The 70743-nt window shown below is 37.7% G+C and overlaps 2 protein-coding genes across 3 annotated transcripts; both read right to left on the bottom strand.

Moving 5' to 3' along the window:
- Positions 1-12239: 12239 nt before the first annotated feature.
- LOC140824200 (uncharacterized) lies at positions 12240-12710 on the bottom strand. The gene has a single exon (XM_073185796.1). The coding sequence runs from the start codon at positions 12708-12710 to the stop codon at positions 12240-12242; it is 471 nt and encodes a 156-aa protein (XP_073041897.1).
- Positions 12711-30720: 18010 nt separating this feature from the next.
- LOC140823021 (probable galactinol--sucrose galactosyltransferase 2) lies at positions 30721-42459 on the bottom strand. Of its 2 annotated transcripts, XM_073184075.1 has the most exons (14): positions 41912-42458; positions 36310-36572; positions 35769-35859; positions 35624-35672; positions 35460-35551; positions 35262-35369; positions 33305-33424; positions 32804-33214; positions 32581-32722; positions 32136-32203; positions 31880-32014; positions 31584-31810; positions 31274-31362; positions 30721-31190 (listed from the first exon to the last, which is right to left on the bottom strand). In XM_073184075.1, the coding sequence occupies exons 1-14, from the start codon at positions 42385-42387 to the stop codon at positions 30909-30911; spliced, it is 2553 nt and encodes an 850-aa protein (XP_073040176.1). In that variant the 5' UTR covers positions 42388-42458; the 3' UTR covers positions 30721-30908. The 2 variants fall into 2 exon arrangements, with proteins under 2 accessions (XP_073040176.1, XP_073040177.1); XM_073184076.1 differs by lacking the exon at positions 35769-35859 and having other exon boundaries at positions 35460-35549; positions 41912-42459.
- Positions 42460-70743: the final 28284 nt, after the last annotated feature.

The following is a 70743-nucleotide window of genomic DNA, read 5'->3' as shown; positions in this document are numbered from 1 at the left end:
TCAAGAGGGTGTTCTACGACAAATATTTCACATCTGATGTCTGTTCTAGGCTTAAGAGATAGTTTACGATCTCCGTTAGGGGATTTGTCTGTGGGTGAGTTTATGCAGAAGTTTGATATGGGCTGTCATTTTGTGCCCTTGATTGCGAATGATGCGGCGAGAAATTACGACACTTCCTTGAAGGATTAAGGCCCACAATCCGACGCTATGTGATACTCATTGATCCTACTGATTATACTACTATCGTTGCAAAAGATTTTAGCGCCGAGCAGTCACTCAAGGATATTGATTGGGAGATGCAGCGTAAAAAGAATCGTGCCCATCAAGCTAATCGGTAACCGATTCAGCAGAGTAAAAAATCATTCATGGGACAACCTAAGCGGCCGGGACAATCAAAACCACAAGGACAACCACTTAAAGAAATTGTCCCGAAGACATCAGAGAAGACACAGTGCAAGGGGGGCAATCGTCACCATTGTAGCAACTGCATATGGGGCACCTACACGATCCCAGTACTGTGGTTACATGTAGATAGATCCATCGCTCAACACATAGACGTAGATGAACACGAAAGTCACAATTAAATTTCTGAATTCAACGAAAGGAAAAAAGAATACGTATATGTTGATGATAATATGTATATGAATATGTTGATGATAATATGTATATGAATATGTTGAGGATGATATTAAAATGTTTATATTTGAAGTTTATGCATCATGAAAATGTTTACGAAAATGTTCATGTTCATGTTTATGCATCTTCATGAAAACGATATTTTAAGTACAAGTATTTTTCACTGTTTCATGTGATCTGTATATGTAGTACTTGTTATCAAGATTATGGTGTGTTGAGTCTTTAAACTCACTAGGTGTGATTGATGCAGGTGATTATGATAATAATTTTAATAGAGGTCTTGATAGTTGATATGACTGGATTGAAGGTGTGCATAACCCGAGAACCGACGCTAATTTCCGCACTAGTTTATGATTTATGATTATAAGTATGTTAAATATATTTTATGACTTCTATTTATGTTTATGAGTGGTTTTTGAGAGGTTATAGTATGTGTTTTACTTTTCAAATAATGTTTTTAGGTCGGTAAACGTTTGACGATTTTATGCTTTAAACTATTTCCTTTGGTTTTTTAAATAGAGTTGGTTGTTGTTTTTTTTTTTTAAATTGGTGTCAAGGTATTTTAAAGTATTTAAATATATGTATATTTTGAATTATGGAGATTAAGGAGAAAAAAATGTCTAGTACGTTTTAAGAAAACGAATAGCAGATGTTTCAGTTGGCCCTATCCGAGGGGTCGGGTATCGAAATTTGGTAAGAAGAGGGGATGGAACCAAGGGTGCTGAGCTCCTCATCCGCTCTCGAGGGCAAATTGCTGATCATTGAAGAGAACCATGGAACTCCAGGAGTATCACACTAGGGTGGGGAGGAAGCTCGGGCTTTGCCCTAACCCTTGCCCTTTTTCAGAGCTCGGGAGGGCCAGAATAAGAAGGCTTGTATTTTCCGGTTTTGGCTTTTTAGAAGATTGGGCGAAAATGCGTGGTGGTGGAGAAGGAGGAGGTGAATGGGAGCGCATCGCGGTGGACTCGTATCTAGGCGAGCCTAGCGTATTTGCTCCTGAGGTGGAAGAAGTGGAGTTTGACATTGTAAGAAAATGAAGAGGAAATAACTTACGATGATGGTAGAACGGAGGATTTTTGAAGAGTTCTTGAAAAGAAGTTCGCCTGATTGGAGATTAGCGCCATGCGTCGGAGTGCTATGGAGAGAAATTCGAAATTTTAGAAAGTGACAAATGAAGAGGGTGAGTTATTATTTATCGGCAAAGAAGGAATGATCTCAAGCGTAGATATAAATCAGATCGAACAGATAATAGCCACCTTGGAAATTGCGCGGGAAGATGAAAAGACAGGCGCGGAAATCGAAGCGTGTCAGACTTATCATATTCTCAGGAATACGAAACGTTTCAGACCATTGGAATTTTAGGGCATACGTCATCATGAGATCAGCTCCATTGGCCGAGAAGATTAAACGACAAAAATATGTAAAGTCCGGGAGACATGAGGTCCAGGCATCTTATCTTAAGTTCGAGAGACATCAGACCCTGAAATCTTATCTTAAGCCCGGAAGATTGGAGTTCCCCGGCACCTCATCCCATATCTGGGAAATTTAAAGCCCCTGATGCTTTTATAATCAGGAATTGGTTATCTTTCTATTAAAGCCCAAGCATCATTGATTGGGACAACGAGTAAGACTCTAGCCCGAATACTTTAAGGGATGGGTGATGATACCTCTATAAGATCCCAGATCATTGATTATCCTGGAAACTAAATGGATAGCCCAAATTAGAGTCAATATGCAGATCACTTTCTTCAGCGGCCGAGCACGGGATTACCCGGGATATTTTCTTCTCGGGCAATCAAGAGCCCGGGCTCTCATACCAGCTCTCGGGAACTTTCTACTCGAGCTACCTCGAGAAGTATGTCCACACTCGAGTGTACAAGTATGGGCTACTTTATGCTTGGATATAATTTCTGTCAGAACAACATGGGTTTGGCGTGTCAAAAAAGTTATCAGAAGTAGGGTATGGGCAGCCGCCTTATCATATTTAGCAGGTAGGCACTGAAAACAAGGTAATCATGAGATTTCCTCGGATAAATAGCATATATCAATCTCATTTACAGATTCTGGAACTTTGAATTCTCAAGCACTCACGTATATTCACACATATACAAGCCATTTCACATTTCTTCTTCACCTGCTAACTTAGGCATCAAAGTGGATACGCAGGACTCTCCTCCGGCGCCCATTCACGAGTTCATTTCGTTGTTTGCGGGTCACGGTAGAGGCCCAAGATTACAGAGATATATTTTCGTCACAAGATATATCGTTTCCTTACTCATTTTCCTTAAACACTATATCACAATCAGGTGGATCGCCTCGAATTTGCTCACCCGATTTACCCGGATAACATCAATATCAATTCCATTAAGACACACGTTACAGAACTTCAACACATATCGCTTCGATGTAGATGATCAACTCTGATATGGATATTAATAGTTGTAGAACATATCGTCGTGCATCCATTGAATATGATCCATGCAACACAAACCATTTCATTCTCATGACAATATATGTTAGTTGATAATATTATCTCACAATTATGTATAATGAGACGATAATTTTGGAATTTAACTAAATTCTTTGTCAAATATATAAGGTGCAATAACTAATAAATTAGGCATGATTTATGTATCTCGGGTACTATTCAAATGTAAATAAGTACTCTATAAATGAAATTGAATATTATATATTAAGATTAAAATTAATTCGACATGATAGTTAGCTAATTCAACTTTAAATGATGTTGATAATCAACTTTCAAACTAAAATCAATTAAATTGGAACGATATAACACCGATGGTATAAGATAATTCGCATGCCCATCCCATTGAAACACACATTATGGAATTTCAAAGCAAATAGTTTTGATGTGGATGATCAACTTTGATATGAAGATCAACTTTTGTCGAACAAATAGATCATCTCATATCCATTGAATATGCTTCAGGCAAGACAAACCACTTTATTCTCATGGCAAGATATGTTAGTTGACAATATTATATCACACTTATGTATAATGAGACAATAATTTATCACTTAATTAAATGATTTATTAGATATTAGGTATTATCATTTAAATTTGGAATGATGTAGGTTTAATTGTGTGGGGCAGTTGCTCTTAATTGTTATTATCATGCAATTTGATTAGAATTAATCAATTACAGTAGAGAAACAAACCCTAAAATATACAAACAGTGATTATAATACTAAAAATAATATATAATAAAGTCTCGCCTAAACACATCTCTGTATAAAACATTCTCACACATAACTGAAACCAAATACGTACGTCTTCAAAGACATGCTCCGATATAGTTACATATATAAATTGGGATAGACGACACAACTCAACATGACTCCCTCCTGAAATACCCTCTTTGGTTTCCTGATGACCTGTGGTACATGCCATTTTCCACGCACAAGGATAACAACAACCCCATTTGGGGTTGAGAAAATATCCCGTATGGAAAAACCATAATAAATACAACATGTATTTATAAAATAATATATGATACACAATGCATGATTGTCATGGAGGTATCATGAAATGTCACTTCTTAAATACTACTGAATTGTTTTTTCTTGAAATAGAGGCCTTGGCTGAAATATGCATACATATATATATAAAAATCTGTCCCATTTATTTTACCAAATGATCGAAATACCAAATAAATTAACTGAATTTAAAAAAATCTAAAGGTAAGACAAACTAAAACGTTTATTGTTTAAAGTAAGACAACCACATCAGAATATTAAAGACATGACAACCCTCAAAGTATGAAAATCATAAAGGTTTTGAATATTGTTTAACCAATGCCCTCATCAAACTGTGTAACATCATTAAAATGCGGAAGAATTGTAAGGTTCTCGGGCTTCCAGTGCACCACCATTCCTAGTCCACTCAGTCCTCAGCACCTCCAGTCTCCTCATCAACAAACTTCTCACCTGTACCAATAACACATATTGAGTCTAATGACTCAACACACCTAAACCGTTATAACAAATATATATACATACTATGCAATAGTGAAAAATACTGTAAACAAAGTAACATTCATGATCTTCAAAAGAATGAGCATAAACATAAACATTTCCATATCTTATCATGTCATATTGTATCATCATATATGTATTCATTTTACCTTATCGAATTTTGATCATTAGTTGTGACTTTCCTATCAGCTCTAGGTCGATGGATCCATCTACGTATAATCGCGGTACCCGACGGACATGGACATCAGCGACAGTTTTACTCGCTCATTTAGCTTTGGCCTTACATGTTCGTGTTCGTGTTGTTCGTGTTTGTATTAATCACAACCAACTCACCTCCTTCAAAAACATGTTATCGTATTCATCACTTGTAAAATTCATGCATATACATACGTTTCCTTAAAACCATGCATTCAACGTGTTTTTCAGCATTACCATGAAAATTCATATTCATAATTCAATAAACATTATAAATATGCATAACAAATTTCAGGGCACTGCCAGAACTGCTAACCTACCTCGGGTGCAAACTGACCATTTCCCATTCAAATTTATCAAGCACTTTAAAAGAAATATTTTAATCATTTCTTAAACGTAAACTCGAGCCAATGCTTTAACTTCTTAAAACTTAAATCAGAGTCCCGGTTTTAACCCGAATCAACCCGAAACTTAACCATAGTTCAGGTACACCTAACCAAACCCCGTATGACCCAATTAAACCATCAATAACCATGGACATATTGACATACCTGAAAGGGATCGAATAAGGTGACCGAAAAACACAACGGAAGCTACAAAATTTTCGAAAATCACATTTTCTTGCAAGGAAATTTTCGGCCACCATGTGTACTAGTGTAGCATATACAAAAATCTCAACTTTCAAGCATAGGGTGTTGAGAAAATTACCTATCAATCTCAAAGATTGATTGTGGCTCCAACTAAGGTGTAAACACCTTAGCTCTTGAAGGTAGACAATCTACAAGCTTCACCTTTCTTTTGGACTCCTTTCTTCCAATCAAGCCCACCACTAACTAGCTAGAACCCTTCTTATTTTGCACTAGAAAAATAAGAAGATTATTCAAAGAGAAGTGATTTCTTTCCTCAACAATTGAAGAAGAAAATTGAGAGAAAAACTTGGAGAAAAATGTGAATAGTAACTCGGCCACTATTCATGCTAGGAGAGAAGGAAAGACATTTTTTTGTTGTGGGAAAAGTTGTTCCAAAAAGTTGCATGCCATGCCTTGAAAACACAAAAAGTAGTCTCCCAACCTTTCACCTCCCATGCATGCATATTATATGGTTTTTAATCAAATTAAAACCTTGGACTAAATTTTAATTATCTCAAACATATTTGAGACTAATTAAATATTACTTGAATTTACCCAAGTCCCACTAGTTAAATAATTATTTTAATTGAGCTCTTCAAGACTCAATATAATTTAATTAATTCAACACTTGAATTAATTTAATTATTTGGACTCTACTAGGCCCACTAGTGTATAATTAATTCAACACTTGAATTAATTTAATTTAGTCCATAATAATGTTTATGAAAATCACAATTTTCAATTACATTATTCACTTGGCCAATTTTAATTTAGGAACACTTCCTTAAATTAAAATTTACATTTCTCTCATAGAAGTCATACTTCTATTTTTCTTTACACTTATAAACTCATTTATAAGTCGTTCAACACATTGAACTAATTTCTCCTTTATAGAAGTCATACTTCTAATTTTCCTCACGCTTATAAACTCCTTTATAAGCCGTTCAACACATTGAACTATTTTTACTTCTCAACGGGATCTAGAAAGCTAGTACTTGTGTGGCCCTCAATGGTTCATTGATACAACTAGCCGTGGGTTCACATCTCTATGTGATTCGGACTAAACATGTCCTTATATGAGCATACCCCAATTGCTCCATTCTTATTTATCAACACCTTGATAATAAGAACGTCAGAACTCAAGTCTGATAGTACCCAACCAATCACGTTAAACGCCTAGCAGCATCGCTTACGTGATTCCCTAGGTATCACATGATAGTGCCTGCAAGAACCATTCAATTATGGTTAGCGTACAGTACGGTCCCTTCAACTCATATATCCCGATCGATTCGACAACCATTGGTTTATCGAGAGTTGTCAATGAATCGATACTATGTGTCATGTCGTAGTTGCATCGATGGTGTAATCTATGAAACCCTTTCATAATTACCACCATACTCTGGCCAGAGATTTCGATCTACATACACATGATAACACATAGGATATCCATACCCGAAGGTAAGCGGTGAATCCCCGACTACAATGCATCGACTCCTATGTGTTTCGACAGAACACCCAACCTTGCCACCTGATGACCCCATAAGAGTCGGTAAACAAGTCAAAGTGTAATTCTAGCACATAGAGTCTCAATGTTGTCCCGGGTCATAAGGATTAATTCTGTACAACCATAAACTAGGACATTTCCACTCGATAAGTGAGAACCACTTGGAAAGTCCTTTTATGGAGGGTTGTTCAGTGCACTCTACAAGGAGCACCTATCTGCATGTTCGGACATCACAATGTCCCCTACCAATGAAACATGGTACTCACATCGCAGATACTAGTCTCGAACTCTAGCGGCCTATATCCTTCTTAGTGGCGGCTGAATCGACTAGGAACCGTTTAGAATATACAGTATTACAAATATGAGTTTCATGATACTCATCATATGAGCATCTCATATTCTTTCTACTATTTGTATATTCAAGGGCTTTATCTATGCAACTAGCATGGGTATACAGATAAAGATGTGCCATAATAATAATCTCAAACATTATTAAAATAAAGATTGCTTATACATAGATTTTCATTGTGAACACTCGGCCAACACTTGGCTCGACGGGCACCTACTCTAACAATACCGACACCCAAAACACACCATGTCTACTAAAATCTCTAAAACACATGCATTGGACAAGCGCCTAGGTGCTTGATGTGTAGCACTGCGGCGCTTGGTAAGCCTAGGCACCATGCACCAGCGTTGCAGTGCTACAAGAGCCGAAGCTCAAGCACTGCAACAGCAATTGGGCAGCGCCGTGGCGTGACACCTACGCGCAAAAACCCTAGATTTCAACCTCAAAGACAAATCATCATGCGCCCACATGGCCTGGATCAGGCTCGAACCAACCTATCCTAGACCACAACTGACCCTTCCCGAACTGCCCTAGCTGTGGCCATCAGCCCCATGCTCTTGAATACACATGAACCACCAGAACTCTCCAAAACCAAGCCACAACAAGGGAATCGATCGTCTATCTACAAAACTTGGTCTAAATCTGATTCAGTCACTTAAACATCCTCTCCCAGGTGTGATTCAAGACCCTATCCATCGGCCCTGGCGGTCCCTTGAAGCCATCCAAAAAACGTGACCCATATGCATGTTTTTCAAAATAAAATCACGTAAAATCCTTTTATAATCCATTCATATCAGTAGATCTATATTTCATCATGCAAATACAATAAAAATAAATATTATGACGTGATTGATGAGAAAAGAAAGGAATCAGGTGTGCCTTTGCGATTAAACGCCCGGAAAACAATGTATGTGATGTGAGATACAGACACCTGAGGGGCGGGACAACGTTTCTTATGAAAATATTTGAGAAAACAGATCAAGGCTACTGTTGGAACTCACGAAAGGATGTTGGAGGAGTGAGGGAGTGCTAGGGTTGAGGGTGGGCGGTTTTCTTTACTAAGAACATAAGGCTTTTGGTTGAAGTTTAAAGAAAAGTAAAACGTGTAGGATTCTAGGCCCAAAAATATAATAAAATAGGCTCATCATGCCCAATAGCTCACTCGTAAAATGTTTCGTTTAAATTTGATTTCAAAAATATTACTCAAGCCCTCAAATGGTTCTCCATTTTGCAAAAAATCGTCTACCAGTTTGAAATATGGTTCAACGTGTAAAAATATATTAAAAATGCTCATTTTCAAAAATTCATATTACATACATCATAATTTAAATAAATAAAAATAATTATTTAATAAAATATTTTCCTTAACTGTCCCGGCCTCCGTTCCTCATTCGAACTTGAAATACTGCTAAAAATCCTTATGTTATGCAATAGGTAAACCATGCCATAAAATCATGAAATCATGTCATAACCATGTATTACATGCATTTAAAAATAATTAAATAAACATTTTAATAACACCCTAGATATTCATTCAGTCTGGTTACGCAGTTCAAAGTTTCAGACCTTACAATTCCTTCCACCCTTAAATTGAATTCCGTCCTCGAAAAAAACGTACTGAATAGCTCTGGGTAGCAACTCCTCATCTCAGTCTCGGTCTCCCAAGTAGCTTCCTCCTCCGAATGATTTAGCCACTTGACTTTGACCATTTGAATCACTTTGTTCCTGAGTCTTCTTTCCTGTCTATCCAGAATCTGGATAGGTCTTTCCACTAATGACAAGTTCGGTGTCAACTGCAGTAGCTCATAATTCAGTATATGCAAAGGATTCAACATGTACTTCCACAACATCGAGACGTGGAACACATTATGAACTCCTGCCAGATTTGGTGGCAACACAACTCGGTATGCTAGTGTCCCAATTCTCTCAAGAATCTCAAATGGTCCTATGAATCTAGGACTGAGTTTGCCTTTCTAGCCTAATCTCATTACACCCTTTGTAGGAGAAACTTTCTTAAAGACGTGGTCACCTACTGCAAACTCTAGATCTCTGTGCTGCTTATCTGCATAGCTCTTCTGTCGAATCTGAACAATCTACATCATATCCCAAATCTTGACTCTTAGCTCTGCAGTCTGTTTGACAATGTCTGGACCCAACTCTGTTGGCTCAACTACTTCATTTCAAAATATCGGTGATCTAGACATTCTCCTACAAAGTTCTTCGTAAGTAGCCATGCCATAATTATAGATGGTTGATAACTATTGTTTTATGTGAATTCCACGAGAAATAACTCCGGCTCCCAACTGCCTTGGAATTCGATCATGCAAGCCCTGAGCAGATCTTTTAATATCTGGATAACTCTCTCAAACTGACTGTCGGTCTGAGGATGGAAAGCTGTACTAAATTGCAACTTTGTACCCAATGATCGATGCAGACTCTTCCAGAATGCAGATGTAAACCTCGGGTCTCCAATCTAACTATCTCTCTGATGTACAACTCTGTGTACTAGGTCATGGTGAAAGTCTTCTTGATTAGTTGAAAATGTGTTGCTTTGGTAAGTAGATCGACTATCATCCAAATGGCATTATACCTTCCAACTATCTTGGGTAATCCTGTTGAAAAATCCATCGTGATGTTCTCCCACTTCCACTCGGGAAAAGGGAGCGGTCTACGCTTTCCTGTAGGTCTCCGATGTTCTGCCTTAACCTGCTGACATGTTAAGCACTCAGATACAAAGCGCAAAATATCTCGCTTCATGCCTGGCCATCAATACAAGGTTTGCAGATCCTTATACATCTTCATACTCCTTGCACTACAAGAAAAAACCAATTCAACATGGTACCTACGACAACGGTTTTTCACTTAAAACGTTGTCGTATACTTTTTAACAACGATTTTAGTGAAAACCGTTGTCGTATAGCTTTTTTTTAAGCAAAACACAACGGTTTTTTAGAAAACAGTTGTCTTTTGGGGGGGTCAAATACAACGGTTTTCTAGAAACCGCTGTCTTTAAGCATTTTTTTAGTGTCAAATACAATGGTTCTATAAACCGTTGTCTATTACCGTGTTTTTTTGGACAATCGACAACGGATTTAGAAAACCGTTCTCGATTAACGTGTTTTTTGGACAAACAACAACGGTTTTATTGAACTGTTGCCATATTTAGCGACGGTTTTGCTGAAAACCATCGCTATAGTGACGGTTTTTAGAAAAACCGTCGCATTTTATAAATTAGCAACGATTTAATAAACAACCTTCGCTAATAGCGACGATTTTTGCTTAACCATCGCTAATGACGACGGTTTTTTCTTAATTGTCTCTAATTGCGACGTATTAATAAATAATTGTCACTAATAGTGACGGTGTCTATTTAATTGGTTCGCATGAGCAGAATTTTCCAGCAGCTTCCTAGGATCGTTCGAGGGTTTTAATTGGCTTGAATTGGGTTGCATAGGGTATGGTTAGGTGTGAATGAGCTATTGTTCGAGTTTGGTTAAGATTTGAGTCGATTCAGATTAAAATCGGGATGTACGGTTAAGTTTTAAAACGAATTGGGAAATTAATTGATGAGATTAATTTTACATCTAAGAAATGTTTATGAGTGTATTTTAAGGTGTCATGTTAAGTTTAGAGATGAAAATTTTATGTTTAAAATTTGGGAATAAAATATTAAGTTTTAAATTTATTCGGGTTAAAAACGCTTCATGGTTTAGCCATTAAGTTATTAAATCGGAACGCTTCATGGTTTAGTCATTAAGTTATTAAGAAAAACATTAGATGACAAGGTTTGCGTCTAAGAAAAATATTAAATGAAAATTTTAAGCTTATAGGATGATTTGGTAAAGGCTCGAGTCAATAAAAATAAGAAAAAGTCAAAATCGGGATTTTAGCGTCCAAGGGTAAAATTGTCATTTTGCGTCCCGTGTAGTACGAAAGACTTGGCAGTGCCCCAAAGAATCATAATACATGCTAAATGATATTTTAAAATATTTGTGATGAAAATATGAAATTTTATGATTTATGATAAAGTTGTTCAATTTTTAAATTTTTATTTATTGTGATAAAAAGGATATGGTATATGATTTTTGGGAATATCGTGAAGGAAATGACTCAGAGGGAGCCTGTTTACTGAAAAAGGCCCCAGAGACAGTCCAACGATCATATTTCAATTTTATGTCGGCGCCTAGTGCATGTCCCCTTGCGCAATGGTGAGCTAAGATTGATCAGTCGACCAGAGGATAAAGCTTGTCACTTTTAAGGATCAAATTTCACACAAAACGATAAATGATGGAAAATTTTATTATTTAATGATATATAATTACAAGATTTTATGCTAGCTTATTTTACTAAAAAAGATTTATTTTAAAGCTGCATGTGCTTGTATATGTATTATTTGTTATGTGTGGTTAGAATGTACTGAGTCATTAGACTCACTAGGTTTGGATGGTTGCAGACGATGATGATTTTGAGGGAGTCACTGACGCTTGAGTGGATCGGGTTCGGAAGTACACTCTCGAGGACATTTATTTTCCGCACTTATTTAGCGTTTAAAAGTTTTACGAATAGATTTTGAGGATTGTCTATTTAGATATTTATGTTTTATTTTGAAATTCAATTTTGGATTAATTTTAAATGTTGACGCATTATTTTGGCGGTTGAAGATTTATAGAATTTTTATGCATTTATAATTTTTGAAAAGCTTTGTGGGTTTTAATTAAAGGTTTCAAATTTGATACAGAAAAAAAATTTAGTAGAATTATAAAGTTTAAAAGTAGTGAACGTTTCACAAATGGTACCGGTGCGACCCATGGAGAAAAACTAGGGCGAATAAAACCCTTTTCCAGCAAATCTTGAATCTGATCTTTCAATTCTTTCATCTCTGCTGGTGCTAGGCGATAGGGTGCCTTAGAAATCAACATTGTACCCGACATCAGCCAATGGAAAAGTCCACCTCTCTGTCTGATGTAATTCCAGAAACGTCCTCAAGAAAGACGCTAGGAAAATCTCTGACGATCTCGACATCCTCTAGTCTCATACTGAATAGCTCAAATACTGACACAATACTCGCCATAAATGCTTGGCAGCCTCTCTTCATCAATTTCCTAGCACATATACAGTAAATGATGTGTGACATCTGCTTGTTCTTTGCTGTCTCAAAAATGAAAGATTTTCTGCTGGGCGGTCGAATAGATATTGACCTCTGCTTCGAAGAAAGCCAGTCCATGCCCAGGATGATGTCAAACTCAGGCATCGGTAGTTCAATAAGATTTTCCTGAACATCATTATTCTGCAATCGAAGTTCCAAATTCTTCACTATCCTCGGAGTAAACATCTGATCCCCGGAAGGAATCAAAACTTTGAAGCCCAAATCCACGGCCTTTGGTACAATTTCTAGCTGCATGACAAAAGTCTCGGATATAAAGGAATGTGTAGATCTTGAATCTAGCAGTGCATAGGAGGCTACACCTAAATAAATATCCTTCAGGCGACAAAATATGCCACCAAATCCGTTCAAGCCTAATAAATTTGAGAAACTCTATCGATAAACCCATAATTCTCGAAAAATCTCCAATTAAATCCTTAAGAATTCTCGAAATCACATATTTTTACCAACCAAATTATAAAATTAATGAATTCAACCTTTAAATCAATCTAATTAGAGAACGCAACATATTTTATTCAAAGTACTTGGTTCCAAAAGTAATTCTACTAACCAACTTAATATTTCATACAACCAAGGCAATTTTCAAAAGAAATGCTAAGCAAATTTGTTACCGATGATCAATGTCGAGTCGGGCTCTGATTCTACCTCCTCTGCATGCATGACATAGGCCCTACAAGTAGTAGGCCCCTTGTTCCTTGGCAGTCTGCAGCTTTGTATCTTTCTCTTTGTACATGAAGCACTTAAACGTCCCCCACTTGCATTTACTGTAATGAAAATAGTTGCACTGATTGCCTTGACTGCCTCTCCTCCTACTTTGGGGTACCTGTGTTGTAATGTCCAAGAAATTATATTTAAGTAACCTGAATGCATTCAATATAGGGTTTTATTTAAATTATGTTTTTATTTATTTTTATGTATTTAATGCATAATTATTGTATGATAGGATTCATTTTACGATTATTTTAAAAATTCTCGTATTAGGGTTTCTATATGTATTTCGAGCTCAATCAAGGAACGGAGGTCAGGGAATTATCAGGAAAATTATTTTTTACTACATGTTTAATTTTTATTTATTAAAATAAGGTGTTTTAAGTTTATTTTTCAAGAAATTGGATATTTTTAGACTTAGTGGGCTCATGACCCTTTGTAAACATTTTAAAATACAATTAGGGTCCATTAGCATTTTGTTTACTATTTAATTACTACCCTAAGTGTGGGGACCCGGACGCTAATCATGTTCTTAATCATGATTGGGACTAATTAATCAAGTATAATAAACAGGGTCTAATTTTTTTTAAAATGCGGAAGGTAATGGAATCAAACTCCTATACATATCAGTATAAAAGTGTAATTCTGATTAAATATACAATCATACATACTCAGGTTCAACAACTACTATTAAGTGTTTAAACCCTAGCTCTAGTCCAAGTCCGGTATCACCACTCTAATCTCGATCTGTCTTCACCTCTGTGACCCTGTACCTGTCCCACCTGTTGCCATGCACACATACAAACAAGACAACAGCCGGATAACTCCGGTGAGATATAAATATCCCAGTATAAACAATGTATTAAATGCAATCATATAAAACATATATAAAAGCATAAATAAACATCAAAACATGTATCTAATCTGATTACATGAATTAATGACTCGTGATCTAATCTTATCTTATCTCAAATCTAGGGATCACAATCTAATTTAGACTTTGGTATGCTGTATCGAGTGTGTCTGAGATAGACGTCGATCTACATCTGAAGCTCGTCGATACACCGTAAGTCTAGAGTCTTATCGGTTCTGAGAAAGACTCGGCGGTTCTGCCCTAGCTAGGCTGTCTGCCCTAGACTCGGACTCTGACTCTGTTCTAAGTCAATACATTAACATATCAATCTGATAATCTGCAAATATCAATGCAATAAAATAAAGTATGTGATTTAGGGAAACTCAAGTCAAACCTAACTCGAGTTGTGCAATCCCGAATCAACATTTATTTATACCTTTCTTGCTGTCGATCTGATACAATCAAAGTCTTGATTCAAAGTCTGTCACTGTTCAATCTGGCAATGACAATACCAATATTCTGTATCAATATTCTAATCAAATCACAACATCTCTGTTTTATCAACATCTGACAGTACAACAGTACATTCTTGCGACTACCTTCGCGCATATGCGCGAGACATTCTGCCTCGGCCCATAGCTTCTCGGGCACCCTCGCGCATGTGCGCCGCTTCCTGCCACGCATGTGCGCGAACTCTACTGGACCCGTCGCGCATGTGCGCATCTAGAATCGCGCATGTGCGCCAACCCTTCCGGACCACTCGCGCATGTGCGCGCGCATCTTCGCGCATATGCGCCGAGTGTTCTGATTTGCACCATGGCTTTCTGCCTTGCTCGCGCATATGCGCGCCTACTCTTCGCGCATATGCGCGAGACCTTCGGCTCTCGCACCAATGATTTCACATGCCGACTTTTAATTCGTGTCCCGGTTATCCCTTTACTAATCGTCTCGATTAGCCCTTTCGCAATCACATTAAATTAGTATTCAATAATTACGGATTAATAGGATTAAATTTACGGGCATTACATTTGTCCCCCCCAAGATACGATTTCGTCCTCTAAATCTCAAGCATTCAATCATATCAATAAGGAGTATATACACAAACTGTATATAATTTACAATCCTCTAAACAACTCTGAGAATTCTTGTCTCATATCTGATTCAGTCTCCCAGGTTGCTTCTTCAGTGCCATGACGAGTCCATTGCACTTTCACCAACAGGAATCATCTTCGTTCTGAGTTGCTTTTCTTTACGATCGATAATCTGGATCGGCTTTTCAACATAACTCAGAGATTCATCAAGCTCGGCCTCGTCTGGCTGAATAGCATGTGAAGCATCAGGAAGGTATTTCCTTAATAACGATACATGAAAGACATCATGTATCCCAGATAATGAAGGCGGTAGGGCAAGTCGATAGGCACGATCTCCTATCTTCTCGAGAATCTCATAAGGCCCAATGTATCGTGGAGACAGTTTCCCTTTCTTGCCAAATCTGACAACTCCTCTGAAAGGTGAGATCTTCAAAAATACTCGATCTCCTACGTCAAATACCAACGGTCTGCGTCTAACATTGGCATATTTGGTCTGTCTGTCTTGCGCTGCCTTCATTTTCTTTCGAATTAGCTTCACTTTTTCTGTCATATCTCTAATCATATCTGGTCCAATCTCAGGCACTTCAGAGATATCATCCCAATAGAGAGGGGATCTGCACTTCTTTCCGTACAACGCTTCAAATGGTGCCATCTCAATACTCGTCTGATAGCTGTTGTTGTACGAAAATTCACAAAGAGGCAGTGCATCTTGCCAATTAGTGCTGAAATCTAGCACTACTGCTCTCAGCATATCCTCCAGTGTCTGGATAGTCCGCTCTGACTGTCCGTCGGTCTGTGGATGATATGCGGTACTCAGATGTAGCTTCGTACCGAGAGCCTGCTGCAAACTCTGCCAGAAGTGCGAAGTAAATCGTGGATCACGATCTGATACGATAGACTTCGGCACTCCATGTAATCTGACCACTTCTCTGACATAGATCTCTGCCATCTGGTCAAATCTGTACGTCATATTGTACGGTATAAAACATGCGGATTTGGTCAATCTGTCAATCACGACCCAAATCGCATCACAACCTTTGGAGGAACGCGGCAATTGCGTCACAAAATCCATGGAAATGTGATCCCATTTCCATTCAGGAATGGACAAACTCTGTAATAATCCTCCTGGTTTCTTTCTTTCTGCTTTCACCTGTTGGCAATTCAGACATTTGGAAACAAATTCCGCAATATCATTCTTCATTCGTTTCCACCAAAACTGTCTTTTCAAATCATTGTACATCTTTCTGCCACCAGGATGAATGCTGAATCGACTGTTGTGCGCTTCTGACAATATCTGTCGTCTCAAATCTGAAACATTCGGCACAACCAGACGATTATTCACGTACAAAACGTTATCACGTACCTGATATTCAGATCGATGTCCTGCTCTAACCATCGATACTGATTTCTGTACATTCTGATCAACTTTCTGAGCTGCCTTAATTCTCATAATCAGCTCTGGTTCTACTTGTACCGTATAAAGTCTCAACGCTCTATAATCTGTTTCAAATTCTAATCCAGACAAACAGCAGTTTTCTATCAAATTTGAAACACCCATCGTCGATAAGGATAAAGAACATACCTTTCGACTTAGTGCATCCGCTGCTGCATTAGACTTTCCTGGATAGTATTTGATTTCACAATCAAAATCTTTAAGCAAATCAAGCCATCTTCGCCGTCTCATATTCAATTCAGATTGTGAAAAAAGATATTTCAAACTCTTATGATCAGAATATATCTCAAACTTCTCATCATAAAGATAGTGTCGCCATATCTTTAATGCAAAGACAATGGCTGCCAATTCTAGATCATGAATTGGGTAACGGGTCTCATGTGGTTTAAGCTGTCTTGAGGCATAAGCGATAACATGCCCTCGTTGCATCAGCACACATCCCAACCCTCTGTGAGAAGCGTCGCAATAAACCACAAAATCACCAGTACCGGAAGGTATAGTCAACACCGGTGCACTGGTCAACCTCTTCTTCAACTCCAGAAAACTGGTCTCACATTCTTCAGACCAAACAAATGGAGCATTCTTCTGAGTCAGCTGAGTAATTGGTTTAGCTATACTCGAGAAATCTTTAATGAAACGACGGTAGTATCCCGCTAAACCCATAAAACTGCGAATTTCGGGCACTGATGTCGGTCTTGGCCAAGAAATTACGGCTTCCACTTTACTGGGATCAACTGATATACCATCTCCAGATATAATATGACCCAGAAATACTACCTGTCTTAGCCAAAACTCACATTTCGACAGTTTAGCATATAATTTCTCAGCTCTTAAAATTCGCAACACAGTTCTTAAATGCTCAGCATGCTCACTCATATTCTTTGAATAAATCAAAATGTCATCGATGAAAATAATCACAAAATCATCGAGATATTTCTGGAATACACGGTTCATCAATCCCATGAATACAGCTGGAGCATTCGTCAGACCAAACGGCATGACAATAAATTCATAATGTCCATACCTGAATCTGAATGCTGTCTTTGAGATATCAGAATCTCTGACTCGCAGCTGATGATATCCCGATCTTAAATCAATCTTGGAATATACTGAAGAACCCTGCAACTGATCGAATAAATCGTCAATACGAGGCAAAGGATATTTATTCTTTACCATTGCCTTGTTCAGTTGCCGATAGTCGATGCAGAGTCTCATCGAACCGTCTTTCTTCCTTACAAACAATACTGGAGCACCCCAAGGAGAAACACTCGGTCTGATGTACCCCTTGGCCAGTAAATCTTCCAGCTGATCTTTCAATTCTTTCAGTTCAACTGGTGCCATTCTGTACGGGGCTCTAGAAATCGGTACTGTACCTGGCATTAGTTCAATGCTGAAGTCTATCTCCCTAACTGGAGGTAATCCCGGGATCTCGTCTGGGAAGACGTCAGCAAACTCACGTACCACTGGCAGCTCTGCCAATGCTGGACTCGACTTCAGTAAATCTACTGAATATACAAGGAATCCTTCCGCTCCTTTCTGTAACAGTCGAGTCATAGATAATACGGATACTAAAGGAATTCTCGATCTAGAACCCTTACCATAAAATTTCCACTCGTCAACCATATCTGGTCTGAATCTCACTATCTTGTGGAAACAATCAACAGTCGCTCTGTACTTGGTTAGCATGTCAATACCGACAATACAATCAAAATCTGACAACCCAAGTACGATGCAATCTAATTCAATCTCATGCCCGTCATACTGTAGTACACAACGCTTAACCGAATTCACGGATATCAAACCTATCCCCAAAGGCGAAGATACAGACACTATAGCAGCTAAAGACTCTACAGGAAATGCATGACTCAATGCAAATCGTTCAGAAATAAATGTGTGTGAAGCACCGGTATCAATTAGTACGTAAGCAGAGTAACCACATAAAGAACAGTTACCTGCCACCACGTCATCTGGTGCTTCCTGGGCCTGCTCCTCTGTCAAAGCGAAGACTCTGGCCTGCTGTCTCGGAGGCTGACCAACTGTCTGGCTTCCTCCTGGCCTCTGCTGTGACTGAGCTGGCGCTGGCTGAAATGTGTGAACAGCAGCTGATCGTCTCTCAGTCTGTGCTGCTGATCCTGATGACTCGGCCTCCTGAGATCTTTGCGAACCTCTCTGTGGACACACTTTAGCAAAGTGTCCCGGCTGTTTACAAAAACTTGCAACTACCAGTCACTCCCTGGCATTGCTCGGTTGCATGTCTTCCTCCACAAGTCTTGCAATAAACTCCAGTGTAACTCTGGCTCAGTCTGGAACCACCGGAGCTGGAAGAACTACTCCCCGATTTCTTGAATTGCTTTCCCTTATCTTTCAAAAATTCCTTCTTTCCTCCACTACTGCTGCCGCTCTCAAATCTGGGAGGTGGCTGCTGTGGTCTCGGTGCTGGAGGCACGAATGAAGCCTCTTTCTGTCTCATCAGACCGGCTTCTGCTACCTTAGCTCTGTTCAGGTCATCAGTAAAATTATCCGGTCGCCCTGTGTTCACCAATGTGAAAATATCGGGGTTCAGGCCATTGATGAACTGGTCAGCAGTAGCTTCCTCGCTATCAGCCACATGTGGAGCAAATTTCAGCAAGGAGGAGAATTTTGACACATACTCCTCTATGTTCATCTGTCCCTGCTTGAGGTTGGCAAACTCCGCCCCCTTATCCTTCCGGTACGACACTGGAAAGAATCGTTGATAAAATTCAGTTCTAAATATATTCCAGGTAATATTCGTACCTCTATGCTCCATGGCTCTCTTCCTCGTAATCCACCAGTCCTTGGCAACGTCGTGTAACTGGTGTCCAATTAACTTCACTCTCTTCTCATCTGTATATTCCAAGGATTCAAACAACATTTCTATATCATCGAGCCAACTCTCGCATTCCACAGCGTTCTCTGTGCCTCTCAAAGTCGGCGGATGAAATGACTGAAATCGTTTCAGTAACGTTTCCATTGGAGTCGGTGTGACATCCATTGGAGGATTGGATGTACTTCCCTGTTCTGGTACTCGTCTCGGAGGCATATCTAATAATCAAATAGATTAGTAACAGATACAACAATTCTGTTGCAATCCTCCTCTGATCATCTTACTGCTGATCTAGAATCAATACTGATCCAATCTCAATAAAACATATTACTATATCAAATCAGATAAACAAGTAACATGTAATAAAGCAGTAAGACATTCTAGCATTCAAAAGCAGGAAAGAAAACCTCAATCTTCCCCGCTCACTAGCCTCTTCTATCTTAATCTAAAGGATCTATCGATCAGATACCACCTGTTGTGGGGACCCGGACGCTAATCATGTTCTTAATCATGATTGGGACCAATTAATCAAGTATAATAAACAGGGTCTAATTTTTTTTTAAAATGCGGAAGGTAATGGAATCAAACTCCTATACATATCAGTATAAAAGTGTAATTCTGATGAAATATACAATCATACATACTCAGGTTCAACAACTACTATCAAGTGTTTAAACCCTAGCTCTAGTCCAAGTCCGGTATCACCACTCTAATCTCGATCTGTCTTCACCTCTGTGACCCTGTACCTGTCCCACCTGTTGCCATGCACACATACAAACAAGACAACAGCCGGATAACTCCGGTGAGATATAAATATCCCAGTATAAACAATGTATTAAATGCAATCATATAAAACATATATAAAAGCATAAACAAACATCAAAACATGTATCTAATCTGATTACATGAATTAATGACTCGTGATCTAATCTTATCTTATCTCAAATCTAGGGATCCCAATCTAATTTAGACTTTGGTATGCTGTATCGAGTGTGTCTGAGATAGACGTCGATCTACATCTGAAGCTCGTCGATACACCGTAAGTCTAGAGTCTTATCGGTTCTGAGAAAGACTCGGCGGTTCTGCCCTAGCTAGGCTGTCTGCCCTAGACTCGGACTCTGACTCTGTTCTAAGTCAATACATTAACATATCAATCTGATAATCTGCAAATATCAATGCAATAAAATAAAGTATGTGATTTAGGGAAACTCAAGTCAAACCTAACTCGAGTTGTGCAATCCCGAATCAACATTTATTTATACCTTTCTTGCTGTCGATCTGATACAATCAAAGTCTTGATTCAAAGTCTGTCACTGTTCAATCTGGCAATGACAATACCAATATTCTGTATCAATATTCTAATCAAATCACAACATCTCTGTTTTATCAACTTCTGACAGTACAACAGTACATTCTTGCGATACTGATAATACTATATCAGTCTATATCAATTCCAATAATTTACAATCAACCACTGTACCAATCTGATATCAATTATAATCAATTTCATTCTGAAATTCATAACAATTACATAACCAGTTCGTTTCTTAATCTGACTTCGATTCTACGCTGTCTAACATGTCAAGAACAACCTATATGACGTGTATTCAATTCTAACAACATCATATTTTCAAAACATGTCAAAACGTAACAAAACTTACGTCCCGTAGTAGCCTGCATTGATAGGAACACGGTATATATATATATATATACCACGTACATGCATAAGGCCGAGTGGCGCACCCGACGTGCAACACGTCTCGCGCATATGCGCGACTACCTTCGCGCATATGCGCGAGACATTCTGCCTCGGCCCATAGCTTCTCGGGCACCCTCGCGCATGTGCGCCGCTTCCTGCCGCGCATGTGCGCGAACTCTACTGGACCCGTCGCGCATGTGCGCACCTAGAATCGCGCATGTGCGCCAACCCTTCCGGACCACTCGCGCATGTGCGCGCACATCTTCGCGCATATGCGCCGAGTGTTCTGATTTGCACCATGGCTTTCTGCCCTGCTCGCGCATATGCGCGCCTACTCTTCGTGCATATGCGCGAGACCTTCGGCTCTCGCACCAATGATTTCACATGCCGACTTTTAATTCGTGTCCCGATTATCCCTTCACTAATCGTCTCGATTAGCCCTTTCGCAATCACATTAAATTAGTATTCAATAATTACGGATTAATAGGATTAAATTTACGGGCATTACACTAAGAACTCCCTAAACCTACTTTTCCCCTAGTAGACACCCACGCCTCCATCAGCCACTCTTTTCACAAAAATTTCAGCAGCAAGGTGCAGCAACTTTCGGCCATTGATAAATCCTTCAAGAAAACTTCTCCTCGGCTTCCTGTTTCATGTCCCACATGCGTACCTTCAAGATTTTGGTCATAAATCGATAAGGCACGTGTGTATTTTCGTTTCCTCTTTATACATGTCATAAGTATGCTGAATTTAATATATTCGTATGAGAATTTTGTGATCTAAACCATGAATACGTTTTTGCGAAAAAGTTAGATATGAAATTCGATTCCTTTGCATGCTGCTCACGTTTTTTTTGTACCATGTGCAAGGGGGCTACCGAACCAGGGTCCACAGGGGAAGAACATCTTCTTGTTAAAGATTTTTATCTGATGGAGTCATGATTTTGTCCATAGTAGTAGGAAAGGCCGATGGTTTGTGGCTTTTGGTTAGGGTTTTGAGTTGGATAAGGTTAAGAGTTGAGGGGCTCGGCCTAGGGAGAGCCCAACCAGGTCAAGGCAGAGGGGTCCAAACTGATGCCTAGGGGAGGTCCTTCATGGTGGCCTCATGCTAGGTGGAATTGGGAGTAGTTAGGGTCGGCCTTTTGGCATCTTCAGGGATGCTTGGGTGGCTGACTTCACGTCTTGTTTGAGGCTATGACCGTGGGGTTAGTAGGTCCAGTAGGGTCCTATGTTGGTCTAGGATAGGTTGTTTAGAAGCTGGTCCGTTCGGTCTTGGATTAGGGGAGAAATTATGGAGGGTAGTGCACCTAGTTTTTTCGAATGGGACTTTGCTGAAAATTCCAGCAGCTTGTGTCCTCATATTCGTGGGTTTTAGTGGGTTGGAAAATGTGGTTTAGGGGCTGGTAGAATGTATTTTAGGCATATTTTGAGTCTTGGGAAATTTGGTTATGTTTCGGATTCATTCGGGTTAAAACCGGTACCCAGACCAAGTTTAAAACAAACGGGTAAGTTTCGATATGGGCTCGATTTTATGTATAATAAATACTTTTAAACATGTTTTGGGATGTTTTAAGGAGTTTGGTAAGCTTCGGGTCGAAATTTAGAGGTCCAAGGGTAAAACGGTCATTTTGCACCCGGGTGGGATTTTAGTCCTGTCAACGCCTTGAGCACAAATTTATCATGTTTTTAAATGTTTATGCAACATTACCACGATTTTTATGAATCTATGAAATATACTTTGCATGCTTGGTTTTAAGAAAATTTACGCATGTGCATGATTTTGATAAGTGATGAAAATGATGATGTTTTGAAAGATGAGAATTAGTTGTGGCTATCAAAGTATATGTAAATGCTTAAGATGTATATGTAAATGCTGATGATGAGTCCTAGGCACAGTGGATGGGTAATACTGTCACTGATGTCCGACAACCGTCGGGTACCATGGTTTTATGTAAATGGATCCATCGTAAATGCTAAATGATGTACGAGAGTCACACTAATGAACTGAATTCACAAAAGAAAATTGTTGGGATCGGTTAGGGGGATTACCGTTGAACTACAAAGCTCGGTTCTTGAAATATTGAACACTGATGTATTAAATCGAGTTTGGTGTTCAAACCAAGCGGAAAATACTTGAAGAACACATTTTATCAAACAATTGGTATGCAATAAATTTGTATTTGAAGAACACATATAATGCTTCAACAATGCATCCTTAAAACAATAGAAATGCTAAGTAAATGCAATAAACAAATAGACACGAATTTGTTTATGGATATTCGGAGATTTCAAATGCTCCTACGTCACCTCGAACTTCTTCGACCTTGGGAAGGATCCACTAGAAGACTTTGATTTATACAACACTTTGTACAAACCCATTCAGCTAGGACTTACCCACTGTCTAAACTGAACTCATAGCACTCAAGATTGTAGGCAGCACCTCACAATCAGCATATTGTTTAATGTCTCATATGCAAAGACTACTTACACAAGTTTTACGTCTTTGTGCAAGACTCACTCAACTAATATTTAAACTTCAACTTTCTTGTATATGTGTGAGTGATCGTGTGTGAGGAATTTTCCTTTACGGTGTACATCTCAAATGTATCCTCACACAAAGGCTTGTGCTCTCAACTAGCTGATTTCTTCATGCTAACTGCCCATACTTTGAATTATCTTCAAAAGCTCTTGTTTGATCTACAATATGCTTGTATTTATAAGCACCAACAATGATATATACGTTAGACACAAGAATATGATCGTGTGGAAAGTTTCTGTACTGTTTCTAAAATTACAATGGTCAAATTCAGCTTGGTGAGCATTTTTCCGACTGGTCAACTCTGGTCAACTGGTCAACTCTGATCAACTCAATTGGTCATTCAGTTCAACTGGTCAGCAGCTGGTTCAGTTCAGTTCAGTTGGTCAACTGCTGGTTCAGTTCAGTTCAGCTGGTCAGCAGCTAAGTTAAGTTTATCTAGTCAGCAGCTGGTTCAGTTCAGTTCAGTTGGTCAACAGCTGGTTCAGTTCAGTTCAGCTAGTTCAGTTTATCTGGTCAGCAGCTGGTTCAGTTCGGTTCAGTTCAGTTGGTCAGCAGCTGGTTCAGTTCAGTTGGTTGGTCAGCTGGTCAGCAGCTGGTTCAGTTGGTTCAGTTTCAGCTGGTGTGCTGAAATCAGCCTAGCTGATTTCAGTTTGTGCAGAACCAGTAGCTTCATCGTCATTTATCAGTATCGTAAGCTTCGATTCAGACTTTGACTTCTGAAGATGATTTGTATATATTTGTCTTATCTTTCCAACGCATACTGAATCGCTTCGTTCGATAACCGAGCTGAGAGATATGACCAAAATACCGCAGCTGCTCAAACCCAGCTGATTGTTGTTTTCGTGTAATCAGTTCGGTAATTGAGTGATCAGTTAGACCATGATAACATCCGATTTTGCGCAACTGAAGTGAAGTACGACTTGTTCCAAATTTATTTTCATGTTCAGTCCAATTGGCAGAATGTCATTTGAATCATCCAGTTAAGAGATATCATCAAAACACCGAAGCTTGTTAGAAATTCAGTTTGTGCAGAATTCAGTTTCAGCTTGCTTCTTGTGTTTGCAACTTCACACTTGAGTAAATATGTTAGAAACACAATAACAAGTTTTGTTAACATCAAAATCAAGATTGCGAACATGAAATGTTCCAACAATCTCCCCCTTTTTGATGATCACAAAACTTGGATAAACAATCAACTCAACTAACATATTTCTCCCTCTTTTTGTGTGAATCAAAAAATCATATTTCAAAACATTTTAAACAAAATTTGCTCCCCCTAAATATTTAAAAATAATCTACTCATTAAAGTTATAATGATTTCTCCCCCTATATTTTTGAAATTTTGAAAAATGTAAAAGAAGAGGGATAACTAACCAATTTTCTCTATGGCTCATTTTAGGCTGCAGCACATATGCTCTGCATTCAACGAATAAACTGTAATTTCTTGTGCATAATTAGACTGCAAATTTTATACCGCTGTAAACCTCTACAAGTCTAGATTTCAACGCAAAAAGCGGTTTGTCATTTGGACACTTGAGCCAGGAGATATATCATTTTTCTCACGGTCGCTGCAAGCTGCGCGAAAATTCAGTTTTGCATATATATGTGTAAGAAATCTGAAATTTTTGAATTTTAACATCAAAATCAGTTTCAATGTTCTTTCAAGAACAACCTGCCCTGATATCACTTGTTGGGATCGGTTAGGGGGATCACCGTTGAACTACAATGCTCGGTTCTTGAAATATTGAACGCTGATGTATTAAATCTAGTTTGGTGTTCAAACCAAGCGGAAAATCCTCGAAATAATCCTTCGTAGAAACCGAATAAATATTTTGTAAACTATTTAAAATATATGCAAGTTGAATGAGTAAAAATATTTTAGTTGAAGTATTTTATCAAACACTTGGTATACAATATTTTGGAATTTGAAAAACACATAAAATGCTTCAACAATGCATCTTTAAAACTATGTAAATGATAAGTAAATGCAATAAAAAAATAGACACGAATTTGTTTATGGATGTTCGGAGATTTAAATACTCCTATGTCACCCTTCTTCCCCTTGGGAAGGATTCACTAGAAGACTTTGATTTATACAACACTTTGTACAAACCCATTCAGCTAGGACTTACCCACTGCCTAAACTGAACTCATAGCACTCAATATTGTAGGCAACACCTCACAATCAGCATATTGCTTAATGTCTCATATGCAAAGACTGCATACACAAGTTTTACGTCTTTGTGCAAGACTCACTCAACTAATCTTTGAACTTCAACTCTCTTGTATATGTGTGAGTGATCGTGTGTGAGGAATTTTCCTTTACAGTGTACATCTTAAATGTATCCTCACACAAAGGCTTGTGCTCTCAACTAGCTGATTTCTTCATGCTAACTGCACATGCTTTGAATCCTCTTCAAAAGCTCCTCTTTAATCTTCAATATGTTGTATTTATAAGTACCAACAAAGATATATACGTTATACACAAAAATATGACCGTTTGGAAATTTTCTGTACTGTTTCTGAAATTACAACGGTCAAATTCAGCTTTCTGAGCATTTTCCCGATTGGTCAACTTTGGTCAACTGGTTAACTCAACTGATCGTTCAGCTCAACTGGTCAGCAGCTGTTTCAGTTCAATTCAGTTGATCAACTGCTGGTTCAGTTCAGTTCAGCTGGTCAGCAGTAAGTTCAGTTTATCTGGTCAGCAGCTGGTTCAGTTCAGTTCGGTTGGTCAACAGCTGGTTCAGTTCAGTTCCGCTGGTCAGCAGCTCGTTCATTTTATCTGGTCAGCAGCTGGTTAGTCAGTTCAGTTGGTCAGCAGCTGGTTCAGTTCAGTCGGTTGGTCAGCTGGTCAGCAGCTGGTTCAGGTTGTTCAGTTTAAGCTGGTGTGCTGAAATCAGCCTAGCTGATTTCAGTTTGTGCAGAACCAGTAGCTTCATCGTCATTTATCAGTATCGTAAGCTTCGATTCAGACTTTGACTTCTGAAGATGATTTGTATATCTTTGGCTTATCTATCCAACGCATACTGAATCGTTTCGTTTCGATAACCGAGCTGAGAGATATGACTAAAATACCGCAGCTGCTCAAACCCAACTGATTGCTGTTTTCGTGTGATCAGTTCCGTGATTGAGCGATCAGTTAAACCATGATAACATCCCATTTTACCCAACTGGCGTGAAATACGACTTGTTCCAAATTGAGTTTTTTGATCAGTTTTATTGGCAGAATGTCATTTGAATCATCCAGTTAAAGATATCATTAAAACACCGAAGCTTGCCAGAAATTCAGTTTGTGCAGAATTCAGTTTCAGCTTGCTTCTTGTGTTTGCAACTTCACACTTGAGTAAATATGTTAGAAACACAATAACAAGTTTTGTTAACTTCAAAATCAAGATTGCGAACATGAAATGTTCCAACAAAAATGATATGTAAGGATATGATGATAATGATGAGCTGTTTTGACATGTTACGATCTCATATGACACGTTTACATTTACGCTTTTAAAGTTCATGAAAGGTATGTTGTGAAACGTCTGCTATTCGTTTTCTTAAAACGTGCTAGAAATTTTTTTTTCCTCTCCTTAATCTCCATAATTAAAAATATACATATATATAAATACTTTAAAATATCTTGTCACCATTTTAAAAATAAACATCTAACTGCCATTTAAAAATCCAAAGGAAAATATTTTAAAGCCTAAAATCGTCAAATATTTTATCATCCTAAAAACATTATTTGAAAAGTATAGTTCATACTATAACCTCTAAAAATCTCTCATTACCTAAATAAAAGTCATAAAAATATATTTAACATAACTTAAAATCATAAATCATATCTAGTGCGGAAAACTAGCGTCGGTCCTCGGGTTATGTGCACCTTCAGTCCAGCAAAGTTAACCATCAAGACCTCCATTAACATATTCATAATAAATGTCACCTGCATCAATCACACCTAGTGAGTCTAAAGACTCAACACGTCATATTCTTGATAACAAGTAATACGTAATATAGTTAACATATAACAGTGAAAAATACTTGTACTTAAAATATCGTTTTCATGAAGATGCATAAAAATAAATATTTTTGTAAACATTTTCATGATGCATAAAACTTTTAAATAAAAACATTTTCATAATCTTATGCATAAACATTTTCATATAAACATAGACATATTCATATTCATATCCATATTCATGTCCTCATATTCATATTCATATTCTTGTTCGTGTATGTTGAATTCAGATCGTGATTGTGACTCGTATTCTTGATCGTATTGGGCGATGGATCAATCTAAAAAAAACCACAGTACTAGGCAGCGGGGGACACCAGCAACACTCTCACCGGTCAACTGGGCCCTGGATTACGTATTAACATATTCGTATTCGTATTCGTATCCGTATCCAAGGAAACACAATCGTCGGGCTCCCACTGAGACCATAACCCTCACGATATTTCCAACATGTAGTAGTCACAATCCCTTCAAGTCCTTCAACATATTATCATCAGTTAATAAAAACATGCATATAATATCATTTTTATTTTGAAACCATGAATGCAACATGTCTTTTAAATGTCCAATTTAATCCTTAATAATTCATGAACATTTAAAAATCATATTCCACATATAAAAATTCATAAACATGTTACATAATCATATTAGCGTATAAAACAGTAAATAGGGCACTTCCATGACGCTTACTAATTTTCTGGTGTAAAAAGACCGTTTTACCCCTGAACGTAAAATTTCACGTTTTTGACTTTTTCTTAATTCCATTGACTCTAACATGTCTCAAATAATTATTTAAGCCTACAGGAATTTTCTCATATTTTTATTTAGCTTAAATCAAGGACTTTTAAATTAATCTTTAAATAAGACGTATTACTGCGTTTTAATCTCGTATTAAACCAAACTTTATGATATATTTTACTTGTTATTCACGATATATGCTTGTTGAGTCTTTAGACTCAATAGACTTGATTGTTGTAGGTCCTAATGAGGTCGGGACCGAGGACGGGGACTAGTGAGCCATCTTGGGTCGGTAGTAGTAGGAACCCGAGGACCTCGTGTTTCAGTTTATTTATCATTTTATGCTCAAACTTATTTTGTTACGATGAATTATTTTAAGTTGTTCTGTTGAAAAACAGTATTTACTTCCGCTGCTATTTTGACATTTAAACCTTTTATTCAGTTTATTTTATGAATGAGGCAAGTTATTTACTTTTAAAGGAAAAATTTTAAATAATTCCGCAAATTTACAAATACGAAATACGGGCCTCTACACAATACCTCTAAACTTTTAAACTCTACGAAATTCAATTAAAGTAATTAAATTTCCAAGATTGAATACACCCTCTAAGATTTGGATGTACATTTAATTGAGAAATCTCCCAAACTCACATAATCAATACAAACAATAAAATTTTCATTCTTTTTTCTTCTATTTATTTTTTTTTATCTGTACTTTTTCAAAATTATCATTTTTTTTAGATTTTCAGTCACAAAACCTCATAAAATTTAAAATTATGTTTATTAAAATTTTTACAAAATTATTACACTACATTATTAAAAAATTATAATATTTTATTGACCTATAAATTAAAAATAATTATTATTTATAATAAGTAAAATTTAATTTTTTTATTGATTATTATATAACATTTGATGTTTAATTGTTTTCTATAATTTTAGATAATCTGTATTTTAATTTTGATTATAACTCAAAATTCTCGCACGTGATATTTTTCATTAAGTTGAATGAGAATATTGTTATATAATTTTTTAAGCTTATCAATACACATATATAAGAATAACTATAATAAATTAAATATATTAAAATTTTATAAAGTACCCTAATTACAAATATTTTAACACACTTATTATTTTCAGGTACAAATAATTGTCTTGTTTATTTTTTAATTTGACATATTGTTTGTATATTACATGACTATTTGTAGTTTTCAAAGATTATGTATATCATTCATTAGTTAATTAACTTTACAGATATGAATCACAATTATAAATTACAAAATTCACATCATTCTATGAAAAAGGTTTACAAAAATCTTGAAAAAAAGTCTATAAAAATATATGAATTTTTTCAATAAAAATCTTTCAAGTCAAAAAATGTTCATCTTTTAAAAAAAGTCAAAAGAGTCAACCGATTCTGGCCTATTTTTTGAGTTGATCTCATGTGAGACCGTCTCACGGATCTTAATATGTGAGACGGATCAACCCTACCCATATTCACAATAAAAAGTAATACTCTTAGCATAAAAAGTAATACTTTTTCATGAATGACCCAAATAAGAGATCCGTCTCACAGATACAACCCGTGAGACCGTCTCACACAAGTTTTTGCCCTATTTTTTAGGGGTCAATAGAATTTTTAAAAAAACTGGACATTTGGATAAATTTATTTATAAAATTTATTATTTCTAAGTCACTTGATAATTTTTTTCTCAATATAAATTTAATTTTCTCGAGGCCAATATATAAAAAAAAATTATTTCATAGTAGTGTAATGGAACCAATATAAATGCATATTATCCGACTCGTAGGGGTTTTGTAATAAATTAATTGAAGAAAATAGATGAAAATTTATCAACATTGCTTATAAGTTCTTATTGGTTATCTTTATTCTTCTGGTTACACTATTAAGTGCAAAATGAAGTTTTTCAAAGTTAAAATTCACCAAAAATCAAATAGATGAAAATTTATCAACATTGCTTATAAATTTACACTATTAAGTGCAAAATGAATTTTTTCAAATTTAAAATTCACCAAAAAATTTCTCTCAAATCAACCATGTGACAGAGAAAATATTTATTAATTGGTTATGTTATCCATTAAAAATAAAATTTTTGAATAATTTGATCAATATTTCTCTCTGAAAATCTAAGATGGATTGTTTTTTAACTATAATTTTGTATACATTTGATCTAATTACTCAATTATATAATATATATTGCCCATTGTTTAGATTTTATATTATCTTTAATATACTGATTTAATTCAAAAAAATTGTTAGGGGCATAAAAAAAATTTGAACGCACGTTATGTCCTAAAGACATCTATTTAAAGTTAAACTCAGGCCTAAAGTTGTTAGCATCGACCCTGACACGACTGCTTCTTTTTCTTGCCAGTGTTGCTGCATGTAGCAGAGTAGCTTTTGAATGCTAAACAATGGAACCAGATCTTGTTCTAAATATTATATTTCCCGACAGATATTTTATGAAATAGAACTAATACATTATCTTTATATCCCTCAGTCGGCATTCACCTTCAAGATTAATCACCAGTAATCCGTTATCCAGGTCATAAATGAATTCTTCTTGCTTGCTGTCAACTGTACATTGACTCGGTTTCCCAGTAGAATAAACACCGAAGCGCCCAGAACCCCGTGCTTCAATACTTACAATATGCTTCGAAGGTTCTTTGATGAAACTAATACTTTCGTTTGCACCTCCAGAGTTATACATGTCAATCAATCCAAGTGGAGCAAAGTGAAGAGTTTCACTGAAAACCTGCTCGGACAACACTAACAAGAGATCAATAGGCAACAATCATCCACAACATAATTCTCTTTATATGATAGCGATTTACTTACCCTTATCGGGGAGATCGTAAATACTTCACACTCGAGGGTGCCTAAAGACACTTCAACTCTATCTTCTTTTGGCAATCTAGTAAGAGATCCTACAATGCGATAACGTTTGTAATTTGAGGTATGGGTTTGTCATTGGATTAAATGCAACATTAAGATTATCAGATAACAAAAATTACCAAGCTATCTGCTGTGTGACAGCCTATGTGGCCAACAACCCTTAAAATTAAATTCCATAACATTTTAAAATTTTGAGTAAGACACTGCCGCGTAGAGCGACAGATGATGCTATCATACAAGTAGTAATAATTACCTGTATGAAAATCGAACACAGCACAGTCTCCACAGCAATTTTCATCAGTAACTTCATAAAGATAATCAATATCCAAAGGGGATACATGGCCTGAAAGATTTAGAGATTTAGCTGATGTGATGGGGTTGTATTCCTGTCCACCTTTTAGCGACCAATTTCCGGCTCCTTGGCAATTAAAAACACCGAGTACACCAGATAACTTATTCAAGTTCCATATCTTCATTAGACTGCCCATGTCGATGAAATTACGTCAGTCTACTAATCCAAATACAAAACTGAAATTTTCTTGTTCTTACCTTTTGCCGTCCATTACTGTGTCTACAAATAAGCAATCTCGTGTCGGTCGTCCAGCATACCTAGCCCTTAATATCGAGCCATCTGGCAATACCAGCTTCTTAAGTAATTTAAAGTCGTGCCTTCCTGGTTTGTCACTACAATAGTGAAAAAAATCCTAGTATATGAATTTCTTATATATTATAACAACAAAATTTTATACCAGAGAAAAAGGGTTACAAAGGCACACCAAGCTATATGTTTGAAAGTATAACTCACCTTACATAGACTGGACATCCACCCAATGCTCTAGCCGCACCGTGAAACTCAGCTGCATAGTGTTCGCTCTAAAATGATGGAATAGAAAAAATGATAACAGATTATCAAGCATACAGAGGCACTCCTAGAATTTCATACAACAGGGCACAGATAATGGGAATTTTTTTCCAGGGGATGGGGGAGGATGGTTTCCTATATTTGGGTAGGTAAAAAATAAATTATCTAAACATAATTAATCGAATGCAGGAGAGGGGAGTGATAGTGTAATACCACGCTGCCAAGTCCGATCCTGGTTATATTAACCTAAAAGTTTGTGGACAACTAGTTCTGTTGGTCACTGAATGAATTTACACCTTAATTTACAAGATATCAGCTTTGTTGCAACCTCTTGGTCAAAAAAGGTATCGGTGCAATCAAAATTGTTTTGTACTAAAATCATATGTACCTGGAACATGTCCCAATCTGGAACCACGATCTCTCCGAGAAGAAGGCTGTTGAAGGCTATAGAAGCCACATGTACTGTTTGAAAAGTCGGTTCTCGGGGCATGAAATCTTCTGATGCTCTTGCAGTTGCGCTTCTCCATGAACTTAAAGTTCGCTATGAATAAAAACACTAAGCTCCAAAAGTAATACAAATTGCCAATAAAATTTAGGAAGAGAGGTCAAACCTGTAGATAGAGTCGGTGTTCAGACTCATGCAGCAAATTAAGTTATTTTCTTTAAAATTTCTCGCAACTGACTCCTCCAAGGCTTGTTGGTATTGTCTGGTGAGGGACACTCGTCCACCGAATCCCATACCTAGTGTCTCAATTAGATTCTGCACATCTACTTTTACTCCATCAATACCACAACTTGACAGGTAACAATGAAAATCATTAAAAAAGTCATAAATTCTGCAAGGATCTATGAGCCCAACACCATATTTTTCCAAACTGTCCATGGCAATATCTCGAAAATTTCCAAAATTTCCAGGAGACTGAATCGGATATATCATTTTGGGATTGTACTTCTTCATTTTTTCTGAAGAAGGAAGGACGCCTCCCCAGTAACCAACGATAGCATGCCAAACGTATACAAATCTAGAACAGATATTGTCATGTTATTAGCATTTGTGGCGTAATTACTAATACTTTGAGCTCAGAATAAGAAATTTTAGCATAGACGCTTACTTCAAACAATATTTTTCTTTGAAGAATTTGACCATTTCATGCAGATTATTGCATGAAATATCTACTCCCATGCTCATAAACTTGGAGCTTTCCCTGAAATCAACTAGTCTGCTGGCAAATCTGCAAATCACCAAATTATATCACATACGTACATGGGAACAATCCTATGAGCTACCTACAAGGCAGCAAGAACGAAAAGTGAAGCTTGTCTACTGTTTAGATATTTAAGTTGCACCAGAGGGGTGATCACGCTGTGGTTCAGACGGTTTCTTCGCAAAATTCAAACCAAACTGCCTTCTCTGGTTCTGTTTGAAATATATTTGTTAATCACTGTCAATTATGTAAAATAAGATTTGCGTTTTTAGGCACGGTTGGACAGTTTTTTTTAACAAAGAGAGAATAACTACCAAGTAAAACAAATAATAAGTTCTTAGCACAATATAACCAAAAAATTAAATTGATATAAAAATAGTAGATAAACTTAGAATGTCTTTCAAATAGAAAATATAGTCCAAATTATAAAAAAAAAATTATATAAAAAATCATTCTATTATTAATTTTAAATTCTTCAACATTATACTAATTTGTATTTCGAAGCGTTATAATAATCATTGCTATTAGATATACTAATGTCTAATGCGAACAAAACTTTTGAAATTATATTAATATAAAAAAAATTAAAATATAAAATTTTAATTCTTCAATAATTTTTACTATAGAATTTGTATTTTGTAGCGTTATTATTATCATTGTTATTAGATATAGGTAGCGTTTGGAAGAACTTATTTTAAGTATTTCTCAACTTTTACATACAATTTCCAAACATTTCATTAACTAGAAGCTTAGAAACACTTAAAATAAACTTTTGCAAACAACATCATTGATCATACTAATGTCTAATGCGAACCGAACTTTGAATTTAAAATAAATTGTGCAGAGAATATATAATATTGTATATTTTTTTATGGATGTTATATCCACTGTTTTCAAAACCGGACCGGACCGGCTGGTCGGACCGGTTCAACCGTGAACCGGCCTCCAGACCGGTCCGGAGATAAGGAAAAAACCGGAAAATCGGTTTAACAGAAAAAAACCGGTTAAACCGGAAAAAACCGGAAAAACCGGAAACCAGAAACCGGTTAAAACCCGGAAAAACCGGAAAAACCGGAAAAGTGGTGTTTATTTGGATATTTGTTGTAATTTTCATCTTAAAAATTAAGTAAAAACTATAAAAACATAAATAATCAATATTTTACTATTTTATTTATTATATAAAATAAATAAAATATTAATTTTATTGATCTGGTTCGACCGTTCGGTTGAACCGGTTGAACCATTTTTTAAGGCTTGACCAGTTCGATTAACGGTCCGGTTATAAAAACACTGGTTATATCTATTTGAACATAGCAAAATATTTACATTATTATTGAATAATTTTTTTGCATTATAGAAATGGAGTGGAATTAGGACTTATGATTGGTAAATATTTGAAATTTTACATATTCAAATTTGAAAACAATATCTCAACCCTAAAGTTGGAGCCTGTTACACCCTACAAAATGTGGACTTCTATTTAAAAAATTGTGTAAAATTAGGTCAAAATTGCACTAAGAATGTTTCTAAATATTTTGAAATTGTGTTTTTACTAGTTGCTTTAGGTTAAATACAAATCAAGTAATGTACAACTATATCATAAATAATAAAAAACAATTACTTTAATTATGTGGTAGGGTCAATGTGGTTTTTTATTCAAATTGTAACCACACCATATTAAGTGGAGTGGTGTGGTGTGGATTTGTTTTCCAATCGCGGTTTTATTTAATAAATTGAAAATGGCAGAGCGGTCAGTGGCGCCGTTCGATTCGGGCGGTTTTTAAAAAACTTTTATCAGCCCAGTGAGGTTAAAATTTTTGTTAATCCTTTTTTGACTAGGAACGATTCCAAAATAAGAACTTACTGTGTTCCTGAAGCCAAAGGCTCTCCATCCTTCTCAAACTCATTTACTGTATCTTGCCATCCATCATCAATTATCAAAAATTTGGGTGGGCAACCTCCCTCAATAAAACTGTTTGAGCCACGAAGATTTAATTTCATATAAGGGAATGAACAAGTTCATACTTTTCATAAGATAATTACGTTTGAAACTTTCAGGTACCTCTCGAGCCCTGCTTTAATGCCCAGCGGATTGACATCTTTATAGAAAGCATCCCAGGTGCACCAACCAAACCAATCCAAATGAGCAGGTTTCTAAAAATAAAAAGCACAATATAAGATACAAAACAAGATTTTAAGGTGATCGGAAAAGTGACCTATTTGTACCTTCTTATGCTTAACATGAGTGAAGGTACCTTGATGTCCCTCCAATATCCTGCACATGAAGCCACGAGATCCTAAGTTAACATGAAACAATAACTAACAATCATACTAAATGCTGAAACGAATGACAATAGATTCGGTTAGATACTTTATGGAATCCTTCATGAGCTCAAAAGGATTATCCCCTGAATTTATAAAGACAGTTTTTGATACACTGATGGTTTCGGTGCAAGCATCTCCTGAATAAAAAGACACTACAAATATCAAAACATAAATTGAAAAATAGAAAAGCATTGACTTGTAAAATTTGCAAGCTCCATAAGAAATCAAATAATATAATATGATTCAGAATTGATAATATTAAAATTTATGACATACCTTCTATATGATTCATTGTTAGCAAAGTTTTCTTCCACAATCATCCCAATATTATTTAACTTATCTAAACAAATGAAGATGATATTCAAAACTAAGCGAGATTAATATAGTTTTAGCCATCGGGGTATAGTACCGTGGATGTAGGCACTCGTGAATTAATCACATTAATCCTATATCACGTTATTTTTTATGTTCCTTATGTTGTACTAATTCAAAATCGAACGAACTTATAAAAGGATAGCGTAAACGTAAACACTTTAAAATGATTTGAGCTTCAAAAGTTTCGAAATGGGCCAATGGGGTTACTTTACCACTTTCAACACAGAACTGGAGCTCATTTGCCGATGTCCCTTGCAGAGATGCGCGAAATTGTCCTTCCAATACTGGCAAAAACAACACGTAGAAACTATTTCCTACCAATCGTCTGGATGAATTACCATCAGAGACAGCAGACTCTTCTGTCACTTCCAAAAGCAGCATTTGAGTTTCAATGGGGACATCACTTCCTGAACTTCCGAACCGAGGTATCATCCACCAAATTTTGTGTCTGAAGAGACACAAAAACTTGTATTCTCTGCAAAAGAAACCAACCAGACTTTCACAAAACCAACAGAGCAGAAAAAGTGATTTGATACTAACGTAGTCAAGAAGCCAGGATTATTAATAAAAGAAACACAAACTACTCAAATTTGACTCAAGTTCCACTAGACACAGCTAATTCTTGTAATGACCCGAATATTTGTTTTGAATGAAGTATTAATTAAGAGATAATTAATGAGTTGTTAATTAAGTTTTAAGGGATTGATAAATCGAGATCAAGTTGTTGGTATCCACCGAATTTAAAAAGGGATAAACCGATCTACTTCGGATTACATTATCTCGAGAAATCCAACTAGACAAATGAGATTCTGACACGTGGCAGATAAGATTGGTCGGATTTTCTGAAATAATGCGGATGCAGCCTATAAACGGAAGCCGATTCTTTTGTTTCCTTCACCGCATTCTTCAGAGAGAGTTCTAGTTGTACCTTAGGTTTTCTAGCCAGTTTCTAGGGCACTTTGGTGTCGGGAAGTTTCGGAGCTAGTGTCGACTCGAGGAAGGTTGGTGAACTGAGATCGAGACATTATCAGCAGGCTGACGACGGACGCAGGTATAATCCTAAATCCTTAGATAGTGATTTAAGGATCATTAGGGAGATATTTGTAGCATGTTTGATCTGGTTTGTTAGTGATTTCATTCTGTTGGTATTGTTTAGGTTCAGAACTTTCTGTCAGATTGTTTTAGTGAGGTACGTGTGTACTGACTGAGATATCCAAGCGTAGTATACACACTTATATGCTGCATATTTATCTGTTGCATGATACATGTTTTACTGCTTTGGCATATTATGCATGACATATCATATTGAGCCTGATATCTTTGGAGATATACCTCGTTTGTTGGGGCCGCTCAGCCCTATTCTGTATTGTGGACGATGGGGCATCGAGAGCTACAGTGTCCGACGGGACCCGCGGGCTCTGATGACCTAGACATTGCAGGTCCACGTCTTGCTGATGAGTGTGGGAGCCAAAACATGCCTAGGGCAGATCAGAGACTACACACTCAGGCGCCTCTAGACCGAGCATGAGATTCTTGACTTGATCCTTGATATCCGAGCATATTGCATTTCGCATGCATCATATTAGTTTGTATACTCGTACATTCTCGTGTTGGGCGATTATCGCTCACGTCCTTGTTTTCATCTTGGGCACCCCATTCCACGGGGCAGGTCTTAGGTTGGACGGTTCGGACGACCAGGACAGTGGCTAGAGCTTTTGGGTTTTCGGTGGTGATCCAGTGGAGGTTTTCTGTGGTTTATCGTTTTCACGTTCAGAATCATGTATTTGTTATGGTTGTATTAATGTTTAAGACTGTTGTTATTGTTTTGTTTTCATTTGGGCTGTAAGATGATTAAGTATTTGGTTTCCGCTATTTAATTGTTGTTATTAAGTTTAATGTTGCATGTTTATTAGTCTGTTTAGTAGTGGCTCGGGTAAGGGCGCTACACTTCTCATATTAACAAACTAATATTCTTCACAACATCAAGCCTATAATTAATACACTAAACTCAGTTTTCTCTGGAATGAAAAGAAATTAGTATACTTTACAACTTCTGATATCCAGAAAGATGGTACGAAAAATAGGCACAAATGATTGTCACAGAAAGAAAAATATTTTCTTGCCAAAATCCGAGCTACCTCCTACTGTCGTACGATTAGGACAGAGGCCAAGGTACAGATATTAAAACACTTAAACAGCCCACGTAAAATAAGTAAAAATAAAAAGACATTATGATATATTCTCCCCTGACATAGAAATATTTTTTTAAAAAATGAAATAAACCCGAAAAACTGGAAACCAGAATCAAACGAGGAAACAACCAAAGAGCAAGAAATTAGGCATTTGTAGAGTTATTCACTTTCTCTATTATTGGACTAGGAGGGTATTGGGCTGAAAAATGAGAGAGCCCAATAAGTTTGATTGAGGGAGTACTTGGTAAAAGAATTGGCATAAAGAAACAAGAAGCCCAAATCGGAAATTGGATATAACGGCTAGGTATTAACCTTCTGGACAGATCTTCATCAACTTCAAAGTGGCTTCAAGAGATAGCGAAAAGAGAAACGAGTGATACAATCAAAAGCCAGCATACAGAATACACATTACAAATAGAGAGGAAAGGAAGGAAAGAGATCAAGGGAATTAAGCCTCGATTGAGTCTTGTAAAGTTTCGTTGTGATTTGTATACTGTGTATTGTAATTGCTCTGGTGATCAATAAAGTGCGACTGTTTTCTCCGTGGACGTAGGTCTTGAAAGAGGCCGCAACACGTAATCTTGTTGTGTACTGTGATTGAGCTTGTGTGAGTGAGTAAGTTGATTGTGCAAGTTCTCGGTCAAAGTCTCTTTGTAGTTCTTGCGTATGGTTCATCAGTCATGGTTACAAAGAGTGCACAAACAAGATCAAATTAATGTGGCTTAAACACTGGTGAAGAGCCCATTAAGCATAACAAGTGACGTCGTCTGTAGGAAAAGGCATATCAATGGGAATGATGAAGTGTGATATTGAAAAGTTTATGGGGAAGAACGAGTTCTCCTTGTGGAGAGTCAGAATGAGAGCTAAGGGCTTTCCCATTTTTCAGCCCAATAACCTCAAAGTCCAATAATAGAGAATTGGCATAAAAAAACAAGAAGCCCAAATCGGAAATTGGATATAACGGTTAGGGGATTAACCTTCTGGACAGATCTTCATCATCTTCGATATAACGGTTAGGGGATTAACCTTCTGGACAGATCTTCATCATCTTCAAAGAGGCTTCAAAAGATATCGAAAAGAGGAACGAGTGATACAATCAAAAGCCAGAAGCATACAGAATACACACTACAAATAGAGAGGAAAGGAAGGAAAGAGATCAAGGGAACTAAGCCTTGATTGAGTCTTGAAAAGTTTCGTTGTGATTTGTATACAGTGTATTGTAATTGCTTTGGTGATCAATAAAGTGCGACCGTTTTCTCCGTGGACGTAGGTCTTGAAAGAGGCCGAAACACGTAATCTTGTTGTTTACTGTGATTGAGCTTGTGTGCGTGAGTAAGTTGATTGTGCAAGTTCTCGGTCAAAGTCTCTGTGTAGTTCTTGCGTATTTCATCAGTCTTGGTTACAAAGAGTTCACAAACAGGATCAAATTAGTGTGGCTTAAACACTGGTGAAGAGCCCATTGAGCATAACAAGTGGCGTCGTCCGTAGGAAAAGGCATATCAACGGGAACGATGAAGTGTGATATTGAAAAGTTTACTGGGAAGAATGACTTCTCCTCGTGGAGAATCAGAATGAGAGCCATACTAAATCAACATCATCTCCTTGAAGCGCTCAAGAAGAAGGAGGACATGTCTACCACGATTGAAGATAAGGAGGAAGTCATATGGAGAGGGCATACGGTCATCCTCTGCCTTGGTGATAAACCTCTACGGGAATTAGCAAGGGAGATGAATGCAGCTCCTGTGTGGAGTAAATTGGAATCTCTATATATGACCAAGTCCTTAGCAAATGGATTGTATCTGAAACAGAGACTGTACTCTTTCAAGATCAAGGAAGATCAGAGTCCAGAAGATCAAATTGAAGAATTTATCAAGATTCTAGATGAACTTCAAAATATTGAGATTAAACTAGAAGATAAGAGCAAGGCTCTTATTGTAACGCCCCAGATTCGACGACTATCCTCACTGTATCAAGACGAGTGTTTCCAACGTGTTTATGTCCTCACTTAGAGATTAAAATGTTGAAACAACAACAAAACTCCCAATTTGAAATGAAAGACTTAGAGGAAGCGAGAAAGATTCTAGGTATGGATATACAAACACATAGAGCAGACAAGAGCTTGTTCTTAAGTCAAGAACAATATCCGAGAAGTGTCCTGATCAAGTATAACATGCAGAAGGCCAAGACAGTAACCACTCCACTTGGACAACATTTAAAGCTCTCAGAAGGCCAAGCTCCACGTGACAAAGAAGAGACTGAGAGGATGAAAAATGTTCTTTATACAAGTGGTGTTGGGAGTCTTATGTATGGAATGGTCTGTCTCTGTCGCATACTAGACTTAGCATTTGCAATAAATGTGGTATCGAGGTTCATGGCAAATCCAAGTCCTTCTCATTGGGAAGGACTAAAGTGGATTATGAGATATTTGAAGGGGGCAACCAATATTGGGCTGAAATTTAAACACATCAAAGAAGATGAAAGTCCAGTAGTGGGATATGTGGATTAAGATTTTGGTGGAAATTTAGACACGCGAAAGTCACTAACTAGTTATATCTTCACTGTGTTTGGAAATGCCATTACTTGTAAAGCTACACTCCAGTTAGTGGTGGTATTATCAACCACTGAAGCAGAGTTTATAGCTGCCACCGAAGCCATCAAAGAAGCTTTGTGGCTGAAAGGATTCATCAGAGAACTTGGAATAGGACAGGATAAAGTGGTTGTCTATTGTTATAACCAAAGTGCAATACACTTATCCAAGCATCAAGTGTACACGAAAGGTCTACACACATTGACGTAAAGATGCATTTTGCGAGAGATATCTTGACTAAAGGTGAAGTGTCACTGGAGAATGCAACAGAAAAAAACCCTGCAGATATGCTAATTAAAGCACTGCCTCAAAGTAAGTTCAGACATTGTTTGAACTTAGTAAATGCAGGGGAGATCAAGTGAAGCTTGCAAGGAAGAGAAGCAGCCAATCGAAAAGGTGGAGATTGTAGAATGGGTTACTCTATTATTGGACTTGGAGGGTATTGGGCTGAAAAATGGGAAAGCCTAATAAGTTTGAGTGAGGAAAGAACTGGTAAAAGAATTGGCATAAAGAAACAAGAAGCCCAAATCGGAAATCGGATATAACGATTAGGAGATTAACCTTCTGGACAGATCTTCATCATCTTCAAAGAGGCTTTAAGAGATACTGAAAAGAGAAACGAGTGGTACAATCAAAAGGCAGAAGCATACTGAGTACACATTACAAATAGAGAGAAAAGGAAGGAAAGAGTTCGAGGGAATTAAGCCTTGATTGAGTCTTGTAAAGTTTCGTATTGATTTGTCTGCTGTGTATTGTAATTGCTCAGGTGATCAATAAAGTGCGACAGTGTTCTCCGTGAACGTAGGTCATGAAAGAGGCCGAACCATATAATCTTGTTGTTTACTGTGATTGAGCTTGTGTGCGTGAGTAAGTTGATTGTGCAAGTTCTCGGCCAGTCTCTGTGTAGTTCTTGCATATGGTTCATCAGTCTTGGTTACAAAGAATGCACAAACAAGATCAAATTACTGTGGCTTAAACACTGGTGAAGAATCCATTGAGCATAACAACATTAAAAGAAATCAAAACATAACTTACTGCAGAATTCCAATAGGAAAAACATGACGCGAGCTGCGTATACTAGAACTGGCACCAAGATACACAGCAGAAGTTGATGAAGTAGAAGACGATAAATCATCAGTCACCGGATAAACGGCGACGTTCGAGGGAACACCCTTCAACAGGACCTTCCCGTTTACTAGGAGGAAACCTTCTTTTATGCATGGCAGCGTATTCACTTTCATTTGAGCCTCACCCTTTGAGGGTTCACTCATGGTCTCAGAAAAAGTAGCATCATTTTTTAAATCCCGGCAACCATTTTTTCCACAAGATGAAAATTTGGGTGCAGAAAACCTAAGTCTATAAATTGGGTTTCTTGGAATTGTGGGTTTGAAATGATGAGCAGAAGTAAGAATAGAGACAGACACAGACGAAGAATTTAAGGGATGTAATTTTCTTAACAAACGCTTGCTGAGAGATCTGGTTCCGCCGCTATAAACTGTGTTGTGCGCCATTGGAGGAGTGATAATGTAGAGAGTTGGAAAACAAAGCGGCTCTGTTCGAGAAAATGGTTGGGTTCGTGCTAGAAGTCGGCACGTGTTCTTTAAGTTTGGTTCGGTTTTTTACTAAAATCGTTTGGTTATTTTGGTTCCGTAAATTTGGTTTTTATGACTATTTGAACATACGAAAAAATATCAAAATAATATTTTTTTACTATAAATATGAATAGAATTGACTCATTTATCGAATAATGACAAATGAAACCGTGTTATAAGAGATTTAATCTTGTTTGAATTTGTAATTAAAATATAATATTTTATTTTAGTTAAATCCTTAAATGTAGAGTATAATAAATATACTAATTAAATAATAATCGACTAAAAATTAACGAAAATATTATTAACCGACTAAATATCATTCCATAAAATATATAATCTAAATAAGTATTAAACTAAAATTACTATTCTAATTATAATTTGATTTTTTTTTAAATATATAAACTTCGAGTTCGATTTTGACATGTATAATCTATTTTTTTTAAATAATGTGTTAGGATCGGTTGAGTGTGATAAAATATTTAGAAGGGGGTTGAATAAACACTTGACAATTTTCACAATTTTTCAAATGATGAATCAGTTTCGTGACAAACTGAATTCGCGAATCTTGATGTCAATGTGAACAAGTTAACTAACGAAAGTGCGGAAATAAACTGAATGACAGATATAATAAAACTGATAATAAAGAACGCATGATTTGTAGATGTTTGGAGACTTCAAAAGCTCTTATGTCACCCCTTCTATCTCGAGGTTATGATGTTTACTAAAAGGCTTTGCTCTATACAATAATTTTTTTACAAACTCACTTCGGTTTGGACTTAACACTGCCAAAACTGAAACTCTTAGTATCAATACAATTTTATCAGTACTCAACCGATGTAATTTCTAACACAATTGATGTAACGTCCCGAAAATTTGAAAGTCCACGTGAACCACATGCATGCAAGTTATCAAATTCCTTATGTATTTTATTAAATTAAATTATTTTAATGCATTAAATGCATGTGTTATTGCATAAATATGTGTTTTAATTCATGGGTTATTAAAGTTTCATGCATTAGAATTTTATGTTGCATTTCGCGCTCAAACGAGTAACGGAGACCAGGAATAATCAGGAAAAATATTTTTATTGAAAAATTATTTTTTAATTATTTAATATGACGCGTTTTAAGTGTATTTTTTGAAAAATGGGCTTTGTTAGGTAATTTTACTCGTCGGGACATATTTTTAAACCAATACGCGGATTTTAGTGGGTTGGGGGACTTTTTTAGGGCTCAGGCAATATTTTCAAAAACGTAGTTTAAAAAAATATTTTACAGGAGTGCTTTTGGGCCAAATGGGATTATTTTAATGTATAATGGGCCTAATATCCTACCTAACCTCATTATTTTAATTAAGGGTCCATAATACACTAATTATTATATCTAAACTTATCATTAAAACCCTAATCTCCCTACCTCCATATGGCTGTCGCCCCCTCCATGTTCCAGCAGCTTTCTTCAAAAATCCAGCAGCTTCCTCCTTAGGTTTTCTCAAGCTTTTTTCAAATAAATCGTTCCCGTCTCTCCTTCATGTTCTATGCAAATGTCTTCGGGTTTTCGAGCGTATAAACACAAAGGCATGCCTTGTATCACTCTTTTCTCATCATTCATGCTATGTACGCTGATATATATGTATATGCATGAGAAATCCTTTGATTTATCATGTGGTGCCATTTTTGCAAAGATTTGACATGAATCATGCATTTTATGGTTACTTACTCACGGTTTTGTGATTTATGTGCAAGGGGGCTGCCGTCTTGGGTAGCTAAGAAGCTGATAATGTCGAGAAGGAAGGGGGTTAAGGGATGGAGTCGAAGCTTCGGCTGTTTAGGTGATAATGTATGAGGGCCGATCGGTGCTAGTGGTTGTTTGGGTTCAGTATGGCTAGTTCTTGGGTGGTGGTGTGTCGGCTGTGCAAGTACCATCCCCTACCTTGGACCAGGCCCTGGTGGGTCTGAGCAGTGGCATAGGATGGCACGAACATGGCTGAAATTAGCATGGAGACCGATCTTGCACGGGTTGTAGAGGTTGGCTCGGTGGGGAGTCTTCCTTGGTGACCAGCGAGCGTTTGTGTAAGGTCAAGGAATTTAATTCACATAACCTGAATGCATGCAATCTAGGATTTTTAATTAAATTATGTGTTTAATTTTTTTTATGCATGATTATTGCATGGTAGGATTAAATTCATGAAATTTTAAAAATTCATGCACTGGGGTTTATAGGTTCATTTCAAGCTCGAACGAGGAATGGAAATCGGAGAATTTTCAGGAAACTTATTTTTATTAATTATTTTAAGATGTTTTTAAGCCTATTTCTCAAAATTGAGATTTATTGGGTATTTTTACCCGCAAGATTTTAATTTTTAACGGTACATAAATTTTATCGAATCAGAGGACTTTTTGAAGGTTCATCTAATATTTTCAAAAACTATCCAATATAAAATATTTTTCGGAAGTGCGTTTGGACTTATTGGGACAACTTTTAAGCTTATTGGGCTTAAATATTTTATTTAAAACCTTTAAATTGCAACTAAGGGCCATTTGCTTAAATTTAATTTATATATATTAATACCTAATTAACCCTACACCTATTATTGCACACCCCACCAGCCGACAACCCTTCTTTTCAGATAACTCTCCTCGGTTTCCTTCATTAGCAACCTCTAGGTTCCTCGGTTTTTAATTGTTCTTGCAAATAAAAATCCACCCGGCGCTTCTCCGTTGCTCCTCTCTTCAAGCTTCTCGCATAATAGATCAGCAGGCACACTTTGCATCATTTTTCTGCGTCATACATGTATTATATACTACTGATGGTGTTCATGCATAAAACGTTTCGACCTAAGCATTTCCATGAAAGATTTTTCGGTTTACATGTGTGTCTCATTTTCTATGATTGTGGCACACGTTTTTTCTAAATTTTGGTGCAAGGGGCTGTGGTTCTTGATTGTTTAGGGGCTGCTAGTGATGTCAAGATGTTGCCTTGGGTTTTAGATTGGTTGCTGGACGCTGCAAGGGATGGACTGAGAGAAGGGTTTCATTGAGGGTGACTCGTTTTTTTTTTTTTGGGTTTTGAGTGTGCAGGGGTTAGCCAGCAACGCAGGCACCTAGCTGAGCCTTAGACCAGACACTGGTGGGTCTGAGACAAGGCGTAGAGAGGTTCGAGGCTTGTCGGAACCAACCACAAGCGAGATCGTTCGGGGGGAGAGTAGGAGACGCGTTGGTGATTCCTCGCGAGGTACAGAGGTGCGAGCCTTATGAGCATGCATGGGGCTGGTTGCGAGGGTTCAGTAGAACCCTTAGGGTCTTGTCTAGGTCCTAGAAGTCTTGGCTTGTGGCTGGTGCGAGCTGGTGCGAGCCTAGGGGTGCTAGAGTTCGGGTAGTGCAAGGAAAGGTTAGAGGATGGAATAGAAAAAATATCCAGCAACGTTTATGGCCATTCAGAAATTTTTAAGGGCTGAGTCTTGATGGTTTAGGGCCTATTAAGTGTTTTTAAGGTGTGGTAAAAAGTTGAGAAAGTTTTGGTTAAGTTTCGGTTCGATTCGGGTTAAACCGAGACCCCAGTCCAAGTTATAACACGAATCGATTAAGTTATTAATTGTGCTCGAGTTTACGTCTTGGAATGCTTTTTATTATGTTTTGGGACATTTTAAGGAGTTTGGTAAGCTTCGGGTCAATTTAGAGGTCAAGGGTAAATCGGTAATTTTTGGGTTTCCAAGGACAAAATGTTCATTTTTCACCTGGGGTGAGTTTTTGTCCTGGCAGCGCACCAAACACAAATTTATGATATTTTAAATGTTTATGCATCATGTTTATGATTTTTATGAAATTGTGGTAAAATCGATGCATGCTTGGTTTTAAGGAAAATGTTATGTATATGCATGTTTTTATTAAGTTGTGCATATGATGATAATTTTGACGGATGAGAATTGGTTGTGACTAACGATGTATATGTATACAATGACATGAGAACGAGCTGAGTCCAAGGCTCAGTGGACGTGTTATGTTGTCGCTGATGTCCCCGCCGCCCGGTACCATGGTTACATGTAGATGGATCCATCGATAGAGCTGATACAAAGAGCTGATACGAAAGTCACAACTAATGAATGAAAATCAATTAAAATGAAATGTATACGTATATGATGAAACTAGATGACATGATTTGACAAGATATGATTTTACACGACACGTTTATGTTATGCTTTTTAAGTTCATGAAAGATATGTTGAGTATGATATTTTTTACTGCTGTGTGGCATGTATATGTACTTGTTATTTCTGGTACAGTTGTTGAGTCTTTAGACTCACTAGGCGTGTGTGATGCAGGTGAGCTTGATGCTGAGGAGACTGGAGGTGCCAAACTCTGAGTAGGCAGCCCTGGTGCGATGACCCGACCCGAGGACCGCACGTTTTTCCGCATTGATTTATGAGTTTTTGAGAAGAGTTAAATATTTTTAATCATTGATGATATTGCGATTTTTACTCGTTTATGTTTACATTGGATTTGGGATGATGTTGGGTATTTCAAACTACACTATTTTTATTGTCAAACATTTAAGATATTTTTTTTTCAAATGTTATATTTTTGTAGAGAGCATGCAAGCAAAACTTTTTAATTTTATTTTCAAAATGTGATTATAAAAAAAAAATCCGCACTTTTAAAAAGGTAGACGTTATAGTTTGTGTCGTGCGGTTTGCATGGGGCTGTGAGCATGGGTTAGGGCGGTCCAAGAGGGTCCTAAGGTGGGATAGGAAGGGTTGGTGCAAGGCTGGAACGAGCTGGTAGGGTCTAGGGTCGTAGGGTTGCAAGTTTGGTGGACTAAGGTTGAAGTTCGTGAGACGCTGGAAATTTCCAGCAACCTTTTGGTGTGGTTCGTGGGTCATAAATGGTTTGGAATGAGTGGTTTCGAGGCTGGTCATGTAGGGTTAAGTCACGGTTTGAGTTGGGAAATATTTGGTTACGTTTCCGGTCGATTCAGATTAAAACCAGGACCCCGGTGCAAGTTTTAAAACGAATCATATAAGTTTTGGAACAAGCTTGAGTTTACGTGTAAGAAATGCTTATTTTTATGTTTTGAGGTGTTTTAAGGAGTTTGGTAGGCTCGGGTCGAAATTTGAGGTCTAGGGGTAAAATGGTTAATGAGGATTTTCAAGGGTAAAATGGTCATTTTGTACCCGGGTCGAGTTAGAAGTCTTGTGTAGAGCCCAAAATCAGTACACGTAAAACCAATGCATTTATTTAAATTGTTGCTTATTTAATTAATTTTAAAATGATTTTTAGTGACGCATGATTTATGAAATTGCATTATTTTGAATTATTACTAGTTTATGTGATGCGCGTTAAAATGTTTTCTTGAGTTTTATATTTCAGGCAATTATTCGATACAGGATCGGGGAAAAGAGACCGACGACGATTTAGGCGATTTTAAAATGTGATATTTTATTTCAAGTTAAGAAAGTGACATTTTAAAATGATTTATTAAAATTTTAGCATTTTTAAACCTAAATTAATTTATTAAATGCTTTTAAGATTTTAAACTTTTAAGGTTTAACACATGTGTATTTTAATTCAAATTTAGGGATGCTATTATTTAAGGGGGGGAATTAGTATTTTATTTAGTATACTAATTGATTATTAATATTTTAATATCCTAATTAAACCCTTTAATGCCCTCCCCACTAATTTACTAACACACACACGCGCGCGTTACTCTCACTCACACACATGCACTATATATACACACACACTTGGCCTATGCACACACACACATCTCTTGCACGCTTGCATTTTTTTTTTTTGAGATAATTAGTAGGGTTCTTAGTTCTTTGTCCAGCAGTACCCTCCCCTTCAAATTATTTCAGAAACCACACGTTGATTTTAGCAGAAAAAATCGTGCCTCAAGTCGCCCAGATCACTTCCCGCACCACGTTGTTTCGTTATTCGCCGTATCGTGAGTTTTAAAGATCAAAGGCATGTATATTCTTTCGTTTTTGCATCGATCTTGTCAAGGTAATTATTTTGATGTATATTGTATGAAAAACATGTGTATGTTATGCAAAAGTTTGAGCAAAAATGTTTGAAATGATTTTGGATCTCAAAAACCGAGTGACGTGAATCTTGATACGAATAAATAGCAAACACGATTGAAAATAAATCGCACCCTCTATTCAATTACGATATTAAGACCCGTGTGTTTTCCCGATCTTTTGATTCAAGTATTGTGTGATATTCACCTCTAAACTAGCAAGAGTTTAGCAACAAATAAACACGAGGATAAACAATCGAAAACTATACGAACCTTCGAAGAACTTTGCCTACGACAATCCGCACAAGCAACGATCGACAAACGCCACAAAGTTAAAAACTTTGATAAGTTTGATTTGATTTGACAAAGCTAAAAGCTTTGAAAAGTTGAGAGAAAATTCTCACAAGTTTGATAAACTCAAAATATTATGTGTATTGTGTGTTAAAATTCGTCCAACATAGTCTATATCTCAAAAGATATCAAAAATCTAGTCTCCCAAAATAATAAAACTCTAGAAAAGGAAACAAATCCGCGCAGAAAACACTAGGCACGGACCCCGTGCAGACCTCCGTGTCTGGGTCCGTGTACATACTGTAAAACTCTTCAATCGGGATCAAGTGACACGGACCCCGTGCTCACCTCCGTGTACGGGTCCGTGTAGGCACTGTATTTGCCAAATGTATAGGGCACGGACCCCGTGCCTGGGTCCGTCTCCAGGTCCGTGCAGCCACTGTAAAAACTCATCCCAGCTTGTAAAGGACACGGACCCCGTGTGCAGGTCCGTGTACAGGTCCGTCCAGACTCGGTCAGCAACATCAATGCTTGAATGACTTTCCGTTGGCCTCCAAACGTACTCCCATGCATCACGACCTCTTCCGGCTTGCTCATGACTCCTTGTAGCGCCTCCTTGAATCTCTTTAGTCGACCCCTCGTGATTGGTCCCTCCGGCAACTGCAAAGGATCCCATGCTTTCCTTGGGACGTCCACGTTCGCATCATCCTCCCCTTCTTGAGAAGGATTTGCCCTCAAATCTTGCTCGTCACCTACATCAAACAACGACAAGTCACTAACATTAAAAGTAGAGCTAACATTATACTCACCCGGTAAGTCGAGTTTGTAGGCATTGTCATTGATCCTCTCAAGAACTTGGAATGGTCCATCGCCCCTAGGTAGTAGCTTTGAGCGTCGCTTCTCCGGAAACCTCTCCTTCCTCAAGTGTAGCCACACCCAATCGCCCTTCTCGAATACCACCTTCTTTTTCCCTTTGTTGGCTTGCTTAGCATATTGCTCATTTCGCTTCTCAATATTAGCTTTTACCTTCTCATGCAAACTCCTAACGAATTCAGCCTTCTTTTTGCCGTCTAAGTTTAACCTTTCACTCACAGGTAAAGACATCAAATCCAACGGAGTCAAAGGATTAAAACCATATACAATCTCAAATGGTGAATAGCTAGTAGTAGAGTGCACACAACGATTATAAGCAAATTCAACAAATGGCAAGCAATTCTCCCAATTCTTTAAGTTCTTTTTGAGAATAGCACGTAATAAAGTTCCTAACGTCCTATTAACTACCTCAGTTTGACCATCAGTTTGAGGATGACAGATCGTAGAAAACAGTAATTTAGTGCCAAGTTTAGCCCACAGTGTTTTCCAAAAGTAACTTAGAAATTTAACATCACGGTCCGACACAATGGTCCTAGGCATGCCATGCAGCCTAACGACTTCTCTAAAGAATAGGTCCGCGATGTTAGATGCATCATCCGTCTTGTGACAAGCAATAAAGTGTGCCATTTTAGAAAACCTATCCACAACAACAAATATAGAGTCCCTCCCCTTCTTTGTCCTAGGTAACCCCAAAACAAAGTCCATAGAGATATCAACCCAAGGTTCACTAGGGACGGGAAGTGGTGTATATAATCCATGTGGTAGTGTCCTAGACTTAGCTTGTCTACAAGTTATGCACTTCTCACAAATACGCTCAACATCACGCTTCATGTGTGGCCAATAAAAATGTTCATGTAATGCACTTAAAGTCTTAGCCACCCCAAAGTGTCCCATTAGGCCACCCCCATGTGCTTCCCTAACAAGTAATTCACGAATTGATGACTTGGGAATGCACAATCTATCCTCTCTAAACAAGAAACCTTTATGCAAGTAAAATTTATCATGTGGACCATGCATACAAGTTTCAAACACTTCCTTAAAATCATCATCTAGCACATACAACTCTTTAACAAGTTCAAATCCCAATATTTTAGATTCCAAAGTAGAGAAAAGTACATACCTCCGTGATAGTGCGTCGGCCACTACATTTTCCTTACCTTGCTTATACTTGATCATGTAGGGGAATGTCTCTATGAAGGCCACCCACTTAGCATGCCGCTTGTTCAGCTTTTGTTGCCCCTTGAGGTGCTTTAGAGACTCATGATCCGTATGAATCACAAACTCTTTAGGCCTCAAGTAGTGCTGCCACGTCTCAAGAGTCCTCACAAGTGCATAGAACTCCTTGTCATACGTGGGATAGTTCAGCGCTGCCCCATTGAGCTTCTCACTAAAGTACGCCACCGGCCTTCCTCCTTGCATCAACACGCCGCCAATACCTACACCTGAAGCATCACATTCAATTTCAAACGTATTAGAAAAATCAGGTAATACAAGTAAAGGAGCATTAATTAATTTTTGCTTGATAATATTAAAGGACTTCTCTTGCTCCTCGCCCCAACAGAATGGAACGTTCTTCTTGATGACCGCCGTCATCGGTGCCGCCAATGTGCTAAAATCCCTTACAAACCTCCTATAGAAGCTTGCAAGACCATGAAAGCTTCGGACTTGACCAACAGTAGTAGGCGATGGCCAATCTCGAATAGCACTTACCTTGTCTTCATCCACTTGTATCCCTTGTGAACTCACAACGAAACCAAGAAACATAAGTTTGTTTGTACAAAAATCACACTTCTTTAAGTTAGCATACAAATTTTCAGCCCTTATTGTGATTAGCACAAGTTTCAAGTGTTTAACATGCTCTTCAAGATTTTTGCTATACACTAGGATATCATCAAAGTAAACCACAACAAATTTACCTATATGTGCACGCAAGACATGATTCATTAACCTCATAAAGGTGCTAGGTGCATTAGTTAAACCAAAAGGCATAACCATCCACTCATACAACCCATACTTAGTTTTAAAAGCAGTTTTCCACTCATCACCTTCCCTCATTCTAATTTGATGGTAGCCACTTCTTAAGTCAATTTTGCTAAAGATGCAAGACCCATGCAATTCATCTAACATATCATCTAGTCTAGGTATGGGATGCCTATACTTAATGGTTATGTTATTGATTGCCCTACAGTCGACACACATACGCCATGAGCCATCTTTCTTAGGGACTAGCAAAACAGGCACCGCACAAGGTGACATGGACTCACGCACATAACCATTATCTAATAACTCACTTACCTGCCTTTGTAGCTCCTTAGTCTCCTCCGGAATGCTCCTATAAGCTGGACGGTTCGGCAAGGCACTCCCGGGCATCAAATCAATTTGGTGCTCAATTCCCCTCAATGGTGGTAAGCCTTGAGGTAGCTCCTCCGGAAATACATCGTCAAATTCCTGCAATAATGAAACAACAATGCTCGGAAGGGATCCAGCTATATCACTTGTGTTAAGGAGGATCTCCTTGTAAAGAATTAACACAAGTGGTTCATGTGTGTGCAACAAGTGTTTTATCTCACCTTTTTGGGCCATATAAGAATTCTTTTTGGCCTCTTTCCTCTCTTTTTCTTTCCCCTCAATTTCTTTCCTCTCTTTTTTTGTTTGTGTGGCTATCTCACTCTTTTCAACTCTCTTTTTTTCAGCCACTTCAATTTTATTTTCAGAGGCCATCTCACTTTTTAATTCACTTTTTTTTTCGGCCTCATCTCTCTTCTTTTTTTTCAAGTGGTCCTCCAATACTTGCTTTGGGGACAATGGAAGTAAGACAACAATTTCTTTTTTCAAGACAAACGAGTACTTATTTTTGAACCCATCGTGAGTCACTCGTCTATCAAATTGCCATGGCCTACCCAACAATATATGACAAGAATGCATAGGTACCATGTCACACAAAACTTCATCCACATACTTCCCAATTGAAAAGGACACTAGAACTTGCCTATTCACTCTCACCTCCGCACAATCGTTCAACCATTGAAGCTTATATGGTTGAGGATGTTTTATTGTAGGCAATCCCAATTTCTCAACCATCTCAATGCTAGCCACATTGGTGCAACTTCCCCCATCTATGATTACATTGCACACCTTACCACTCACAAAACATCTAGTGTGAAACAAGTTCTCCCTTTGGTTAATCTCCTCATCTTTGACTTGGGCACTCATGATTCGCCTAGTCACTAGAGCTTCTCCTACAACCGCCCCATATCCCTCATCGGGATCCTCCAACTCCGGCATATCATCATCACTACCCTCGCCATCCCCCTCACTTTGAGACTCATATTCACCATAATCATTCAAAAACATGACTCTCTTATTAGGACACTCACTAGCAATATGGCCCAACCCTTGACATCTAAAACATTTTGTATCTCTAGAACGAGTAGTAGGAATTTCAGATTTACCTTGTACTCCATGTCTAGGTGCCTCTTGCTTTGGTTCAAACTTAGGCTTGGTCACCACTTTGCTATCATCTCGCTTGGCCGCATTTGGCCGCCACGAAGAAGATGCACCTCCGGTTTGATTGGTGCGGCCAACTCCTCGCCTCTTGAGTTGTTGCTCCACTTTAATGGCCATTTGCACCATCTCGTCTAGATCTAAGTAGTGCCGAAGCTCCACTTGATCTTGAATCTCCCTGTTCAAACCACAAAGAAAACGAGCCATAGTTGCTTCATTATCCTCCTCAGTATTTGCCCTAATCATGAGTACTTCCATCTCCTTATAGTAGTCCTCAACACTCTTCAACCCTTGCATCAAAGTTTGTAGCCTCTTAAACATCTCCCTATAGTAGTGGTTAGGCACAAACCTCTTCCTCATTACACTCTTCATCTCATCCCAAGATTCAATGGGTCTCTCATTATACTTTCTTTTAGTGGTCACTAATTGATCCCACCAAATGAGAGCATAGTCTAAAAATTCAACCACCGCCAACCTCACCTTCTTTTGTTCGGAGTAGTGGTGACATGCAAATACGAACTCTACCCTCTTTTCCCATTCTAGGTATGCCTCCGGGTCAGATTTCCCATGGAATGAAGGGATTTTCATCTTAATGCTACCCATGTGACCATCTTCCCTAGTCTCCTCATACCTACCCCTCATAGCTTCTCTTCTTCCTCTCCCAAATCCTCTATCTCTTCCATTCCTACCCCAATTCTCATTTTGACTCTCATCGCCTCCTCCTAGATCATACTCCTTGTCATCTCTACCCAAATCCTTAGGCTTAGGTTTACCCCCACTAACACTAACCTCAAGTTTACCCAACCTCTCATGCAACGACTCCATTTGGGTCGTCATCATCCTACTAAAATCCCCAAACAACGCCTCCAGTGGAAACTTAGATGACCCCGGGTTCGAACTATCTCCTACCTCCTTCTCCATCTAATTCTTAGAATTGTACCTGCAAGAAAATGTTAGTATAAAACAAATAACTCCTCACCCAAAAGCTCACCGGTCACTCCAAAGAAATTCACTCGTCTCTCCTCTCTTATTTTTTTTTTTTTGCTCACAACAAATACGCACTAGTCACTCCAAAGAAATAACACTCACACTCAAATGTTTCCACTCGAATTTGATAGTACTCTCAAAAGTGTGCTCAAGCTTTGTATTTGGGATATCAAACAATCAAGGTTCAAACTTGTGAACAAATGCGACCGACTCACTTGGACTGTGTAGACAAGAAATTCGAATATGATTTTTTTTTTGACTGTGAGAGACAATTAAATATGACTCTCTAAAGAAAATAGCACAAGATATCAAAATGAAATAATGGTGAATTTTCGGAATTTTTGTACTCTTTTTTTTTTTCCCAAAAAAAGTCACCAACAAATTTCAAAAATCACAGATTCACGAAAACAAAATTACGAAGAACGATAGAACAAAACAGATCTGAAAATAAACGAAGAAATAATACAGATCTGCAATTTAAGAACAAGATAATTTACTTGAATTCAATAAACCTGGAGCTCTGATACCAAATGACGTGAATCTTGATACGAATAAATAGCAAACACGATTGAAAATAAATCGCACCCTCTATTCAATTACGATATTAAGACCCGTGTGTTTTCCCGATCTTTTGATTCAAGTATTGTGTGATATTCACCTCTAAACTAGCAAGAGTTTAGCAACAAATAAACACGAGGATAAACAATCGAAAACTATACGAACCTTCGAATAACTTTGCCTACGACAATCCGCACAAGCAACGATCGACAAACGCCACAAAGTTAAAAACTTTGATAAGTTTGATTTGATTTGACAAAGCTAAAAGCTTTGAAAAGTTGAGAGAAAATTCTCACAAGTTTGATAAACTCAAAATATTATGTGTATTGTGTGTTAAAATTCGTCCAACATAGTCTATATCTCAAAAGATATCAAAAATCTAGTCTCCCAAAATAATAAAACTCTAGAAAAGGAAACAAATCCGCGCAGAAAACACTAGGCACGGACCCCGTGCAGACCTCCGTGTCTGGGTCCGTGTACATACTGTAAAACTCTTCAATCGGGATCAAGTGACACGGACCCCGTGCTCACCTCCGTGTACGGGTCCGTGTAGGCACTGTATTCGCCAAATGTATAGGGCACGGACCCCGTGCCTGGGTCCGTCTCCAGGTCCGTGCAGCCACTGTAAAAACTCATCCCAGCTTGTAAAGGACACGGACCCCGTGTGCAGGTCCGTGTACAGGTCCGTCCAGACTCGGTCAGCAACATCAATGCTTGAATGACTTTCCGTTGGCCTCCAAACGTACTCCCATGCATCACGACCTCTTCCGGCTTGCTCATGACTCCTTGTAGCGCCTCCTTGAATCTCTTTAGTCGACCCCTCGTGATTGGTCCCTCCGGCAACTGCAAAGGATCCCATGCTTTCCTTGGGACGTCCACGTTCGCATCACCGAGTCTGCTGTCTTTTTGAATACTAGAAATTTTCTTTCCATTTTCTGGAAAACTTTTCAACATATAAAATATGTACTTTTTGATACCTTCGGTTTGACAGTAAATTCGTAATTTTTGACACGAAAAAAGTGAGTTATAATCATTTTCGTAAGATTGCTCAGGCTGTGAAATTTATGTATCACAAAATCTGTCACCTTCTGTTATTTCAAATTTTGCTACTTATAGGTTGATGTTCTGGAAATTTTTTCAACATATGATTTGTAATTCTCTGTGTTATCTTGGATTTGACAGTAAATTCATAATTTTCTGATAAGAAATGAGAGTAGATATGATTTGTATTGTAAACCCGCTCAAGCTGTGAAAATTTGTGCATGTTCTTCATGTTTTCTCAAGTTTTGGTTGCAGGATTCATTGGGATCTCCTGAATCTTTGCTGCTTTGGTTAGGGCAGCATGTCCAGAGCAATTCAACAAAGTCCTCGACTGCTTTTTAAGTATGTACGACGTACAAAGAAAATATTTTTATGTTTTTGAGGTATGCTAAATGTCTTGTGACCAATTATGAACGAGTTTGGAAATCGGTGAACGTTGACGAGGACATCTCCACCCCATTAAATCATGACCGGGTTTAGATCAGGATTGGAAAGAATTAAAGCATGACTAGGGACCAATCCACCCGGTAAAGCATGACTGGGGATCTCATGTATGTGGTAGTGGACATCCCCACCAACCCAGTATTGTGGTTTAGTCTGATCAGACACATTTATGTATGGGTCACTTGCTTTGAAACATATCTCTACGCAAAATGATGATGTTTATGTATGTTCACATATGTGTGATGCAAGTATGTTTATGAAAAGTTTTACGATATGATGGCACAGTCTATGTTTATGTAAGTGCGTTCAAATTTAAGTATGTATGAGTTATTTTGAAAAACCATGTGGATTTATTTACATATTACTTGATATTCTCAGTTTATACATGTTGAGTCTTTAGACTCACTAAACTTGATAGATGCAGGTGAGGACGAGTACAAGGAGACGATGGGTGGGGACCAATGAGTCGGCTTGGACTGCATGGAGGCTAAACCCGAGGACCGCCTACGTTTTTAAGAACTTTATGCATGTTTCAAATACTCCGATTTTCATGATATTGTTTACGATGTTTAAACTAATACTTTTTGAAAAAATTTGTTTTTAGTTGTTTTCATTTCAAATATTTTTAGACGAGCAATTTATTTTTATCGCAATTTGAAAGATTATTATTTATTTAAGAAATTTTTATTTTTTCGCAAAATTTCATTTAGTTTAAAAATACAGTACATTACAATTGGTATTAGAGCGGCGTTCTTATAAAACGTTATGCCTACTGTCAGTTGCGAGAAGCTTACGAAGTACACCTCAAGTCTGTAAGTTTTGAAGTTTTAAATTCTTTCTGGTAGTAAGCATCAAGTCATGATTTCAATATGTGCATGTTTAAGTTCAAATACGTGCATCTTATGATATAGATATTATGTTCATGCATGATAGGTTACGTGTTGGGTAAGTTTTGGAATAGTATGCCTCCTAGATGTATGATTGCACGTGGAGTAGGTGAAGAGAACAGAGAGGCTCGGGATGAGGAGAGGGCCACTCATCCTCGTCCACCACCAGATATGCAAGCTCAGATTCTTGCAGGAATGACTTAGTTCTTCGCACAATTTGCGGGGAACAATGCTGCCTTAGATACAGGGGCGATGCCCAGACCAGAGTTTGTTTATGAGAGGTTCAGGAGGATGGGCCCAAATGAGTTCTCAGGGGACTATTGACCCGATGATAGCTGAGGGATGGATTAAGTCCATCAAGATAATTTTTGCTTTCATGGAGCTACAGGATGCAGAGAGGGTCAGGTGTGCCATTTTCCTGCTAACAAAACTGTGGTGGGAGAGCGCATCTGTGTCGGTGAACTTGTAAACTGTTGGAACATTTCATGTTCGCAATCTTGATTTTGATATTAACAAAACTTCTTGTTGTATTTCTAACATATTACTCAAGTGTGAAGTTATTGAAACAAGAGCAAGCTGAAACTGAATTCTGCACAAACTGCATTTCTGGCAAGATTTGGTGTTTTGATTATATCTCTCAACTTGATTATTCAAATGACATTCCGCCAATTGTAATGATCAGAAAACCAAATTTGAAACAAGTTGTATTTCACGTCAGTTGGGCAAAATCAGATGTTATCATGGTCTAAATGATCGTTGAATTATCAAATTGATCGCACGAAGACAACAATCAGTTGGGTTTGAGCAGCTACGGTATTTTGGTCATATATATCAGCTCAGGTTATTGAAATGAAGTGATTCAATATACGTTGGAAATATAAGACAAAGATCTACAAATCATCTTCAGAAGTCAAAGTTTGAATCGAAGGTTAAGATGCTGATAAATGATGATGAAGTTACTGGTTCTGCACAAACTGAAAACAGTTAGGCTGATTTCAGCACACCAACTGAAACTGAACCAGACCAACTGAACTAAACCAGCTTCTGACCAACTGAACTAGACCAGCTGAACTGAACCAGCTGAACTGAACTGGACTGAACCAGCTGACTAGCTGAACTGAACTAGAAATTGACCAACTGAACTGAACCATCTGCTGACCAGTTGAACTGAACGACCAGTTGAGTTGACCAGTCGGGAAAATGTCCAGCAAGGCAAATTTGACCGTTGCAATGTCAGAAACAATACAGAAACTTTCCAAACGGTCATATTTTTGTGTCTAGCGTATATATCATTGTTGGAGCTTATAAATACAACATCTTGAAGATCAAACAAGAGCTTTGGAAGAGGATTCAAAGCATGGACAGTTAGCATGAAGAAATCAGCTAGTTGAGAGCACAAGCCCTTGTGTGATGATACATTTGAGATGTACACTGTAAGGATAAATTCCTCACACACAATCACTCACACATGTACAAGAGAGTTGAACTTCAAAGTTTAGTTGAGTGAGTCTTCACACAAAGACGTAAAACAATGTGTTTGTAGTTTTTTCATATGAGACATTAAACAATATGTTGATTGTGGGGTGCCTACAATCTTGAGTGCTAGGAGTTCAGTTTAGGTAGTGGGTAAGTCCTAGCTGAGTGGGTTTGTACAAACTTTTGTATAAATCAAAGTCTTCTTGTAAATCCTTCCCAAGGAGAAGAAGGGGTGACGTAGGAGTGTTTGAAATCTCCGAACATACAAAAACAAATTCGTGTATATTTGTTTATTGCATTTACTTATCATTTCCATTATTTTAAAGATGCATTGTTGAAGCATTTTATGTGTTCTTCAAATATCAAATATTGGATACCAAGTGTTTGATAAAATGCTTCAACTAAAATATTTTTACTCATTCAACTTGCATATATTTTAAATGATTTACAAAATGTCTCTTCGATTTCTACGAAGGATTATTTCGAGTGTTTTCGGCTTGGTTTGAACAACAAACTCTATTTAATCTATCAGTGTTCAATATTTCAAGAACCGAGCTATTGTAGCTCAATGATTACCCCCTAATCGATCCCATCACAAACACTGACTTGGGATGGTTTCAAGGAGGTCTTCTAATCCAAGTACTTCACTGAGGAAGTACGTTCCAGCCTGATCAAGGAGTTCATGACCTTGCGACAGGGAGACAACAACGTGGCAGAATTGGTAAAGAAGTTTGAGAGAGGGTGTCACTTCGTGCCCCTGATTGCAAATGATGCCCGAGAGAAGCTGAGGCATTTTATTGATGGTTTGCGACAGATCTTGCTTCGTGATGTGAGAGTTGTTGATCCTACCACCTATGTTATCGCCGTGTCGAGAGCGTAGGCGGCAGAGCAGGATCTAAAGGGCATTGATAATGACAGGCAGGGCAAGAGGCCCTATCAGGCACCCCAATAGCAGCAGCAGCAGCCTCAGTTTAAGAGGCCTTTCCAAAAACCTTTCTCTAAGCCCTGTGTTGGTTGGGAATTTAGAGACCGCCAAAAGGCAAGAGTCCTATTCCTCAGAAAAAGGCTCCTCAGAGGCCTGGTGAGTACCCAGTGTGTCCGAGATGCAACCTTAGCATGCGGGACAATGTCTATGGGGATTGGGAAAATGCTTCAAGTGTGGAGCCAGTGATCATATGCCGAAAGACTGCCCGCAGTTGAGGCAGCCTACCCAGGGGAGAGTGTTCGCCATGCAGGCTGAGGAGACGAACCCAGATACGACTCTTATGTCGGGAAATATCTTCATAAAGAGAGTCGCAACGAAGGCTGTAATCCCGGGCCATCACTTTTATCTCGAGACGTGAGGCAAGTCCTTGGACTCACGTGAATTTCATGAGTCCATCAGGGGACGCTACCACTTTACCGTGGTCAGAGAACGTCCACCAGGTCACTAGACGATCTATGTGTTGCGATTGCATTAGGTGACAGGTACGAAGAACAAATTATTGACTTCAAAAAGATCAGGTTTAAGAGTGGGCATGGAGCAATTCTCTTTGAACGAACAGATGGAGAAGTTTGCCTCGCATGATCTCTTGCATGCAGGCACGAAGACTTATTTATAAGGGGTGTTAGGCTTTCTTGGCCAGAATTATTTCAGCACCTGACGTACCCACTCCATCGGTATCTGACGTAGCAGTTGTCCGAGATTTTCCTAAAATTTTTCCTGATGACGTCATTGTCCTTCCACCAGAGAGAGAGGCGGAGTTCGCTATTGAACTGGTGCCAGGCACTGCGCCAATCTCTAAGGCACCGTACGTTTAGCCCCAGCTGAGATGTTAGAGCTCAAACAGAAAATTCAGGAGCTCCTAGACAAGGAATTAATCCCCCCTAGTTTTTCACAATGGGGTGTACCAGTGCTCTTCTTAAAGAAGAAAGATGGGATCATGAGGCTGTGTATCGATTACCGAGAATTGAACAAGGTAACGATCAAGAATAAATACCCACTACCAAGGATCGAGGACTTGTTCGATCAGTTGCAGGGAGCTATAGAGTTTTCTAAGATATAATTGCAATCTAGGTATCATCAACTGAAGGTAAAAGATGCAGATGCTCATAAGACAGCCTTCAAAACCAGATACGTTCACTACGAGTTCTTAGTAATGCCGTTTGAACTGATGAATGCCCCAGCAATTTTTATGGACTTGATGAATAGAGTATTTCAACCCTACCTAGATCAGTTCGTCATAATGTTCATTGACGACATCCTAATCTACTCGAAGAGCCATGACGAGCACAGTCAGCATATAGGTACATTTTTTCAGGTTTTGCAGAGTCGCAAGTTGTTTGCAAAATTTAGTAAGTGTGAATTCTTGTTGGAGAAAGTAGCATTTTTTGGTCATATAATATCTAGCAGTGGTATTGAGGTAGATCCAGCTAAAGTGGCAGCAGTTAAGGAATGGATTGAGACGAAGAATGCATCAGAGACTCACAGTTTCCTAGGCTTGGCATGCTAATACAAGAAATTTATTCAGGGGTTTTCCTTGATTGTAGTGCCACTCACTTCATTGACTAAGAAGAATGCTAAATTCGTATGGAGTAGAGAGTGTCAGAAGAGCTTTGATACTTTGAAGCATGCTCTTATCACATCATTAGTGTTAACCATGCCAGCAGGGCAAGGCAATTTTGTGCTATACACCGGTGATTCTAAGCTCGGTTTAGGTCCAATATTGATGCAGCACGGTCGGGTCATAGCTTATGCCTCTAGACAGTTGAAAGTGCATGAGAACAACAACCCAACTCATGATATTGAGTTAGCTTCCGTTATCTTTGCGTTGAAAATTTGGAGACATTATTTGTACGGCGAGAAATGCAAGATATTCTCTGATCTCAAGAGTTTCAAGTATTTCTTCACGAAAAAAAAATGAATGTGAGACAAAGTCCGATGGCTGAATCAATCAGTGGAGGAGGCCACTTGGGAGATCGAAGCAGATACGAAGAATCGCTACCCGGAGTTGTTTGGTAAGACTTAATTTCGAGGACAAAATTTATTTAAGTGTGGGAGGAATTGTAGAGCCCAAAATCAGTACACATAAAACCCATGCATTTATTTAAATTTTTACTTATTTATTTAATTTTAAAATGATTTTTAGAGACATATGATTTATGAAATTGCATTATTTTGAATTATTACAAGTTTATGTGATGCGCGTTAAAATTTTTTCTTGTATTTTATGTTTCAGGCGATTATTCGATGCAGGATCGAGGAAAAGAGACCGGCGAAGATTTAGGCGATTTTAAAATGTGGTATTTTATTTCAAGTCAAGAAAGTGGCATTTTAAAATGATTTATTAAGTTTTTATCATTTTTAAAGCCTAATTTAATTTATTAAGTGATTTTAAGATTTTAAACTTTTAAGGTTTAACACGTGTATTTTAATTCAAATTTAGGGATGCTATTATTTTAGTGGGGAATTAGTATATTTATTTAGTATGCTAATTGATTATTAGTATTTTAATATCCTAATTAAACCATTTAATGCCCTCCCGACTAACCTGTTCGAGTAGATGCCCTGCAAGCCAACAGTTGGCTATGGAATTTATTGACTCAAATGAAATAAACAATCTTTATTTTAATATAATTTAATTTTTTATGGTCTTGTTATACTTTATCTGTATATCCATACAAACAGCATAGATAAAATCTTTGATTATGCTTAAATACAAATGAATCGTAATTCGATGTTGAAACTCATTTGTAAACACTGCATATTCTAGATTCGTTCCTAGTCGATTCAGCCGCCTAAAACAGGGATAAATGTCGCTTGAGCTCGAGACTAGCATCTGTGATGTTGTGTACTGCGTTTATTGGTAAGGGCATGGAGATGTCCAAACATGCAGATGGGTAGTCATATGATGATTATACCGAACAACCCTCCCTCGGACTTTCCAAGTGGTTATCATTCATCGAGAGGATAAGTCTGTGGTTATGATTATACACCATTAGTCCTTACGACCCAGGACAACACTGAGGCTCTATATGCTAGGGCTGTGCTTTGACTCGTTTACCGGCTCTAGGAGAGTCATCAGGTGGCGAGGTTGGGTACAGTTGCGACACATATAGGAGCCAGTGCATTGTAGTTGGGGATTCACCACTCACCTGCGGGTGTGGATATCCTATGTGATCTGATGAAATTATAGTGCGTGGAATCTCTGGCCAGAGTATGAGATGTACGTTAGAGAAGAAGTTCTCCAACCGTACATGCGATGCCAGTATTATAGTTATCACATGGTTATCGAATTAATATGCAACCCTCGATGAACCAATGGTTGCAGATTCGATCGGAATTTATGAGATGAAGGGACCGTACTGTACGTTAATCATAATCGACTGGTTCTTGCAGGCACTATCAGTGATACCTAGGGGATCATGGGGCGATGCTACTAGAAGCTCTTACCATGATCCGATGGGTGCAATCAGAAATGAGTTCTGACATTCTTGATCAAGGTGTTGATGAAAAGAATGAGACTAACTAGGGTAAACCCGAATAAGAATAAATGTTATTCTGAATCACAGAGAGTTTTGAACCCACGGCTAGCTGTATCCCTGAACCATTAAGGGTCACACAAGCACTGGATCGTTTGTTCCCGTAGAGAGAATAAATTCAAGGAGTTGAATTTATCTTATGATATAGTAAATTCAAGGAGTTGAATTTATGATAATTAAATTTTGAGAAAATAAATTCAAGTAGTTGAATTTATGAGATAGTAAATTCAAGAAGTTGAATTTATGTAATTTGGAGAGAATAAATTCAAGGAGTTGAATTTATAAAATTTAAAGATTTAATTTATTAAACTCAAAAGTTGAGTTTATTAAATATTAAATTAAATATAGTGAGAAGTATGTTTAATAGGCTTGTAGGAGTGCAAGTCCAATATACTAAATAATTAAAGTGTTTAATGGACTTTGATTAATTAATTAAACTAGTTGGACTAGCCCAATTAATTAATCAATCCCATTAATGTTAATTATGGTAATTAGGTCATGTAATTTTTTTATTCTAAAATTTTTGACCAAAATCAAAGCCTCCACTAATTTGGATTGTGAGATTTTGATAATCACAATCATAATCTTCCAAATATTTAGTTTACCTAATTAATTTAATTAATTAAGTAAATGATAATTTAAAAGGGATTTTGATTTCTTTATTCTCTATTTTTTAAGCTTGATTAGTGAATTTTGGGGAGGATTTGGCAAGAGACTTTTCGGCTCTTCCAATATTATACTCTCAAAGGTTTTGTACAAAAATTTTGGTGTTCTATCTCTACGTAAAATCTTTTCTAATTTTCTAGTGCAAATTAGAAGAGGAACAAATCTTCTAGTCGTGGACCTGATTCGAAGATTGAAAGAAGGATTTCTTGAAGAAATTTCGTAAGGATTCATCAAGAGCTAAATCCGTCAATACTAGATTAGTTGGAGCCAATTGATTTAATTCATTAAAGGTATAATTCTAACACCCTATGAATGTTTTTGTTAAAATCATACGAGCCCCCAAAGCAAAACATATTTTAATTGTCAAAATAAATAAAAATATTTAAACTTCCGCTGCGTTTGGGCGTGTAGAAAACCGGGATCCAACATAACCCACTATGAAACGTTTACCGTTTTAAAAGTGCGGATATTTTTTTTAAAAGATCGCCATTACAAAATAACATTTAAAATAATCGTCTTTATTTGACAATAAAAATCTCGCAGTTTAAAATGACCAACATCAAACGTAAACGTAAAGGAGTAAAAATCATAACCTCCTCAGCGTATTAAAATGTTCATTACCTCTCAAATCTCATAAAACATAATGCGAAAAACATGTGGTCCTCGGGTCGTGTCACTGCACCAGGTCTGCCTACTCAGAGTTCGTCACCTCCCGTCTCCTCATCATTAAGCTCACCTGCATCACACATGCCTAGTGAGTCTAAGGACTCAACACACCTGTACCAGGAATAACAAGTACATATACATAGTACTCAACAGTGAAAAATATCATACTCAATATATATTTCATGAACTTAAAAGCATAATGTAAATGTGTTGTGTAAAATCATATCGTATCAAATCATGTCATTCATAAACGTGTCGTGTAAAATCATATCGTATTAAAGCATGCCATCATATTCGTAAACTTGTCGTGTAAAATCATATCGTCTTAAAGCATGTCATCATACGTATACATTTTCTTTTTAATTAAATTTAGTTCATTAGTTGTGACTTTCGTATCAGCTTTATATTATAAGATCTATTCGATGGATCCATCTATAAAACCGTGGTGTTACCCGTCCATTGAGCCCGGGCCTCAGCTCATCATATATCATTTCATCGTATACATATACATCGTCAGTCACAACCAAATCTCATCCTTCAAAAATAACATCATATTCACCACTTAATAAAAACATGCATATACATAACATTTTTCTTGAAACCAAGCATGCGACATATTTATCATAATTGCGTAAAAATCATAAGCATGATGCATAAACATTTTAAATATTATAAAGTTGTGCTCAGGGCGCTGCCAAGACCAAAATCTCACCAGGTGCAAAATGACCATTTTGCCACTGGAACCCAAAAATTACTGTGAGAACCCGGATTTTTCGAAGCAAAGCTACTCAAAAAGCTCGGAAAGTAGCTCAAAAAGAAACCGAGGCAATGCAAAACCTTGAGAATTGAGGGTACGTCGCTCGGAAGAGGAAACCCTCAGCTCACAAGCTAAAACCCTCAGCTCAAGGAAGTTCATTCATTCTTGGGGAGAAAACCCCAAGCTCATGAGCTCGATCTTTTAGCTCAAAGAAGCTCAACCATTTTTCTCCTAAAAAAACCAAAAATAGAATTAAAAGAGGAGCTAAAGGTTTGGACAAACTTAGTATGCAAGAAATGACCTTTGAGATAACCAATGAAGGAGCTAAGGGATGAGCTAAGGGACTAGGACACATTTAAGATGTAGGAAATGACCTTTGATGCTTGATATACCTTGACCATCATTATTAGCACAATTACTCCTTTTCTTGGGCTCCAAGTGTTCGAACAAATGGGTAGGGAAAGGCCATTTTGGCATCTATAAATAGGACATCAAGGTGATAGAAAATCCATTCCAAAAAGCTTCCAAGTTTCAGCCCTCACTCTCCTCTCTCCCCCTCAAGTCTCGGTCGAAATCTAGGAAGAAGGAGGAAATATTTTCGTGCAGTCCAGTACGGAAACCTTGTGCCAAAGTGCTGCCCGAGCGAAGCCAGTGTTGGTTAGAGTTGCGCCGAAGTGCTGCCGAAATTTCAAGAGAAAGATTTGTACAAGAAATCTGTAAGTGGGCTTTTGTTAAGTATTTCATTGTATTTTGCTCTTTGCATAAAAATATCATGACATGCTAATGTATGTCATTATTTTCGAAAATTACTGTGCACTACGTTTAAAATTTCGATCGATGATATGTTCTGTTTGATCTTCGAATTCTTTTGATTCCGTTGTATATGTCTAAAAGTCTGAACTCTGAGAAATCTGATAAGTTCTGTCTGTTAACTCTGAACTCTTTGTTACACTTTTACGATTCAATTTGAAATGGGACGAGAATTGTGATTCTGTCTGGCCTCCAATGGTGGATATAAAACCATTTATGTTTGACCCCCAATGGTGGGTATAAAACCATTTCTGTCTGGCCCCCACCGGTGGGTATAAAACCGAGTTCTGACCTCACCCCTTAGAGAAGTAACATATTGGGGACAATTTGACCATGGAAATGAGATGAGTAACAATGTTCCGTTAGTTATAATCTGATCTGTTTCTGAACCGTTCTGAAAAATCTGATTCGTTCTGAATTATCTGTCTTATATTTGTTCATTTCGATATGATAAGTTAAAGGTGATAAGATTTGAAAGATTGTTAAAGAACTGTTTTAAATAATTAAGTTCTATATGTATCTTTGGAATCGATCGACTCCCACTTGCTGAGTGTTTTCCCAAAAACACTCACCCCCTTACAATTTCAGATAACAATGAAGAACAAATAAATGAGGAGGAGGAGCAGGAAGCTTTCTGGGGTTGGTGATCGATGATCAAGAGCAAGAATCAAGTTATCCCTTTTGTTTAAGTTTTCCGTATTTCGCAACTCTGATGTATTTTATTTCATTGTCATTGTAAGACAATAATTTATTTATGAAAAAGACTGGTTTGATTTGATACGAGACTTTATTGTTTGCAATATAATTGTTAAACAATGCCGGATGTCACCGACGCTGCGGACATGGGGCGTGACAATTACCATTTTACCCCTGGACCTCTAAAATTGACCCGAAGCTTACCAAACTCTTTAAAATGTCCAAAAACATTTTTAAAAGCTTTCCTAGACGTAAACTCCAGTCCATTTCATAACTTAACCGAATTATTTTAAAACTTGTACTGGAGTCCCGATTTTAATCGGAATTGAACCGAAACTCAACCAAATTTTTCCCAACTTTCTCCTACACCTAACAAACATAGAAAAGGCTCTAAAAAAAATATCCAAACCAGACCTCTACACCCCTCGGCCATGAACCATATACTGCTGGAAAATTTTTCCAGAAGAACTCACTTGTACTCTAGTTGCACCCCTACCATAATTTACGTCCCTATCTCAATCCCAGCTGGACCAGCAATGAATCTATCTTCGATAGACCATACTAGGACACCTCTAGACTCGAGGAACTCATGCCTACACTCCCATGCACTACACCTTTCCCTCCCGATCGCTAAACGGCAAGATGAGCCAACCCACGGCTTTTCCTCCCTCCTCATTGATCGGCTTCCAAGGTGGTTCCAGCAGCGTTCACACCCTCCTTAACCATGACTCATACCTTCCATGATCTGGTCTAGGCCTTGGGTAGATCATTGCACCGCCGGTCTCTCCCTTCCACGCGATCTCCTTCCCACCAAGCCATCTTAGAGACAACACCTCTCCATCTCCACTCCACGACGTCTAATATAGAGCCCAAAATAAGTACATGTATATCTCATGCATTCATTTAATTTTTATGTCTTTTAATTAAGTTTAAAATGATTTTATTGATGCATAATTTATTTAAATTGCATTACTTTAAACTTATTCATGTTTATGTGATGCACATTAAAATGTTTTTTTCGAGTTTCATGTTTCAGGCGATTATTCGAGGCGGGATCGAGGGATAGAGACCGGCGACGATATTGGCAATGTTTAAAACATGGTATTTTATTTTTAGTTAACGATGAGACATTTTAAATAATTTATTTAGTTTAGCATTTTAAAAGCCTAAATTATGTATTTAGTGATTTTAGAATTTTTAAAGCTTTTAAAGTTAACATGTGTATTTTATTTTGTAAATAGGGGATTAGCTTTTAAATAAAATTTTCAAATTATCATTAAGCAAATTAATTCCCCTAATTAAACACACACACGTTTTCACACAAAAATGCACACACCCACACACTTTTTCACACACTACTACCAATTAACACACACACACACACACACTTCCATTCAGTTTTTTTTTTCATATTTTCTAAGAGAGAAAATGTGGGGACCCGAACTCAAATTGGCAAACTCCGCCCCCTTGTCTTTCCTGTACGACACTGGGAAAAATCTCTGATAAATCTCAGTTTTAAATACATCCCAAGTAATAGTTGTACCTCGATGCTCCAAGGCCCTCTTCATCGTAACCCACCAGCTCTTTGCAATGTCCTGCAACTGGTGTCCTATCAGCCGAACTCGTCGTTCATCTGTATATTCCAACGAATCAAACAACATTTCTATGTCATTCAACCAACTTTCACAGTCAACCGAAGTCTCTGTTCCTTTCAGGGTTGGCGGTTTGAATGACTGAAATCTTTTCAATAATTTTTCCATCGGAGTGGCTGTAACATCCATGGGAGGATTTGAAGTACTACCTTGTTCAGGTACTCTTCTCGAGGCATATCTGATAACCAAATGGATTAGTAACCCAATCCAATAAACCTGTTTCACTTCAGTTCCCTCCTCCGATCATCTTACTGCTGATCAAGGATCAGTTCAAATTCATTCCAAATAATACATATTACAAAATCAAATCAGATAAGTCAAGTAACATGTATTATATAAAGCAATAAGTATGCTAGCAATCACAAGAAAGGAAAGAAAATTCAATCTACCCCGCTCACTAGCTTCTATCTCAGTCTCAAAAACCTACAGTTCTAGTACCTACTGCTCTGATACCACCTGTTGTGGGGACCCGAACTTAATTCAATTCTTAATCACTTTATGGGAATAATTAGTCAATTAAAATAAACAGGGTCTAATTTTTTTTAAATACAAGAGTACGCAGCATATGAAATAAGTCCTATCTCATTTGCAAGATCAATACCAGATCTAAGTACAAGTCCTGTACAAACGTAAATTATAATATCTACTGTTTCTTCACTACATCTCAGGTGATATAACAGATATACTTCTAAGTCCGGATCTCCACGCTAACTGTCTCCTCTCATCCTCTTCTTGACCCTGATCCAGCCCCACCTGTTGTCATGCACACATACAAAACAAGACAACAGCCGGATAACTCCGGTGAGAATAAATCCCAGTATAAACAATGTATACATGCTATCATATAAAAACATATATAAAAGCATATAAGACATATTCATAACATGTATCAAATCAGAAACATAATCAATATCAAGCAATGAATCACACTCAGACTCGACTCAAACAACGCGTCGTTTCAGACTCGACTCAACTCTAACCTAGGGATCCCGATGTCTGGATAATGATAAGTATACCGAATCTCAGTCGATAGGAATGAATCAATCCCTAAACAGCATCGATATAATTAATATATCCAGTGTCTAGGCGAAACAGCCGCAGAATTGACGAATCAGTCAAGAATTAAGCGAATCAGCCAATAACTAGACGAATCAGCCAGTAATTAAGCGAATCAGCCAAAGTTTAGACGAATCAGTCAATAACTAGACGAATCAGCCAATAACCAGACGAATCAGCCGGTGACTAGGCGAATCAGCCAATGACTAAACGACTCAGTAGTCAATACATGCAGTGGCTATAAATCAATAGACAACAAACATCAATCTCATCAATTACAAATATCAATGTAATAAACTAAGTATGTGATTTAGGGAAACTCGAGTCAAACCTCACTCGAGTTGTGCAATCCCGACACAACATTAATTTATACATTTCTTTCTGATACTCTGACTCGGTCGCAGTCTCGAACCCCAAGCCTGTCAATACTCAATCTGATAATAAAGATATCGAGGGTACAATATCAATACACTACCCAATCAATACTGGATATAATCATAATTCAATCAAATTCTGTTTCAACAACATAACGTCATAATTTCAATATATCCAGCACTAACATATCAGTCAGATATCAATCCTAACATCTCATACTCGATAATACTCCAATCCTGATATCAATTCTCAATTAACTCAACTCTAAAAATCATAACAATTTCATATGGTATTTGTTCCTCAGTCCGATTTCGATTATACGATGTCTAACATGCCAAGAACATCATATATGAATCATATCAGATTCTGACAATACCATAATTTCAATCATATCAAAACGTAGCAAAACTTACGTCCAGTTGTAGCCTACGTCGATAGGAACTCAATACCGAAGTCGGATTCAAAATCGGGCGGACGGATTTCTCACAAAAGGCGTAAGGATTTTTCTTTCTTTCTCAGAAGCCTTCTTCTCGATTTTCTTCTTGTTCTGATTCTGATTTCGAGCAATTCAATGTACATATATATATATATACAATCATGCATGAAAGGCAAGTGGCGCATCCTTTGTAAACCACGTCTCGCGCATATGCGCGACTTCCCCCGCGCATATGCGCGAGACCTTCGGGTCTCCGTGCTGGTGCTCTCGGCTGCACGCGCATATGCGCGCCCCATCGCCGCGCATATGCGCGAGACCTAGTGTCTCGTGTATCCGACTACTCGCGCATATGCGCCGTCAATCCCGCGCATATGCGCCGAGCCTTCTGTCCGTCACGCGCATGTGTGCTATCTCTATCACGCATATGCGCCTAACTCTCTGGAGTTCTCCCTCGGCATTTCACCCCCCTCGCGCATATGCGCCCCTTGTCTCGCGCATATGCGCGAGAGATTCTGGGCATTCCACGCATGTGCGGGCTTATCCGTCGCGCATGTGC

The sequence above is a fragment of the Primulina eburnea genome, chromosome 2, assembly GCF_022965805.1.
Source record: "Primulina eburnea isolate SZY01 chromosome 2, ASM2296580v1, whole genome shotgun sequence".
Taxonomy (NCBI): domain Eukaryota; kingdom Viridiplantae; phylum Streptophyta; class Magnoliopsida; order Lamiales; family Gesneriaceae; genus Primulina; species Primulina eburnea.
The sequence above is the reverse complement of the archived record's forward strand: the minus strand, read 5'-3'. Positions and strand labels throughout refer to the sequence as shown.

Bases quoted from the DNA above. Each gene is read 5' to 3' on its own strand.
- LOC140824200 (XM_073185796.1), bottom strand. From the start codon at position 12,710: ATGCAGCTAGAAATTGTACCAAAGGCCGTGGATTTGGGCTTCAAAGTT.
- LOC140823021 (XM_073184075.1), bottom strand. From the start codon at position 42,387: ATGGCGCACAACACAGTTTATAGCGGCGGAACCAGATCTCTCAGCAAG. The intron at 35,673-35,768 runs GTATCTAACCGA...CTTCATGTGCAG, and splicing joins CTCATGAAGGATTCCATAAA to GATATTGGAGGGACATCAAG. The intron at 31,191-31,273 runs GTAAGTAAATCG...TTGTCCGAGCAG, and splicing joins TTACGATCTCCCCGATAAGG to GTTTTCAGTGAAACTCTTCA.